The following is a 72089-nucleotide window of genomic DNA, read 5'->3' on the forward strand; positions in this document are numbered from 1 at the left end:
AAATGTATAATAGTTATTATTTTTTATAATAATTTTCGAAAAAGAAAACAATAAGAAGTCAAAAGCTTAGAAAATAATATTTTTTTAGGTTATAAATAATACAAAACAACCAACCACATCAATTATCTGGGAAAAATCAAAATTGATAAAATAATAAACAACGGGAAAAAATAAAAAGTTAGGTTGTGAATGTATGGGTCTGGTCGCATCTAAGCTCACGCTCTTAGGGTGGACGCGCGCCCAAATGGCTAGAAAGAGAAAAGAAAAACAGAGATAGGCGGATGGCAATTCAATTTTCGACGCTGCTCTTCAACTCTCGACAATCATTTTGTTGCTGAAAAACATAAGGGCAACTGTTTCTCTTGGCCCCCATCACTCGAGTTCTATAATATTTCAATATACTTTATTTACTTTTGTATTTTAAAAATATTTAAAAAATTAATTTTTTTATTTTAAATTAATATTTTCAGATCATCCTAAGATATTTCAAAAACATAAAGTATAAAAAAATTAATTTCAAGTTCTATATATTCTATATTTTTTATAATAGAAAAGGTTTTCACTAAACTATGTAGCTCCGCGATATATCCTTGTGATCTCTCTCAAAAGAAAAAAAAAAGAAGTTGTTATTTTTTTTTTCCTGAACAATTAAAATTTAATAAAAATAGAAAAAATAGAAAATAAGTTGTGAACTTTGATCATAAAAATTTTAAAAGCCCTAAAGAAGAATTTCATAGATTTTTAGTAAGGCTCTTCAAATTATTTTTTTAATATGTGATTCCAAAATTCAATCTATTTTAATCTTGTTTAGGTGTTACATATTTGAGCATGTAAATATTTTGAGAATCATACGCTAAGACTCTTGTTGAGCCCTAACAAAGTTTGAGATAATTCTATTTTTTTTTTTTGTTAATATTTAATGCTTAAAGTTTTTTTTTTAAATACTTCTTGACCTATATAATTTTCAAAATTATTTTTGAAAATAGATTTAATTTTTATTTGCATATTTTTAGCTCAAAATACAAGAGGTTTTTGTTTAATGATAACAATCAAATTAAATTGAGGGAAAATATTTGATCAATTTAAGAATATTGGATATTGTTATCTTTTGTTCAATTTCTTTTGCCTATAATAAGTATTATTAAAACATGAATCCTCTTCTTTTTAGAGGGAGTTTGACATTGAAACCTACTTTTTGGAAAATTTCAAAAAAAATTTTTTTGCTAAAATTGAATGCGGTTTGTACTTTTTGGATCGTTTTGATGTGCTGATATCAAAAATGATTTTTTAAAAAAAAAAAAACATTATTTGCATGCTTTTCGGCACGAAAAGCTATTTTACCACACTCCCAAACACCCTCTTAAAAAAAAATTCCTTTTAAGTCTGAATTATTTTCAATATTCTTTTATTGTTCAAAAAGTCATCAATTTAATTAATTAGTAGTCAGCACCAAAATTTTGAAATACTTTAATTACATTTTTTGTAATTTATAATGTTGTTCATTCAAAATACTCCAATTGATATCTTTCTTTCTTTAGAAAATCTATGGATAAAATTTATTTATAAGCTTTCGAGTATCATTAACATTACTATAAAATAACTATCATTGATATTCTTTTCAACGTACACTCATAAATAAATATCTTTATATAATATATATATATATAACTAGGATGATTTTTTTCTTTGGCGCGCGGCACTCATTACTATATAATACTGATTGTGGAGCCACGATGTTTTTTTCGTTGATATTTTATTTTCATTCCATCTTAATTAACTGGGTTTAGTGCATATGTGGAAAATATTATCTAAGTTTGGTAAATAAGTTTGAAAGTAAAACATTTAGAGAATTTAAGTTTTGGAAATATTGTCATTTGAGAAGAAAAGAACTCCAAATAATCTATTAATATTTTCATATTAATTTGAGTTTAAAATAGGTTAGTTTTTAAGGTGATTTTGTTGCTAAAAATGGGGATTTTGATAATGCAACAAAGACTTTGGTTGAAAATTTAGGATCTATATGTAAGACTAAAATTAATCCGTTAAAAAAATCATCTCAATCTAAAAATTTAAACTATTAGATAAGATTTCAAGATATAATTTATATTATTTTTTAACACATCTTCTCAAATAAAAGCTTTTTGAACTTAAAACTCGTATAGATCCATACTACCATATCATATCAAAAAATCATCTCAATCTAAAAATTTAAGTTATTAAATAAAATTTTAAAATATAATTTATATTATTCTCATAAAATATCTAAAATTAATTTTTTACCAAATCTTAAACAAAAATAGGAGGGACAATACGGAATAGAAGCAAATAATTAAAATGGACGAAAGGTTTTTCAAAAGTAACAGGTACTTGAAAACTAATTTGTGCATATAAAACACATTATTTTTAAAATTCATATGCTATAGAATGGTATTTTTATTAAGGATAAAGTTACAGAGAAAAGCCAAATCAAAACCCCATCAAGGGCATAATAATCCGAGCGCATGTGAATACTTTGGCACAAAGAGACAGGATTGTCTATATATGATAGTTTGTACTTATTACCTAGAGACATTGGATGCAAAGTGGGATGCTTTGAAAGCTTTCGAACATCACAAATTGACTCTTAAGGAGCACGGCCTTTTCTACTCGCCTTGCCTGGCATGGCCGACATGCAGGGTGTGTTTGATTTACACACAAGGAGCGTCGTCATGCTGTAGTGGGGGGTTATCGCTGTTCACATTCCGGTGAACGGAAAGTAGGTCCGAATCGGAATAAAACTACAGGGAAGTAGGTGGATCACCTAAACCACTTGCTAGTTGCAAGGGCACTACCACTTAATTACTACTATTAGTCTATTAGTAGAGTAGTTAACGTACTGCAAGAACCTGTTTAACAGGGCCCAACGATCTTTGGTGATCCCGATAAATCTCTGCCAGGGGAAAAGGTTTAGATTCACCTAGATTCTGCTTTTGTTTTCAATATTTGAGAGCGAGGGAGGATCCTAGAGTCTAATCTTACCTGAAAAAAGAAAAGAAGAAACTCTAAAATCCCATGTATCAGGAATTAAGATTAAAGATCGAAGGCAACCTCCATGAGAGAGAGAGAGAGAGGGTTAAATTTTGATTTTGTATAGAAAAACAGAAATCCTCAAGCACCGAACCATATACGCATAATTGGAAGCTCCCAAACACGAAAGCATGCCTAAAACTAGACATGTATATGGAGTAAAAGAACATATATATAGTCGGCCACAATAAATTAACAGAACACATGCAATCCATAGCTTGGTTTTGTTCTGAAGAAGGTCCTATATCTCACTTTATTAAGATGAACGCCGACAAGTTTTAAGAAATCTACAAGCCTAGAAAATATATGAACATACCCATACGAACTATAAATAACCACACCTCATTTCGACCGGAATAGTCCATCGGGAATTACGAGAACTATCGAGATCTACCGATGACGGCTTTTTTCCGATGATTCTTCCCTGGTTTCCCGAAAGCACCACAAAACCCACATGTAAATACCTTTGGAGAGGGAGGCTCTATTGCCGGAGACACCCTGCCGGTGCGGTAGCCACGTTGTCCACCGTTGGATCGACTTCTCTCAATGGTGATGTTGGGCGTCGTCGCCGATCTTGAAGATGGCCTGGCATCATTTTCTAGCTTGATTTCTGTCCTTTGATCACCTTCATGTTCTTGTTTTTGGTTGACTTGGTTTAGCTCTCCGGAGATATACCTATCATCCCAGATAAGCCCAGAGGAACCTTGCCTCCTGAAAGACACATCAGATCTTTGCAAACCAGCCATTAACCCTCTCTCTGGACCTTTCTTGAATGAGCTATAAAAGAATGAATGTATACGACTTTTCTTCTCCTAATGTATATATATATTTTTAGAGAGGGACAAATGCAAAAGAAGACGAAGATAAGCAAGGGCCGAGTCGGTTTGGTTTCGTTAAGATAGAGGAGGTCACAACGAAGCAATTTGGTCAAATATACCAAGACTTATCCTTTTCTTTTCCTTTTCTTTTAAGATTCATGTAATTCCAATATTATCTCCAAAAGTTTGATAGTACGTAATTTTTAATAAAGAATTTTTTTAATTATAATTAGATTCTTCATAAATGATGATATTAATTTTTTTTGTTATATAGATTCTTTTTCTAGTTCAAGAATCTTTTGTGTTTCTAAATATTATTCACCGATATGATATTTATTTCAAAGAAATATAATAAATTGAATTGCTGTCACAGCAAATGAATTTATCATTGTGATTTCATATATTATATGATCAATTAGACAGGTTGAATACGCGGGCACATTCTTGATCATATATTAATTTATGTTTTCAACATAGCTGACCTTTCCTTGCTCCTCGTCCACGAGAAGCCGCCTTGTTTTAATATATACCATCGTATATATATTATGATTTTTTTTTTCAAGAGTTCTAAAGTGAAGCCAAAACTAGTAATTACAGTGGAATGAAATTGCTGGAATCAAGATTCCAAAGCTTGTTTGACAGCATATATATTGTTTGATGGATGTTTATACCCAGATGAGGTTGCATATACACTTCTTTAATAAGATCTCTAGTTTTTATGTAGTGATAATGAATTTATGTTATGGGTTAGATTAATTTTTAAAAAAAACAAAAATTAATAAAAAATATTCAGATTATTGAAAATATATGAAATGAATCAATCATTCATTTTGGTATCTTATTGAATAAAAATAGTGATATTGTTCCTTTATTGATAAAAAAAATTTGATTTTTAAAAAGTATCATAGACAAACAAAATTCAACAAAATAAAAAAAAATTCGACAGCATATATATAAAGCTTATCATAGACAAGAAACTTTGTTTGATGGATGTTTATACCCAGAGGAGGTTGCATATACACTTCTTTAATAAGATCTCTAGTTTTTATGTAGCAATAATGAATTTATGTTATGGGTTAGATTAATTTTTTTAAAAATAAAAAATATTTAGATTCGAAAAGAATTATTTAATATTTTTATTAAGACTCAATAAGTTAACCTTCAAACTTTCTGATCCGAATACTTATCTAATTTGGGATTTAAAATTAAACTATATGAGAGTTTTTTTTGATATAACTTAGTTTATTTGATAGGTTTAAAGACATCCTGACCAACCTATAAAAAAATTTGATAATGAAACTAAAAAAAAATAATGAAATTAACATAAAAACCCTCCTTATTTAACTTTTTATCTAACTTTGATTTAAAACTAAATTATATAGAAGTTGCTCTAATGTGACCTAGTTGATTTGGTCGATTCAAAGACAACATAGTTGGCGGGTAAAAAAAATCTGAGGAAAAAATTAACAAAAAAAATGAAATTAACAAAAAAAAATAGAACAAATTAAAATTTTTTAAAAAGAGAAAAACAAAGATCCCAAGTTTTTTTAGTATGGAAAGTAATATTCTTGCAGTCATTTGTTTATTAATCAATTTTTTTTTTAAATAACCTTAAAAATGTAACTTTATATCAACAAGATTTTAATAAATTCTTATATATACTATACTAATCTTAAAGTTTGAATTCAAAAGATTAATAAAGAGGGCAAACATCTTTGACCAACTTTTTTACCACTTTTTAAAGCTCAACAAGATTTCTATTAAAAAAAAAGAAGGCATTTTTAACATTAGTTTAACTCAATTCACCTACAATATGGTTTTTACCTAGTGTTATTTGGTTTCTCCCATGATAGCTAATAATATATAAATAATTAACCGTTTTCTCTTCTATAAACAAAATTTTGTTTTAGATAAAACATGACGATATTTGAGAAGGAGAGAACATGTTTCGTCTACAAAATTTTTTTTTTTTAAAGAAAAAAAAAAAAGGAAAAGAATATTTACATATTATTGTCATCGAGCACCCAATAAGGCCGGAGGTCTACACCCACATGTTGTGCTAGCTGGTTAGCACTCAGCTCTCATCAAAGCCATCTCTGAAACCGATTGATTTTAGTCATCCTTGCCTTTCTTTTCATCATTGATTAAGTTAATTATTATTTTTTTCAAAAAAAAAAAAAACTAGTCAACTGTATTTTCTGTTTATAAAATAGGAATTAGAAAATATTGCAAAAACTTTATTGTACTCAAAATGCCCTCAATATTTTTTAAGAACCCTAATGCTTAAAAGGGGTGATTTTGAGATTATCAAAGGGGATTTTGTAATTTATATATATATATATATATATATATATATATATATATATAGAGAGAGAGAGAGAGAGAGAGAGAGAGTTTCTATTAAATATTTAAATATTTAATGGTGTGTGTAATCTCTATAATACCCCAAGTGATTTGTTTTTTATTTACCATTAAAATAAAATAGCTTTGAAAACATCTTGAAGCGCCTGCTTTGTCTGACTGTTCTTCGTTTTGGTTTGGTGGCTGTATCAGCGGGCCGGATTGTGATTAGGAATCTTTGAAATTCTAAATCTTGGAAAATGACAAAACTAGCCAGCCATTATTATTTAATCTATACAAATTCATAATAAAGAAGGGAAAATAATTTCATTAATTGCAGTGATGGAACAGTTTGATTCCTCCTTACATTTGTCAACAGTGGAAATGATGTCAGAGTACAAAATGTCAACTACTTGAGAATTCTGCGAGGTTGTTGGAAGAAATTTTCTCGACCAAGAAATGCAGGGCTCTTAAAAGTATTCAGATGAATTTAAATCTTATTGTTTGAATAAAAAAGAAAAATAATAAGCTCTATGTAGCAGGTTAATTTGGTCCCCCCTCATAAAAACCAAGCATGGAAAATAATATTATTAATTATTATTAAGTTGACTGAGAAAAAATAATTTTTTTTAATTTTAATTACACATATTTGTCATGTTATTTGTGGTAAATGCTATTTGCGGCCTTATATTTTGTTTGTTTTTGCATTTTACAAATATTTTTTAAAAAAATAATAATTTTTTTTTATTTTAAATTAATATATTTTTTGATGTTTTTATATTATTTTGATATACTGATATTAAGAATGATTTTTTAAAAAAATAAAAAAAATTATTTTAATATATTTTTAAATAAAAATATTTTAAAAAATAACTGCAGTACAAGATATTTATGAATACTGAAATTTAAAATTATAAAAAGGATATACACACTTTATGTCAGTAATGACATAAAGATATAAATGTATCATGTATGATAATATTGAACTGAATTAATGTGGAGTCGACCAATTTAAAAAAAAAAAAAAAGAATCTCCCATCCTCGCAACTGGATTAATTGTACATATATTTCCAAAACACAATCAAGTTGAAGCGCAAATTAAAAGTTCATGCAACTAGGTCAAGTAATTATGGACACGGCGGAGGAGACTCTCCAAGGGCGGTGGCCGGTACTGAGCATGACCCATTAATGCTGAGTCCTCCATCTGCAGTCTGCACAATTACCGACCGCCATGCACGGTTCATCGATCAGAACGAAGATAATTAAAGATAGAAGATGCAAGGGCCATTTCTACCTGTGAGAATATCATTAATAACCTACTGACTTCCCTTCCGCCGGTAACATCTACAAGTTTTCTTTTCAAAGATGGCTACTCGTTCTGCGATTGCTTTCCGGAGGAAGTCAAGGACTTGGGATTTTTTTCAGCTTTTGAATGATACTTGGTCGCACCTAAAGGTGAAAGGATGTGACCCACCGCCTTAACTTTTATTGATTATTAGGGTTTTGAAAGCGGGTAAGCTGCCATCATTGTAGCAAGCTAGTTTGGAGTTTATGTGATTTTGTCGGTCCAAAACACAATCAAGCACCAATTTGTAAGTGTCTAATTATCCTAATCATAACATCATCAAAAAAGAGTTTTCATTTACCTCGATCGACAACCAATCATGTTGATCCTCATGAATTGGCCTCGTAACATGCCATTAAATGGAATCATATGATCAGTACTAGCATTCATATGTTAATTTTTTAGAAATGTTTTTTATGTTTTCATAGTGTTTTTTTAAAAAATTAAAAATTAAAAATTCAGGACTAGAATTTGGTCATTAATTAAGACTTCAAGTTATTAATATATTTTTTTATTTGCAAGAAAAATTTTGATTATGAACTTCAAATTTAATATATACAAAATAAAAAAAACTTTAAATTTCAAAATTATAGCATCTTCGATCGATCTAGATGTACCCGAATTTACCTGTCAAACTCGTGACTTGGAATCATTAAACCTACTAGACTCAATAATAATATCATTTTTATGAAATACTTTTTTATTTAATTTTATAACAATAAAAAAACATGCTATGAGGAAAGCAACATGATAATTTAAAATAAAAAAGTAATAATAGGTTATAAAAAAATTGTTAATACTATAAAAAGATTACTATACTATGTCTAATAAATACTATCTAAAATATATTTTTAATTAAGACTATTGTATTCTTATTTGAAAATAAAGTAAAATATGAATGTTACTTAATAAATAATATCTAAAATATATTCTTACTTAATTTAAAATTTAATAAACTAATTAATTTATAATATTTTAAATCTAAATTAAAGAAAAAAAAAACAGACCAAGTCGGGAAGTTTGTCTTCAAAAATGATTTTTCTATCAATTCTCACAAAAAAAAAAACACCATTAAAATTTATATAAACCATCTAACAATCTTAAAACACCCCAAAATAACTAAAAAAAATCAAAATCAATATACTTTTCTTGTCAAGAGTGTTTGTGATAGAAATATAAATTTTCCTTTAATATACAACTCATTCAACGCACAAAAAGCTACCACCAAAAACAAGTTTTTCTTAACTTTTTGTATAGGTTCCATAAAAACACAAATTAAAAAGACCAATCATGCCTCTGCCTCTGTCCCAAACACAACACCTTAAAAGGATAAAAAAAACCACCTCTATATATTCAGCTTCTCTTAAATCTATTTTCACAAAGATCTTCTCTTTGGATGGTTATATTATGGCCAAACAAAACTTTACTATTTTACAAAGAGTTTCTTTATCCCCTTTAATGTCAGGTTGCATGTCCAAAATAAAAACTGTATGATCTCTCATTTGGCTGGCATTATCAAGGAAAACGAATTTATAATGAAAAGAAATCTGCTCAAAAGCTAACTCGCAAATCAACTGCTGCCTGGACTGATATTTGAAACTACATGGCATAATAATCACACCATCATTATGTTTCTGAAAAATGGATTATACAGAATCTATCACTGCGTCACTGTGGTCTTGACTCTGGACTGGTATTTGAAAACAACATGGCATAATAATTAGTAGACAAACGAAATTCAACCAGAAAGAAAAGAAAAAAGTAGACAGACAAAGGGTAAAAGCAAGACCTGCTTTAAGTACATGTTGAGAATCCAATTTTGCAGTAGCAGATTTTGTCAGCCAGCAAGATTGAACGCGGAAACTGGTATCCTATGACCACAATCCAAGATGATGAGTGCTGCAAAATGTGCTTTTCTGGGATTATGAAATGTATCTGTTCTATTGAATTCCTCGAAAAAGTGTCTTCTTGCAGAGGAACCCTAACACTTGGAAGTCATATAGCTTGAACACACACACACACACACCAGTTGTGCTGGCCCTTTTCCTTCTGTTCTAGCAGAGACCTGGGGAAACATAATCAGGCTAAAGATTTGTTCGTTCTGAACCTTTTCCAGTCTTGTTTCGAGGATTCATGACCTGCTTTGGCAATTATATATTGGGATCTTCCGTCTGCAAAGGCATCATGCAAGAAGTCAGAATATATCTAAAGCCGGTTTTGTTTTTTCTTGCTGAATTGTTGCCAGAGAAAGTTGTCGGCTGAACTGAACAAAACTAAAAAGTAACATGTTGGATTTGTTTTAATCTTAACTTTCTAGCTGAGATTGTCTTCTTTGGAGTTCGTTTTCCGATATTCACTTCTCTTTTCCTCCTCAGATCAACAGGGTTTGATGGAAGAGCTTTCAGGCTGACATTAGAATAGTGTTTAGCAATTTTAAAGATGAGGGGAGGCGGCCATGGAAAAGTATTTTCTTGTGAATGAACTGAACTGGTGTGAGTGGCCTGATTAAGACTTCATCAAAGAAGAACTTTTAGTCTCGTGTATGAAAGCTAATCCAAGAGAAGCTGTACTGTTAATATATATCAACAAAAAAATAAAGGAATTTTACGGATGATGTTCAGACACAAACATCCCCTTGCCCTCTACTGTTACAAAATGAAAATAAATAAAAAATTAATTTAGAAAAGTAAAAAATACTAGATTTAAGGTGTTTATTTTATCTTGTATAAAAATAATATTTTTCAGGATATAACTAAACTTTTTAAACCTGAAAAAAAATAAAAAAATGAGACAAATAAAAAAAAATACGTGTGTTTTTTATATAAATATTCTGTGTAATAACAATTTTATTAGACTTAAAATATTATAATAAAATATTATATTTGTTAATATTATAACTATTAATTAAATATATAACTGTTAATGAAATAATTATATTTTAAATAAAATAAAATAATTATTATTTAGTTTTATCCTAACAGTCACACATATTAAAAGTAATTATAAAAATTAAAAAATTAAATTAATATTATTAATATATTAAGTTATACTAATCTCCTAATCCATGTTACAAGTTAATTTAAATAAGTTTTTTTTTTTTTAATTTTTTTTTATATTTTTTTTTTATAGAATTATTATAATCTCATAACCCGAGTTATAAATTTAACATGTTAACCCAAGTCAATTTAATATATTGTTGTCTTAATATTTAAAAAAAAATTCATTTAATATGATATTATATTAATTTTTTTAAAAAATACTATTTAATATGTATCATATTAATTTTTTTATATTAGAAAACATGTTACCAAATCTAAATTTGTTCAATCCTATTATCGGTTCATCAATTTTTTATTACTTTTCCTGCCTTTCTTGTACTGTTATCATTTCTGAGGAGCTGGCTTATCTTTTCTCAGCATTCATTTGGCCAACCAGTTTCTGGTCAAAATTGTCTTTTACAGGTTGAATTTTACACAATTTTGAAGCTCTGCCACAGCAAACTCTTTTCCTCTGGTTGTACATTTCACTCACAGAAACAGATACAAACATCTAATAAAAGCCTGTTCACACAATGATCATTTCTAGAGCCAGCAAGCTGGGAGAAGGCAAACAAGATCAGTCCATCTGAGACCTCTTCCCCACTTCCACTACGCCGTGCCTGCAATTCGTTGATGTTACTGTTTTTTTTACAAAGAAAAGAGGATATCAGCACCAGGTGGAGGATGGAACCTGTTAAACATTTGTTTTTTTTGCAGATTTTGCTTAAGTGAACTTACCAGCCCTCACAGAACAGAAACAATAAGCCGTATTCATTGTTTCAAAATGGATTGTTTACAAGTAATGATTCAAGGCCATGTCTTGAAGAGTCAACTAGATGAAATAATAAACTTGATTGCCTACTTTCTGTATCTACTACTGGAACCTTTTGAACCCTCAGACACACAAGCATCTACCGATGCTAATATTTGAGTCTCAAATTTATGCCCTTTCAAGCAGGCCCTTATCTTCCTAACCACTTGTTGCTTTATCACCCTACGCTCCATCATTGACAGATGCTTACATTTGTCCATGCCCTTGAGGAATCCAACTATAGTTTCACCAGATCCCCCGGTGTTTTTTTCCAATTTTACAAGCTTCTCCACCACCTGCGACGACAACATTTGCTCTAAGCAGGATTTATTTCCTAGCTCAACAAGATCCAAAATGCAATGAACATTCACTTCTCGTGTCTTTATTGATTTGCTGTCTAATGATTGAACCATCCTATCTACGAAACCTGTTTCAAAGATCTTATTCAACACAAGGATCCCACCATTGCCAAAAAGCATCTGGTGCAATGCTGTATAGGCTGAATCCTGCAACTCCACAACATTGCATTGCATCATCTTAACTAGCTCGGGGACAATATCATGGTCTAGAAATTTCTTAATGCATGGTTCTCCACCAGAGAAAGCTAGCTTCATCAGTAAGAAGGCTGATTCGGATCTAATTGAGTTATGTTCTGAGTGTCTACTTTGCAGAAGTTCTGATAGCCTGTTGACAAGGGGACTGTGTAAAATCATTTCTCTGACTCTAGAATCTGCTGACTTCTCAATAATCGGTATGAGATCTTGCATTGCCTGCAATACCTGCCTTTTATTTCCATCTAACACCTTATAAACGAGATCTTCAAAAGATAGTGGCTTTGGTGAATGGGGAACTGTTCGATCTGACAGAACAAAAGTTTCCAGACGATGCCTCACTTGCCATGGCAGAAGGTTTAGATTAGATGGTTGAAGAGAAACATTTTCAGGAGTGCGAGCCACCTCATAAAATCCTTTCAGTGTGACAATGGCATGGTGCTGTAGTACTTCAGATCCATTCTCAAGCAATTTAATAAGTTTTTTTTCGATCCCAGAAGCAAACATTCTCTCAACAGCATTCGACTTTCCAGCTTTGGTCAAAGAGTTCAATACTGTAAACATGCTCTCATGCCATTTCTCAGCACTGGAGGACAGCAAGTCAGCTAGCTGGTTAAAGGGAATGCTATCGAGCACCTTGTCAACTGTCTCAGGGCTTCCAAATTCTGCAAGCTTTGCAAGGACGATTAAAATGTGGATTTGAGTTATGGGGTCCTCCTCACAATACTCTAGTGTTGTTGCCAACCTATTGATCGCACCAGTAGTCTCAAGGGAAGGAAAGTAATTGCAATAATCACTCTTGCTGAATATATCTGTGATGGCTTCTGTAGTCACTGCAATCAGACTCAAAGAATCAGTGGAGATCAAGTCTGCAATCCTAGGGCCTAGTATTCTACTAAATCTTTCCCTGCTAACTTCAAGCTCAGACATGGATTTGCTAGCCATAAGAGCGTGGATGAGTGCTTCTAAGGTGGTGACCACCTGCTTTCCTTCCAAGTCATTAAACAAAAACTCCATCCTTTCTTCAGCAATCTTTTTGACATTTTCTTTTCCAAAAATAAGCAGCCAAGGACAAATAAAAGCAGTTTCATCGGGTGAATATTCATTTAGTAGCATCTCAGTAGAGTCATCTGCCTTGCTAGCAAGATACAAAGAAACCATGTCGTGAACGAGGTACAGGGGATCCATATCTGTTTTAATCAGTAAGGAGCCTTCAACAAGCTTGCAGACAATGAGAGGGAACAAGCTCTCGTCCCCAAGGACTGACCAAACAGCCTCCAGACAAGCTTCTGGTACGGGTTCTGCCCATGAAAGCGAAGCTAGAGCTATGAAGAGCCTTTTAGAATCTCTAGGCATGGCTTCTAGACTGAACTCAAATGACCCAAAGATAGTTAATGTGCTCTCAGCTTCCTTTTCATTTACATATGAGACAGGGCCAGGTGCACATGTGGCAAATGTCGATAAGTTTGTGATCGCCTTTTCCCACTTCTCAGCTCTTACTTCTTTCCTAAGAGCTTTACCCATAACAGCAACTGTCAGAGGGTGGTGGCCACAACGTTCAAGCAAGGTCTCTGCTATGCCCTACCAAATAAATAAGAAAAAAAGCAAAACCAATAATTTATTAATGGAATCAGCAATGTGAAAGCATTTTGCACGTTTAGATAATTTCTACATCAAGCCCGCATATAAGTGCACAACAGTATGATGGTAATACGGTATGATAAATCTGCTGATGGATCACAAGATTTCAGTTGTAAAATTAAACTTACACGAGGATGCAAATGATATACATATCTATGTTAAAAGTCTTTCGACAGAAATCAACGAGGCTCACAACGCGGTTAGCGGCTCTCAAAATGATAATTATGTAAGTTTTGCAGGTAAAGAACTTTGAAAATTTGCACAGCTTTAATGTTGTCTCACATGCACATGCAGACACAATATTTAATCAGAAACAAGTATAAGGAACGCTGCAACCCCCAACTTCAAGTGCAACAGTGTTGATGTTCTTATTGCTTGCACTATGCAATTGTGACATTGAACCTATGCTGGGGGGAAATATTGCACAAAGACTCAATAGGCAGGTTAATATCTTTTCTTTCGGTGGTTTATAATCATAAATGGAAATTTGGAGAGAATCTCTTGTAGACTTGTTATGAAAAAACACAAAGGGACCTCTCACTATATTGCAAGAAAATAAACAGGCAATGAAGATAAAATTGAGTAGGGGGAAAACAGGAGAGAAGGAAAGAAAAATTTGAGGCTGAAGGACTTAGAAAAAATAAAATAAAATAAAAGAAAATGAAATGAGGTTCACTTGACTCATACCGGTAGTTCTTCCTTGCCAAGAAGACTATGGTATTGAAGAATTGCCTTGCTTATCTCCTTTGTGTCATCTTTGCTCAACTCAACCTTCTCGGCTTCTGTTATTTCACAGACTGCTTCATTTCTCGTTGTCACTAAATACTTGCAATCGTTATCATATAGCTTTGCAAACCGTTCAACTATATCCTGCTCCCACACATCATCAAGAAGTATGACAATGCTCTTTCCATACAACGCTTCTTGGAGAATACAACAAACATATTCAAGATCTCCACTATTTTCATCTCTAATCTTCTTCCAGAATCCAATTTGTACCAGAAAGTTGGAAATTTTTCTTGCAAGGCGTCTCTGGTACTCATCCTTATTTCCATTGCAAGCATTTCTGCTGCACCATTGGCCAAATCCAAGTTCAACTGCTCCACCCACAAACTTTGTAGGAGGGTTCGAAGCAACTTGTCGAGACAAACATGACTTTCCAATACCAGATAACCCAACAATTAGAATAACCCGATGAGAATCCTCTTGTTCCAATAAGTTTCTCACAAAGTGGCATTTACTAGAAAGTGGCCATCCTTGTTCGATCTTTATTTTCAATCGAACTGGGACATCTTGTGCTGTTGAATCTATCACCTTCTGAACATGTTGGGTTAACCTTTGAGATTCAAGCCACCAATTCAAGTCATCCCTAATGGTATTTATCAGTTTGCTGAGAGGATCTCCGGCCACAGAACTCCACACGACCTTGGCCAAATTCTTGATCCTACTTCTGGACACAATCCTTCTTGCCTTCGTGATGTTTGGACGCAGCCGTTCTATCAGGGCATTCAAGCTTTGGATTTGGTGATCTAACTGGGGGTTATGAAGCTTGTAGACATGTTTTTGCCTGATTCCGCGTGTCAAATTCTCGAGATCATAGACAAATTCCTCTAGGCTTCGGATTCTCTTTGGAGCTTCGTCAAGATTCCTAGAAGCCTGATCTAATGCACTGACAGCCCCTACCATACTTGAGATTATTTGTGTTGCAGAAGAAATAACTTGCAAAGCTTCCATCGCTGCTCAGAATGACAGCTTGCAAATCCCAAATGATCCAGGGCGGAAGAAATAGTAGAATTCTCTTAGTTTAGGAGGAAGAAACTGGATTGTTGCAATAAATAAACCCAAATAGCTACAATCCAATTTAGCAAAGAGGACAATGAGTACAAAATTCAAGATTCAGGAAATTCTCCACAGCAGTCAAGAGCGCAGTTGCAGGATACTCCGAAAAATCCATGTCTCATCCACGGAGGTGCGCAAATCAACTCTACAAATGTAACCAAAAGAAATAATAATAATAAAAACAAAAATCAACTCAACATAGAAATTTGATGAGAAAAATTTCCAGGCTACTAACATCAATGAAATTTCATGATGTCATGCTAGTTGATCCAGCAGATTAGACACTGAGGAAAAAACTAGCTCCGTATAAAAGTTCACAGTTCCACACAAGACGCGCTTGAAGTGAATCCAATGAAATATACAGACTCTTCTGCAAACCTCCTATATTGACCCACTTAACATTCAATCATTCATTGAGAAGCATGATCTCCAACATATTGAAAACATTGAATAAACATTATTCTTAAACCCAGTTTCAATGCAGATAATCTACTTCAGCTCTAAAAGTACAAAAAGCAAAAGACAGATTCTTTAATATGTTTAAACACAAGTGGAATACTGCAAAACAATATCAAACCAATTCCTAAATCAAGAAGCCTAAGACCATGCAGGTTTGACCTCCAAGTACTGCATTTAACAGATCGACTAAAAAGCTTGGTAAGGAAGTTTTCCATACCTATTATGGCTGTGAAGAGTTTTATTTCATATTACTGTGAGAGCAGTATCTTACTTCTCCGGCGGAGGCGTGTCCATTCAATAACTGTCTTGTCTGTCTGGTCTCATCAACTGACAGAAGAACCTTCAAAGAGATGTTCCCACCGGTCAACTAAACGTTGCTTGAAAAATGGGGTTAATTATACGTTTGGTACCTGTAATTTCCATTTTTTCTTAATGTGATCCTTTTTATGTTTTCCCTTTTCAATACGGACCGTTAATGTATACCTTGTTCCGTTAATAATATGGCCTCTCCATCAGCTAACGTCACAATAGTCATTGAACTGGGGTTTGACCCAGTTAAGGAATTAGTTTGGAGTCACATGAGTTAACTTAAAATGTTTTATTTTTTTAAGTTAAAGTTTTTAAATTAAATTTTTTTTATCTCACATTAAAAAAAATATTTTTTTTTATAAATATAAAGTATATATACTAATGAATTTCTAATTTCTCATTAGAAAAATAAAAACTTTTTTTTAGTATTTATATAATAAATTTTGATATGAATTTGTAATCAACAAAGAAAATGTGGTAGACTTGTGTGCATAAAATTGAGCCAAATAAAAAAAAAAATCTTTGATTGCCTCTTTCATGCCCGTAATACCTATATTTTTTTACCTTTTATCTTCATTAATAATTTATTTTTATCTCTTCATTAACTAAAACCACTAATTTTTTTATTGTTATCCATCCCTAACTATTATCACATAAAAAATTTTTAGTTGACATGCTATAAAAAATAACTAACATAATTAATTTTACAGTTTATTAAAGAAAATGTTGGCATGGAACAAAAAAAAATAAATTCTCCGTATTGAAGAGAAAAAAAAAGGCATAAAAGGAAAAAAGACATCTTTTGGGTTTTGGCGAGTCTCTTAAGTTCTAAATTGACTCGATGAATTATATAGTTTTTTCTAGGTCAATTATAGATCTAGATTTTGCTAGATCTAGACCCGACCAAATCTCTAGATGAACCTGCTAGGTCAAGTCAGATAACTATGAACTTCACTAGGAGATGTCGGTGGTGATATGTAAATCCACTGACATTGAACCAACATTGGTAAAAATAAATAAATACAAATATAATTTGTAAAAAATTAAAAAAATAAAATAAAAGTACTTTTAAATGGAAATTAAGTTTGTTTTGATATCAGGTACACAGAGGACATCATTTAATTTGAATGCAGAGTTACTAGTGAGAAGAGAAGTTGAACCAGTGTGAGTGATGGAGAGTCCCATTCCATCTCCAATCATGACATAATCAGATCCAGTGTATGGAGCATGAAGAGATATATTATTTAGGTTTGTTGTGACATGGTGAGAGGCACCATTATCAAGTAACCAAGTTGAATTGTTGGAGGCAATATTAGCATCAAAGTGAGCTTGAGGCTGCTAAGGAGTTGATGAATTACTAGAATGTGGTGTAGATGCCTTGTTGGGATGATAGGAATCACTTGGAATGATGGACATCTCTTGGCTGTGTGGCCTTGAGTGCTACATATCTGGTAATAGCCCAGGTATGGATGTGATGATGGACGACTATCACAGGGATATGGATGGGAAGTGAGTGATGGGCGCCAACCTATTTGAATTGGGACGCCAATTAGGAATGGTGTTTTGATATCTCTAATTTGTGCAGGTTCTATATGTTGGATTCATAGTCATTGGAAAGTGAGTAGATATCTTTGTTTTCCCTTGTAGAAAGGCTTTAAATGTTAGTAGTTTCTTATAAAGCTCATCAAATGAGATAGAGTTATCACAAGCTTGAATAGCAAGGACCAATTCTCTATAATCTTCTTCTAGCTCATCTAGAATCTTTTCAGTAAGATCTTCCTCATTTATTGGTGCACCAAGTATTGCAAGCTCATTTGCACAGGCTTTAACTAATTGAAGAAAGTCAGTAGTATTTAATTACCTTTGGTGGAATTTTTGAAAAGAGCCCTGACTTGTTTAATATGTCCTTGTAATGGTTTGGCATAGGTGTTGACTAAAATGATCCATGCTTCCTGTGATGTTGTGGATCTTACAATAAATGGAATAAGTGTAGGTGAAAGTGAACCAATGAGAGCATTGAGAATAAGCTGATCTTGACAAATCCATATGTTGTAGGCAGGATTTGGAATGGTTGAATGGTCTGTCAATATAGTAGCAGGTGGACAGGGTTTGGATCCGTTAATATAACCAAGAAGATCTTAGCCAATAAAAAGAGTTTGGAATTGAAGTTTCCAAGAGATATAGTTGCTGGTGGTGAGTTTAAGTGGGGCTTGAGCAGAAGTGTTTATGGTGACGAGTTGAAATTCATTACTATGGAGAATGGTTGAATTTGTTGGCGTGGTTGGATTGGATTGATTTGGATTGTTTGTTGAATTGGTTTGAGTAGCCATTGTAAACAAAGAAATAAATAAACTAAAGAATTATTCAATGGATAAAAGGGAGCTTTGATACCATGATAGAAGTTTGAAAAAAAAAAAGAGAAAAAAGCTCACCGTTCTATTTACTTTCAAGTGTTATGTAATACACGTTGTTATAGAGATAATAAAAGATAAAATCATATCATGTATAACTTATAGATTTGTATTTCAACTATTCAAATTAACTAATAATATGAGAGTAGCTGTCAATACTATTCTCTTTTAATCTGAAAATGTTTAATGAACATTATTAAAAAAAATCATATTTACCCTAATAACTAGACAATTTGATTTTTTTTAAGGGTCAATTTTTCATCCAATCCATAATGTAATGATTTTACGGATTAATGATTCTTTTTAGCTTTTTTTTTTTATATATATGAATTATTAGACTTTTTATTGTAGGAATATTTTTTTTTTTTTAGAATTTAAATGTTTAATTTATTAGAAATATTTATTTTAGTTGTTGTATAGTTAAAAAAAATTCCACGGCAGTGCGCAACTAGCTAATTTGAACCTTCTGAAAATCAAGTAAATTCTCCATTGGTATGTGGGAACATTTACAGAAGGGTGATTTGGTCTTATCCATATAGAAAGTGGCAATATTTCGAAGGGTGAACAATTTGAAAAGCATTTGACTGAATCAAGAGTTAAGAACTCTTACAAATACTTTATATCATATAAATGATATTACTTTTACTTTAAATTCTAATAATATTTATTCATTTTCTTTCTTACATGTTCACACAATAAGAAGACTATAATAAAGAAAATTTCAATTAAAGTATGTTCATCCTAAGTCTTACCTTCGCAATAATTTAGTTGTTTTTAAAAAAATTAAAATAAAATAAATTATACAATTTTTCCATTCAATTTTCAACTAAAATTAACTAAAAAAAAATACCCCACATTTATAGGCTTGTTACACCAATCATGTTTATTAATTTTACCTTTTATGTTATCTAAAATAATAATTATTCTCACAAGATAATTTTTTATAAAAAAAAATTTTACTTTGTTGTTTTTGTTCAAATATCTATTTTAATGATAAAGAATTAAATAAAAAGAGATTTTGATAACTAGCCATTAACATTATATGAGGAAATAACTATTTTTTACTAAAAAATCATTTTCATCCCTCAAGTTTGTAATTTTACATTTTGATTTCTATAAGTGATTATGATTTGATCCTAAACTTTGTTTTCAATTTGATCAATGAATTTTCAAAAAAAAAAAAAAAGGAGTTCAATTTGGTCCCTCAATTTCATGAATTTTTTAATTATTGACCCTTATAGTTTTAGTTGTTTATATTTCAGTCCCAAAACTTTATTTTTCTTATGTTGCCTCTGCATGTTGAAAAAATTTCAATTTATTCCTCTAAGTTCTTGTAAAGGTTAAATCTCATCCCCTAAAGTTTCTATTTTACATTTTAAAAATGATTTTTCCAACACCTAATACCATCGAAGGTTGATGAATTCCCCATGCATAAATATCACTATCCACTTTCTTTAAAGTCAATCCATGGAAAACATTGGTTTTTTCGGTGCTTCATACATTGCCTTTTTTGTTCAATTTGCATTAGTGGCGGAGCAGAGTCAATCCAGAGTTTTTTCTAATTATATATTATAACAAATACATTAGAAATCAATTCAAAGAAATTCAATCAAGAATACTTTCAAAATAATCATTGTTCTCTTCGAGTTTTCATATTTTGATAATAATTCTAAATTCATATGAAATTCATAGCAAAAATACATATCAATTCATCAAAAAAAACTATTTGTATCATTTCTAAAATTTCTAATATTTAATTTCATGTTAAGAGAAACAATTCTTGAAAAACATGAGATATTTTACTTACAAACAAGTACTCTACAATGCAAGAGATGTCTCATGTATTCCTTTCTAATGATTAAATTGTAGATTTAAACATTTTTTTCATATATCATAAACCCTAATATTTTTTAACCTTTACCTAAAATATAAAGCAAAAGGCAAAAAGATTACTTTTGAGAAATTTGCATAATAATGAAAAGAACAAAGCGGCAGAGCAACTCTTGAAAAATACTCTTTGATAGCCAGGGATTCTATATTTTAAAGCTGTAACATCAATTTAATATGAAAACAAAAGGAAAAAGAAAAAAAATTATGCAATGAGCTGTTTATATTTATTATATTATATTATCTACAATTATAAACAATGCAGGTTTTCCTTCCCTGCAGTAAATTCCCTAAACTAATATATAATTTTAAAAAAAAAGTTAAGGGCAATTGCCCCCTTTTATCCCCACGTGGCTCTGCCACTGTATATGATAATAATATCATGTGAATAATACTTTCACTAAATAAGTTCTCATGAAATATTAGAGAGGTTACAAATAATCCTTTAATCAAAGCTTTCTAGACCATTTCTATTCATTGCACTGAGTTTCTGTATTTATGAATAATGTTGTATACGTGAACAAAATCAACCAAATAGCTTTGATGTTATTCTTAAAAAGTATAAATTTATTACTCTCGAATACCATCTTGAGATTTCAAAACTTCTTGACTACTATTCTTTTTCATGATGATAACTTCAACCTTGAACTTTTTGTCCAAACTTTTCAAAATGTTTATATGTTCTTGGTTAAACTATACATATCATATTGTATATTATTTAATCTATTTAAAATGTAATTTTTTATGCATGAAATCACTATAATTTCATACGCCCAAAGCTACCATAATAATGAAATCGAATTCATTATTAGATAATTTTAGCATTTTTTTTTCCTACAAGAACTTAACCAATTTCAAGGTGGGCATATAGATCAATATTTTATGTTGTCACTATTTAAAGTTCAATTCATTAGATTTTTCAAGTTTCTGACTATGCACCATAAAAAAATAACAGTGAAATCCTTACTATTAAAGTATACTTATTGAAATAATATTGGTTGGAAAAAACCGATTCTTGAGTTAAAAACATGATATAAATTATAAAAACAATAGCGAAAATATCTATAAATAAATATTTTGACTTCACAACAAGCAAGTAAAATAATATAAAACTTGAAATAAAACAAGAAGTTTGATAGATAAAAATATTTAAATTATACAAGATAAATATAAATACTTTTTTTTTAATTCAAAAGATATCAAATAAAACATGCATTATCTCAAAATAATATGCATAAGCATGATCATACCAACAAGTTTGTAAAACATGTATAAACTCATAATAATCTCTTAAAAAATTAATTCTAAAAGAAGCTTATACATGCATTAAAGCATACTAGAAGTTTTTTCAAGAAAGCAACATAAAAAAAAAAATATAGTTTTACATCCTATTAAGATACATCATGCTAATATAGGTTTGTTTAAACAAAGTAAACCACTCAAAAGTGTCAAAAAAAAAAAACAAATGTATAAACTAAACAAATATTACATGCAATATAAAGTCTTAAAATTGTAGACCAAAATAAATATATATTAGATTGTTTAGTTTATTATATATATATATGTGTGTGTGTGTTATTAATAGGAAAAAAAAACATATATAAAGATTCTAGCATGCATATTAAGTATAATTCAACTTGCAATTGATATTAAAACAAAGTTTTAGCATTCATACTAATTAACATCTTAATGTAGATGCACTTCTAAAATAAAAATTTTAAACTAAAATAGATAAACTTAATAATTTCTCAACAAAATAAGTCTAAGGAGGAATATAAAAGCTTAATAAATAAGGAGAAAATACTAAAATTTAAGGTAAGAAAGAGAATGCAAAATCATATATATATATATAACTCTTCCCCCCTTTTTATAGTTGATTTTAAAAATTAAAAGTTTAGAAATTAATTACGGTATCAATCATAATTAAATTTCATATTATTATCAACTTTTAATTCACCAACCACCCAAAATCCACAAGAAAACCTAGATCTTAAAACAAATATCTTTAAATTGAAAAAAAAAAAAAAAAAAAAAACCCTTGATTAGGTTCTATTGAAAAATACAGAAAAACTAATCAAATTTTCATTTAAGAGGTTAGACAAAATATTTAAATGGAACAAATCCAAATCCAAATTTAAATAAATAAAATTAATCTTTTAAGATCCCAAACACAGATCCACACCCAATCCAAACCAGCACAAGCACAGGTTTAAACTCAAAACCCAATTTGTTTAAATCTTCTCCCGTGTAAAATCTATGAAGTTTTTCAAACCCAATCTTTAACTCTACAACAAACCCAAATTTGTTCAAGTCTTGAATGTTTTTCAAACTCAATTTGTGTAAACATTGTGAGTTTTATATCTTTCCAATATAGAATAGTATTTTTTTAGAAGATTTTAAGTTTCGCCAAATCATGCTAACAAAAAATCTACTGAAACCAATTTTTCTAAAACTAAAATTTATTTAAATCATATTTATATTTTATGTTAAACACATGCTAGAGACTAAATTACAACAAAGTTTTAACAAAGTACGAAAACTCCACTTAATTTGAACACAAATATATCCAGTAATCATTTTCCTTAAGTAAACACAAGCTCTGTCATTCTTCTAACACCCAGTTATCGAAGTTTGGCAGATTAACTGTAGCCTGTTTCTTAGTTGCAACACCCAACTTCATTCCAACAGAAACTAAGGTCTCAAGTGACCTGGCACTGTTTGCTAGGAGGTCTTCATCTATTTCAATTGCATCCTGCAAAATAACCCCGAGATTAGTCGTGGGTCATACATTTGGATACGAATCACACATTGTGCTAGCGATGCTTTGGTTAGAGTTTGAATGTGGAAAGCTGAGCTTCTTAACCAAAAGAAACTTCCAGAATATTTGGGAAACATCCTAATTCCTACCGCAATAGGCAAAGCACATGAAATTTGGAGATTGTCAACGAATGACAATATTTGACATTGAAGTTGAGAAATCATGGCGTACCAGATATACTAGAGAGGAGAAAATACAGACATTTTGATTGAAATAGGCAGTATCAGAAACGCAGTTCTACATAGTACCAACCTTTTCAAAGACGCAAATCACTGTGCTTCCACCAAATGAGAAATATCCATACTGTAAAATCAGTACAAGATACCAATTAAAAAAGCCACCATCTTGTATATTTAGAGAAAAACAATATGTAAAACATAGTAATAGAGATTGCTCACCTCGTCTCCTTTCTTGACATGGTCACCTGCCTTCTTCGAGAAGGTGATGCTGCCAACCATGGTTGCTCCTATTGCAACAAATGCCACCTGCGGCCAAAATGCCAAAAAAAAAAAGATCTCTTAATGTTCAATAACTGCTAGTTGAAACTAAACAAGTCAGTTAATCCATCCTAGGAATGCAAAGACAGCTCTGCTTGTTTACTCTAGGACAGCTTGACATAAAGTTACGGCAGATAGAAGTTTGAAACAAGCATAACAAAAGGCATCTTCTGTATAGCAGAATGCAAAGAACACGAGATATCTGAAATTGCAAATTATAGATACTCAACCTCACCCCTAAAACCAAGCACATACACAAAGAAATGACAAGAATAGATTCAATAATCTTCCAGTAAATATCATTCAGTCTGAATTGTTAAATGAATATAGAGAAAAAAACTCATGAAGTTTACATCCATGCCTTTCAAGTTCAAACTAAAGAGCAACAAAATCAATGTTCCAGAATTTCTATGATGTCCTCAAGAAAAGAGTCATTGGATCTGTGAACAGTTAGCAAAACTTGGTTTTTTGATTTTCTAAAAAGAACTTGTCTATATGAAAAGAGGTAAGTTCAACTTCGTAAAGTCAGATGATTGTACCTTTCCGAAATGTGCAGTAGAAATAATTGATACTTCTCTCTTATTCTCAGTGAAAACATTACAGTACTTGCTGTTGACAGCGATAGGATTAACCTGGAAAACAGAATGAGATACATATCAGAGGCAACTTGATAACATATAAAAGAAACGACCACGAAAACTAACAAAACAAGTTCTTAGGTTTTATACATACCGTATATAAACACCCAGGTATCTTTACAAATTTCTCAATGGTTCCAGAAACTGGAGAATGAAAACGGTGATAATCCTGCAGCAATTGGGAAAAAAAATATATGAAGAAATCAGATTACACGGTTTCAGGAAGTTCAAGTGTTGTTGGAATGAGAGAAGTCAGTAGAAGAGAATAGAAGCAGAAGGGTCTAATAGTTTCCTAAATGGCAACAAATTTCTCCCTCTGCTGGTCCATTGTTCTGTCAACAATAATTTTTCTTTTTCATGGATGAATTTCCAAATACCTTCTATGGTCTCCTATGAGTGTGGGTGAGCGGGAGTTTGGTTGGTTGAATAAGCAGATAAATAAACCTGCTATTGCGAAATTGTCACATTTCTCTCCTTATCCCTGGCAACAATCAAACTAGGAATAAAGTAAGGCCTCTCCTTAAACTGTCCCTTCTTATTTATATTTTCTACTTCTCTGCTTCAATGACTGAAACAATGCCACCTCCAGAGTAGTATCATTGGACCAATCAGGCACTTGAATCGCTTACTTTTCCAAAACTTAAATTGCAAATTACTAAAGGGGTGTTGTATGAAGTACCTGTGGTGCCAAACGAAATATCACCAAAGTACCATCAGCGAAAGCACTTGAATATGTTTCCTTTCCTAAAAGCCCTTGTACAGAAAATTTGCGGCCCTAAAAATTACAAAAGAGATACCAGCAATTAACTATTATTAAACAAGCAAAATCCAATAATAATCAATAGTAAATAACAGAAAATATTTAAATAAAAAAATACACACATTTTCAACATGACTTCCTCTATTCACCAAAAATAAGTTATCTATTCTACTCATACTTATTCCACTGGAACACATACTCACTGACACAAGCATGATGTTTTGATCAGGGGAGGAGGGGTATTGAGAGTGACAGAACTGAAGCATTTAAAAGCAGGCAGTAGAAATACCTTGATCCAAAATCTTTGACCATCTTCTACCAACTTAAAAGCCATAAGACGGCAATCGGCTGCACATATGGCAACATCATCACGTTCCATGGAAGCAATTGGTCTTGTGCCAGGCTTTAATTCTCTTATGAAGAACTCATTGAATGTCTGCAAATGGAAAAAATCCAAACTGTATGTAATTATGAATCATTAAAGATACACAATGTAAGATTTGCAGTAATATTCAGAAATCTGGTGCCACAGTTTTATTTTATCTCATAAAATCAGTATATGCTTACCTTAAAATGCTCCAAAGGGTACTTCACTTCAGCCAAATTTATTTGATCCTACAACACCATAGTTTATCATATACAAGAAGTGAGATAGCATTAGCATGTAGATGCCCATATTCTAAGAAATAAGAGCCAGAAGCCAAGGTTTCATAACCGGGTTTGCTTTTGATAGTAACAAATGCTGCACTATGTGTTTTACTTGGTAGGTAAGTTTAAACACAAGAGCATGAAGAAAACCAAAACATGGAGATACAACTTAATGCAAAGGACTTGTGAAATTTCAGGGAATCAAGGCTCATTCATGTTTCAGTTATGGCATTTAATTCATTGGTAAATTAGTCTAATTATGAAGATCTCACAGCAACAAATAACATATTGATTATTTCTACTATACTTGCACTTCTATTGCATTAAGTCATAGCAGTTTTTATCCAGAAACACAGAAAAATGCAATCATGTCAAGCAGTCAAAGCAAGTTCCAATCACTGTTTGTATTGTCAATAGAAAGACTTAAGTCAAAGCATACAGCTATTACAGCTGTATGCTTGAATAGGAAATAGGAAAGCATACAGCTGTTACAGCTGTATGCTTGAATAGGAATATAAATGATTGAATAGGAAATAGGAAAGTCACAGCTGTTACAGCTGTATGCTGGAATAAGAATATAAATGATTGATAGAAAAGAGGAAACTTATTTAAATTCCTAGATTCCCTCTTTGTAATGGCCATGTACAACACAACTTTTCCTATATAATGAAAGCCTAGTCGAAAGGTGAAGGCAATTCAAACCATTCTGTTATGGTATCAGAGCTTGGTGTTTTCTCACAGAATTCTTAAGATTTTTTTGTTCTTTCTTAGTCATAGCTTTATGGAGAAGTCAGATAATGTTTGTGTCAGATTTACTGGCAAAAATTATGCTGCCTGGACATTCCAGTTAGAGATTTTTCTCAAGGGAAAGGAGTTATGGGGCCATATAGATGGCAGTGACAAAGACATGGTTGCTGAAGGATCTGTGGTTGCTAAGGCAGCATGGGCTGCCAAAGATGCACAAATAATGTCCTGGATTCTCAGTTCTATGGAGCCACATCTGATCCTTTCTTTGCGTCCTTATAGATCTGCAAAGGCTATGTGGGATCATCTCACTCAAGTTTATAACCAAGACAACAATGCTAGGCGTTTTCAGCTTGAGTTGGCTATTGCCAACTATACCCAAGGAGATCTTTCTATTCAAGATTATTATTGTGGTTTTCTGGCTTTATGGAGTGATTATTCTGATCTTGTTACAGCCAAGGTTTCTGCAGAAGGTGTGCTGGCAGTGCAACAAGTCCATAAAATCAGCCAACGAGACCAATTTCTGATGAAATTGCGACCAGAATATGAACCCGTTCGTGCCTCTCTAGTCAATCGTGATCCTGTTCCATCCTTGGATGCTTGCTTTGGAGAACTATTGCGTGAAGAGCAGCGTCTCCATACTCAAACCATTATGGAGCAAGCAAGAGTTGCCTCTGCCAGTGTCTCAGTTGCTTATGCTGCTTTTGCTTCCAGCAAGGGGAAGAGTCGCGATATGAGCAAGACACAATGCTATAGTTGTAAGAAGTATGGACATATTGCTCCCCATTGTCCTCATAAAATTTGCAACTACTGCAAGCAGCTAGGCCACATCATTAAGGAGTGTCCTATTCGTCCTCCTCCACGCCCCAACAAAGCTTATCACGCTGCTGTTACTGCTGCTGGTTCCTCTTTTTCACAGACTCAGCCTCCAGCAAATTTACTCACCCGAGAGATGGTGCAAGAAATGATTGTGAGTGCTTTCTCCACACTTGGCCTTCAAGGTACTGGTTCTTCAGCCCTTACTTGGATCTTAGACTCAGGTGCTTCCAATCATATGAAAAACTCTTTGCATGGGTTAAGTAATATCCGCAAATATTGTGGATCCTCACATATTCAAACAGCCAATGGTAGTACTCTTCCCATCATAGCTGTTGGTGATGTACCTCCCTTTTTAAAGGATGTTTATGTCTCACCCAAGCTTGCTATAAACTTAGCTTCTGTAGGTCAACTTGTGGACAATAACTGTGATGTAAACTTCTCTAATCGTGGTTGTATTGTACAGGATCAGATGTCAGGACAGTTGATAGCGAAGGGGCCTAAGCACGGACGTTTATTTTCTCTCCAACTTCCTATTCCACGCACTTTGCTTCCTTCCTCTGTTTTAGCTTTCTTTTGTACTGCACCTACAGTGTCCAATGAAGTTTGGCATAAACGTCTAGGTCATCCAAATCCTAGAATCCTCTCTCATTTGTTGAAATCTGGGTTAATAAGTAATAAAGAACATTCAGCTTCAACTGTGTTCCTTGATTGTGCTACTTGTAAACTTGGCAAAAGTAAAATTTTACCCTTTCCTTCTGCTGGCAGTAGAGCCACAAACCCTTTTGAGATAATTCATAGTGATGTCTGGGGGATTAGTCCTGTCATTTCTCATGCAAATTACAGATATTTTGTCACTTTTATTGATGACTACAGCCGCTATACATGGGTTTATTTCTTGCGGAACAAATCAGAAGTTTTTCTCTATGTTCAAACTATTCTTGGCATTGGTTAACACTCAATTTTTCTGCCACTGTTAAGACACTTAGATCAGATTCGGGAGGGGAATATATGTCTCATGCTTTCCAATCATTCTTGCAATCTAATGGTATCATTTCTCAACGATCATGTTCCTATACTCCTCAACAAAATGGAGTAGCAGAACGCAAGAATCGCCATCTTTTGGATATGGTTCGTACCTTGCTCATTGAATCTTTTGTTCCTCCAAAGTTTTGGGTAGAAGCACTCATTACAGCAACTTATCTAATCAATAGACTTCCTTCACAAGTCTTAGGTCTAGAGTCTCCATATTTTCGGCTTCATCATTGCCATCCTATATACAACAATCTTCACACCTTTGGGTGTGTATGCTTCATGCATCTTCCTCCACCTCATAGAAATAAACTTTCTGCTCAGTCAATTAGGTGTGCCTTTCTTGGATATAGTATTACTCAAAAGGGTTATCTATGTTTTGATCCACACACTAATCGCGTTCATGTTTCCAGAAATGTTATTTTCTTTGAAAATCAATGTTTCTTTCCTTTGTCTTCATCCTCAGCCACTTCTCTTGCCTCTTTACCCTCTTTTGATGACTCTTCTCCTTTGCAAAGTGTTCCAGTTGACAGGTTCCAGCCACATTTGGTGTACAAAAGAAGACTTCCTGTGCTGCCCCCTTCAGCTTCTGTCTTGTCATCTGCTCCTCCTTTACAGCCTTCTGTGGCTTCTGAGGTACCTGTTTTGGCTCCTTTACGCCGCTCCTCTAGAATATCTGTACCACCTGCTAAGTATGGATTTACCTCATCTGTGGCACATCATTCTACTGCTGCTCTCTCTGTCACTTTATCCTCTATTTCTATCCCTACTGGTTATTCACAGGCAGCTACAGAACCATGCTGGCAGCAGGCTATGCAGGAAGAGTTAAATGCTCTAGAAGCTAATCAGACTTGGGATATTGTTGATTGTCCTTCTGGTGTGACTCCTCTTGGGTGTCGATGGGTCTATTCTGTTAAAAATCAAGGCTGATGGCAGCTTGGACAGATATAAAGCACGATTGGTGGCTCTTGGAAACCATCAAAAATATGGAGAACATTATGAGGAGACCTTTGCTCCAGTGGCTAAAATGGTACTATTTCGAACAATTCTGGCCATCGCAGCATCCCAACATTTGGTGTTTGCACCAATTGGATGTGAAGAATGCCTTTCTTCATGGTGATCTCACTGAAGATATATATATGCGACCACCAGCTGGCTTATTTTCCATTCCTACCTCTGCTGTGTGTAAGTTACGCCGCTCCTTGTATGGTCTCAAACAGGCTCCTCGTGCTTGGTATGAGAGATTTACTTCTGTCCTTCTTCAATTTGATTTCCTCAAAAGTAAATATGATGCCTCTTTGTTTCTACGTAAGACTGCAAATGGAGTTGTGTTTCTATTGGTGTATGTTGATGATATAGTCATAACCAGGTACTGATTTCGCTCTGATTGATCAACTCAAGCAGCATCTGCAGAAATCCTTTCACATGAAGGATCTAGGTCCTCTCACATATTTTCTTGGTCTAGAGATTCATGCTGGTTCCCATGGCATTTTTTTATCCCAACACAAGTATGCCATGACTTGGTGGCAGCTGCTGGTCTCCAGCATTTGCCACCCCTTGATACTCCAATGGAAATTAATCTCAAGCTACGCAAAGATGAGGGTGATTTATTATCAGACCCAGCTGCATATCGTACACTCGTGGGCAGCTTACTCTATCTTACACACACTAGACCTGATATTTCTTTTGTCGTACAGCAGGTTAGTCAGTTTATGGCTTCTCCAAGGCATCTCCATATGGCTGCTGTTCGCCGCATCATTCGTTATATTCATGGCACAATTCGACGTGGCCTTTGCTATCCTGCTGGTACTTCCCTTGATCTTATTGCTTATAGTGATGCTGATTATGCTGGGTGTTCCGACACTCGCCGTTCCATTACTGGTTGGTGTATGTTTCTTGGTCCTGCACTTATTTCCTGGAAGAGCAAGAAACAAGATCGTGTTTCCAAGTCTTCTACTGAGTCTGAATACCGGGCTATGTCCCAAGCTTGTTCCGAAATCATCTGGCTCCACGGGCTCCTTGCTGAACTGGGTTTTCAGCAGCGCACTCCTACTCCTCTTTTTGCTGATAATACCAGTGCTATTCATCTTACCGCCAATCCTATCTTCCATGAGCGCACAAAGCATATTGAGGTGGATTGCCACTTCATTCGGGACGCATATGCGACAAAGACTATCTCACTTCCACATGTGTCCAGCCATCTTCAGGTGGCTGATGTTTTTACCAAGACTCTCACCCGACAACGTCATCATTTTCTTGCTACCAAATTGCTGCTTATGGACCAGCCCGCATCAATTTGAGGGGGGATGTCAATAGAAAGACTTAAGTCAAAGCATACAGCTATTACAGCTGTATGCTTGAATAGGAAATAGGAAAGCATACAGCTGTTACAGCTGTATGCTTGAATAGGAATATAAATGATTGAATAGGAAATAGGAAAGTCACAGCTGTTACAGCTGTATGCTGGAATAAGAATATAAATGATTGATAGAAAAGAGGAAACTTATTTAAATTCCTAGATTCCCTCTTTGTAATGGCCATGTACAACACAACTTTTCCTATATAATGAAAGCCTAGTCGAAAGGTGAAGGCAATTCAAACCATTCTGTTATGTATGCCCTTGCAAGTAGATAAAAGGATGCACCACAACAAAGAGTCATTCACCCGTGAAATACATTTTGCTTCTAACAGCTAGTTTCTCATGCACTGGTGGAAGTGACAAACCACATATTACGTGATTATTGGAGGACAGCTGGGGGGATTACAAGACTAGCTTTTGTTTCAAATTATAGATACATATCTCTGAACTCAATTGAGACATGTGAGCACATCTTTATAGGATACAGTGATCCTCTTTCTCATATTAACATTTGCTAGTCTCCATTTCAGAAGAAATTTGGCTTTAAATTGCCATCTTAGACTTTGCCAGACCATCATCTTTATAATCTGAGAGACTTCCGATTCCAGTATTCTTTTAACTTCAAGAAAAGAAGATTGTTCATGTGATCAACTAGTGGTCCAGAAATTTTAATCCTCACAGAGAAAGGAGATTGGTGAGGATGGTCCAGGGGAAGCGTTGCAGAGTTAAGCGGGCATGGGTTTTCCACCACTACTATCTTCATTGGAGCAGTTTCAATTACACAGAAAATTATAACTTGCAGCTGATTTTGTTAAAGGATTTCTGAGGTTCTGCAAGTATTAATAGATGGCATAGTTTCTGCAGCACTCCTTAGTGATCAGGTTTGCTCACAATTATACATGAGTTCTTGCTGTTTGCTTTATATGTTTTCGATATCTCCAGCTTTGTATTCCATAAATGTTTTGTCCGAGTCTATTAATTATAGGATGGGGGTCTAGTTTTGTGCTTCTTTTCTCCTTTTCCTCCGAGATGTGCTCCATAGGTTAAAATTATATGTATTGGTATAGGTATTTGAGTTTGACCACCTGACAAAGCTAATAAAGTGGTCCTCCTTTCCTAACATCAAACATACATAATTCTCATTTGATAATGAGACCACCACTTTGTTCACTTGGTTTTGGTATTAAAACTAGATAATCAAAGTACAAAATGTTCCATAATGCCTTAGTCCCTAAAGAAACCAATGCTATTTTTTCTTGACGTGAGATTTTTATTTCCTTATAACAATCAATAAGTCTTACAAGTGCAATGAACTTTTTTTTTTAATGACACCAGATGGGGGAAAAAATCACTACACAAGAAAAGAAAACTACCTCATGGATATCTTGGCAACATAATTCTTTGTAATAAATTTTAAACAGGATATATATTCTGGGGAGACTCAAAAGTGAGCCCACAGTAATCAATGACATAATCAGCAAAGGCTAGATGAACTTCAAAAGTCCTTTCAGTCTTCGGCTCGATAATCATGAGATGAAAACATTTAAAGGATTCTTTGTTCATCAAGCAAGACGATCATACCTTGAAAAATTCAACAAACGTTGGAATGTCTCTAGCAGATTCTGTAGTGTTCATTTCCCTTCCCTGCTTCTCCGAGATGCTGAGCAGGATTTCCTTTGCTCCTGCATCCAAATTAGCCAACCAAATAGTGCAGCTCTATAAGAATAAAAGCAGTATCTTCATAATAATAATTCCAATAACTATTGTATGATGTTAAGATGCATAGAACCATCAGCAATGCTATCCAATTAGAATAGTGAGGTAGATGGCGAAGATCAGAAGACTGAAAAGGAGGATCCAACCAAGACAAATAGTTGGACCTGAGCTTAGATGCATTTGGAGGTGATTGCATGCCCTTCAAGACATTTATATATGCTTTCAAATATTTATTTTACCATTGTTGTTTCAAGAATTACTCAAGCAAGGAATGGCAGTAGAAATTCGCACTTTCCTTGATCACTGATGAGGACCATGTGACTTTCTGATATCAATAGAATAAAAGGCAAGAGGGTGCATGCAAGTACACAAGAAGAGAAACCTATTTTACCACTAAATCTCAAGATGCAGTTTTTTGTGCCATTTATGTAGAATTCAAAATTTCAACTATGAGATAATGTAGAAATGCAACTGTGCCAGATGATCATACAATGAAATCTTGCAATACTTCATAGGGAGTTTGTATGATATCCCTCCCTCCACACACCACGAGTGAGAATTAGCTTTTTTGAGAGAGAGAGAGAGAGAGAAGAAAAGAAGGGAAAGGGAAGAAGTAAAAAGTATTGCCCAGGCTGGGAATATGGAGAAGATAGGTGAAAAAAAGAAAGGATAATTTTGTATACATATCAAGATGCAGTTTTTTGTGCCATTTATGTAGAATTCAAAATTTCAACAATGAGATAATGTAGAAATGCAACTGTGCCAGATGATCATACAATGAAATCTTGCAATACTTCATAGGGAGTTTGTATGATAAAGGGAAAGGGAAGAAGTAAAAAGTATTGCCCAGGCTAGGAATATGGAGAAGATACTTGAAAAATAAAAGAGGATAATTTTGTATACATATCAAGTATTACTGCTTAGGAAGTAATAATACGAGGGAAAATAAAACCACACATAACTTAATAGCATAGAAGAAACGGAAAGAATTATGTAATGAGGACCAAAAATGAAAAATAGAGCTGAGAAAAAACTTGATATGCAATTAGATACACTTTCAAGAGGATGGAACTTCCACAACCATCATTTAGGTTTCATATGTTTCCTTTAACCCTCTTTCAGTTTATTATTGGTCTAGTAAGCCCACAAGAAGACAAATTCTTCAAAGAAGATTAAAAAATTATAAGCAAAGTCATCCATATAATCCATAAAAAAAAGAGACAAAATGGGTTGATCTTCATGTTTATTTTATAGTTGCCATGATCTCATCAATTTTTATATCAACACAGGCACATGTGCTAGCATGATTTTTCAACAGTGTATTGTCCACTAAAAACTTCCAACACTAACCCAACATTTCTTTACTTTTTTGAAATACGTTAAGTTTTCAAAAGAAATAGAGTGTGTTTGCAGCAATGATGGTTTCTATCAAAACAGCATAAATATAGAGACCTGAATTTCCATAACGAGAGGATAAAAAAAAAAAAAAAAACAGGCTTGTAAACTGGTTGGCATTTGTTTCATGGATGCTAATTTCTCCTCCAGGGAATTACACTCCTAAGAAAGAGATCCCAAAGAATATAAAATTTTGTGTTTGCTTAACAATAGAGGATTCCTAGGAGAGTATCACTTTTTTGTTCATTTCTTCATTGGAAATCCTAGAGGCATTTCAACTAAATCACCATCTTATCCTTTATAAAAGGGAAAAAAAGAAGTAACTAAACACAATAATTCTTGAAACCTCACATTCTTGGCTAACTTTCCCCTCTGATTCCATGAACCATACACCGTCTAGATTCTGAGATTGAAATGGAAGGGAACTTTCAATAAAAGAAAAAGGCAATGGGAGAAATTTATGTTGGAGCAGGATTGGGATGAAATTTCATAACCAATCTAAAACTTAGAACGTCTATTAATCAAGCCTAAACTTCAAGTCCATCCTAGCAGACCTGAAAAATCTGAAGCCAAGATGGGCAAATTTGACAATCCATCACATAAACAAATCTATTTGTCAGGAAAGAGGAGAGAGACCATAAGGCGAAGTCCTATCTCTGGCTGGTAAAATAAAAATGAACAAATCTATAAACTAGCAAATTTCTTTTCAAAATGAACATTGTTTTTCATTTGCAAAACTTAACCCATACCTTTGTCCATAAGGCGAAGTCCTATCTTTGACTGATAAATTGCTCTCATTGACAGAACAATCTTTTTATCAATTAACTCTTCCACTAGCCTCTTTGTCTTCCTATCAAATACCTAAAGCATTAAGCTGTTAACTGAAAGTTTATGTTCATGAGATCCCAAATATAATTTAATGACATCTGGAATACTCAGAGCTGTCCAAATGCATAAAACTTCGCGCACCCATGGACAAAATAATTTAATGTGGCATCTTCAGCAGAATCATTCAAGAAAAACATAGGTATTTTGTTAATTTATGTTCAGAATGAATTGTGAACAATTATAGAAAGAAATAGAATTTATTTAAGAAAAGAACTTTCTACCCATCCACCTGCTTAGTATTATTCAACCACAAGATTCCAAGAAGTTGTTGACAATGGATTTCCTCATGATGCCCCATACAAAGAACATTTCTCAACTTTGTAAGAGGTAAATGATGACAACAAAACAACACTTAAAATCTAGAGAAATTGTTTGGAATTAACCAAGATAAATAAAAAGGGGCAACTCAGAAGAACTAGGATATACAAGTTTCATTGGTTTACACATTTTGCAATGCGGTACTGGACTTGAAAGGGGAGCTGGTACTCAGAAGTCTTGAACAAAGTGTTGGCATCTTGAAGCTGAAAACTACTACCATACATAAATTAACTAGAAATGCAGACACAAACAAGACTGTCATATAACACCAAATTCAAATCTCTGATGTGAACTAACCCCAAACTATAGAAGCTGGAAAGAAACATTAAGCATTCTTAAAAATGGCATGGAGGAAAAGATACCAGAATATGTGAAGCACTTGAACCAGAGTTCAAACCAACATCATATGATGAAAAATGAGCCCATTCACTCAGTTTAAACATCCACCTGTCAAAATATAAACTTAATCACCCATCTCAACCGAGACATAAAGCAATGTAACCATCAAAATAGGAGAGACCACAGAAGGAGACAATTCATAAAGTTGACATTGAGGAAGTTCATACCCATAAGAAGCCTGTTTATCAGTAAGAAATCCACCTGTCATAACTTGATTTCCTGTTCCCTCGTCAAAACAAAGACTCAAATGGACCAGGGTATTTAGCTTATCAGAAACTTCAAGAATCTCACCACAAACAGGGCAGCAATTTATAAGAGGTTCACTGCAATACAAGAAATGCATTAAGAGATGTACCAGGAAAGTAACTTGCATCTTACTTGAAAGGTCAGTATCAAGAAAACTTCATGTTTCTAGCTTTCTCAACATATAGTATTGGGGAATAAACATTGGGATGAGAAGAGTTGTGAATAAAATGGCAAATATTTGCAAGCAAGCTGAAGTACACAGCCAAACTCAACTCCTCATTTCTGTCTTTTTTTTTATTATTATTATTGGGTGTTTTGGAGGGATTGGTAGAGAAACAGGCACAACAGATTCACAGGAGATGGTCCAAAAAAGAAGGGGGGGGGGATGATATTGCAACCTGCAGCAAGCTATACAAGAAGCATCTTTTATGCACATAGGTACCAGAATATAATACATTCATAATTCAAGCTTACTGCCATTAAATATTGAGGATTGTTACTTTTCTTGTTGAATGGCAAGAAGTTCAGCCAATTCATCCATGCTTACAGCATCATCCCCATTCTTGTCAGCAGCTTTAAAAAGCTCCTCTTTCTAGTAAACAGGCAAAATAATTCTAAGTCAAGAATACTACAAAACCATGTTTAAAGTTAAGCATATAGTATAGGCACTCAATGGTTAGGATGGCTTTCTGAATTATAAAAAGAAATGGAATTAGAAAATGTCAATTGATCAATTTTAGAATCCCAAACTTCAAATAAAAAGGTCAAGGTGTCGTTTAATAATACCCATAAAATTTAAATTTCTGAAATTCACATCCCAAATCCAAATATAGGTCTCCAAATAACTCATATGTCTAGCATGTTCGTAATTTAGAACAAAATTAAATATGAAATGCATGCAAAGAGCTAAAAAACAACATAACTGCTTATGATCAAACCTTGTTATCTGCCACTTGATTGCCAAAAGCCTTAATTAAGTCAGAGAACTCAGAGAAAGAAAGCTTTCCATCTTCATTGTAATCCTGCGTACAGCATATGGTCACAAAAATTCAATACTAATAGTGTTGTAAAGTAAGGGAAATACTGGTGATTTGTTAGCATGGATTGTACATGAGACATTGGCATAGACTGGTACAAGTAATGCATTTCAAACATTCAAATATGAGCTGCCTCATTCCATGGCTAAACATCTGGTTCTATGGAAAACACAAGTACAAGTAAATCACAAGCCAGCTCAAGAAACCCAAGTGTGTTTGCATAATACTCAAAAAAATAAAAAATAGAAGCTAAACAGGGGCACGCGAATGGGCACTGGAAAATCTTTCTTTCCAATCACCTGTAAATCTTACAACACCAGCTAGACTTGGCATGCACCACCACTTTAACAACTAATCATACGTCTAGCAATATGGAAAAGGAATGCAGGATTATGCAACATACCACAATGGCTAAGATGCGTCTTGCAAAAATTTTCTCTGTTTCAATTGGATCCTGTCGATAATTTCAGGTAATGTTAAAGATGATCAACGCATCCACGAGTCTCAACTACTCAATGGAAGGATAAGTTGTGTACTGCACACCTCAACAGAACATGACAGAGAAATTCTGCCAACAACTTTACCAGTTGCTGCTGGGTCAAAAAGTTCAAAAACTTCAGAGGCAGAATCTGAATCCTGCAACAAAATAGAATTCATGTCAAGGGAAAAGAAAGACAGCAACTCATAAGTTAACCTAGATTTGCCAAAATGAAATGAGCATCTCCAGATACAATGATATGAATGATGTCAACAAGAAAGGAAACCATAAGGAAACTAAAAAGGATATGTTAAGATGCAACAGGTTGTGGGAAAATCATTTTTAAAATCATATAGAACATTTTGTATTCAGAGACCAGGAAACATGAGAAACATAAGACTTCCAAGAAATCATACCATTTTCCTACCAATGTCCAAATTTATCTATCTTGACTTGAAGATGAATGAACCAAAAAGTGTACGATCCTTTTTCTTTTTCTTTTATTTATTTATTTTATTGCAATAACTTGGCTCCTAGACAATATAAGTTCCAATAGACAATGCCCCCTTCCAATTATAATACAGAAACTATCTATGGAATATGTGCATTATGATTATAATCATATAGATTATATTAATGAGGGAAAACAAATACGAAAGGCAACTTGCATCACACAGGTCTGCCAAGAAACAAATCCTAGAGTTGTTACCAACTCTGTAGTGAATATAAGGGAAAGAAACAAATGAGAGGAAACCTATGATATGAATTTTAAAGGACAGGGTCCAGGTGATAGAAGATCAGTACCACAATGCTTTGGAATCTTAGAGGAAATCTCTGGTACTTTTAACTTTATGATTGTATTCCAGGCTGAGCACAACATCCTTATGCACCCATTTCACATGTTAGGCGTAGCTGGTGTATTTGGCAGCTCCCTATTCAGTGCTATGCATGGTTCTTTGGTAACCTCTAGTTTGATCAGGGAAACCACAGAAAATGAATCCGCTAATGAAGGTTACAGATTTGGTCAAGAAGAAGAAACTTATAATATCGTAGCCGCTCATGGTTATTTTGGCCGATTGATCTTCCAAGTACAACCAGTTACCCACCAGGGCAATGTCTTCAAGATCAACATGTGTAAGAACTAGGACCCTTTATAATTTAGGTCAACAGAACTCCCAACAAACAAAGAGCTTTTCTTGCTTGTTGCTTTCTTACAATTGCATGCTTGAGCACAAGAATACAAGAATGATCTGCTCTCTTCTCTTCCTTGACTAGAAAAATCTTCATCACAATATCTTTCATTTTCTACCACCACTAGGATTTTAAATACAGAGAACTGTAAGGGGAGAAAAAAAATGCAATGAGCAGAAATAGATAAGGGTAAAGTGTCTCCCTAAAGTAAAAGACGCACACCCGTCCACTTGTCCAAAGGCATGCAGACTCGACCAAAAGGTCTCCTCGACCAACATGCTTTCTCTTGCAAAGTAGGATCCCAATCAAACCCACCAAGGACAAGTCTTGTCTTCTAAGCACCAGACCTTTCCTTCTCTTGCCACTAGCAATGTTTCCTTAACCTAAGTGCTTCAGTTAAAACTCATTCATAAATGAAAGCAGGTCTTGACAAATAATACTCAAAACAAATCCTTCAACTCCCTAGAATAAAAAAATTCAATCTTCTCCAAAATTTCCTTCTGCTATCAGATTCCTTAAAACACTTCAAACTTTTAACTTCGCCTTGACAGGCTTGATGCTTCAGCTTTTTTTATCAAACAATTTACATGCATCTTCATCAAACAAAACCAGCACAATGCTTCATTGCACACTTATTCCACTCACTCATTTATACAATCTAGGAAGGATTTTAGAAGCGCAGAATCTCAAAGGGCAAGGGACTCAAAGCCCATTTCTTTTAAAAGTCTAGGTTGTTACATTCCCCACCCACCCCCACCACAAGAATCTTGTGTCGATGAAGCTTGCCCCTATCAAAGAAAGTCATTGTGCGCTAGCCCCTTGTAAGCAAGCATAGATTTTTGTATTGTGGTCTCTGGTTGGTGTGCTCAGAAAAGACATTAGACATAGAGCATGAAAAGAACCTCTTCAACAAGGTTCTGAAAGGTATCCTCCCAATCATGCAGAACAAAAGTCTATCAATCCTAGAAGCTACAGCAAGCCTACCAGAAAGAGACCAGTGAATCGAGTAGCACAACATGGAACATCCCTCAGATTATGATGCAAAATGTAATGAAACCATCGGTGATAAAATCTTCCCAGCTTTTCACTTGGTATATAAACTACATTGAAATTTCCCCACACAGAACTTAGAATCTCAAGTTTATGTTAGCAAAAAAAAAAACTTCTATGAACTTGAGTTCCATCCCTAAAACTAGTAGAAGAAGCTTCCCCTATTACTTGGCTATATATACATATTTTAAGTTGGTGATTTAGTGAAGGACTTTGAATGTCATAACAAGTAAATGAAACATGATTTTTCTTTCAATTGCATGGTATATTTTGTTCATTTAGCTGTGTCATGCAATTATTGACTTTTGAATTCACTGGATAGCTGATTTCTTAGAATGAAAGGAATCTCAAATGAATTTTGAGAGAGAGAAAATGAAGGATACCTTTCATGAAATACATTGCAATCAAGCACTAATTGCATAATAGATGTTTTCCATACAACTCCTAAACTTTCCCCTTTTCTCATCACTTACAACTACGGAATTTCCTTTTGCAATGCTATCAACTAGTAACTTAGTTTAACTTAGAATTCTCTCCAACAATTTACTAAATGTTCTTTGTCTAGCACTTGGCAGGATAAAAACAGAGATGCTTTTAGCATATATGCTAATGGTTTTATAATTGCAATAAATGTAAAACTCAACAACATCACACGCCCAGAAATTACACATATGTTAGCGACCAGTAATTCAATGATCCTGTTGTTTACCTGTGTGAGAAGTTCAAGTAGATCAATCTCACAATATCCAACAAGGTTGTTCTTCGATATTCTATTGGTCTGCATCATTATACAAGAAATTACATGATTATAATATTACCATAGCAAATAAACTAAAGTAATGAAAAGGAATGATTTGAAATAAGGGAACAGTTGCAAAAAAGCAACCCACACTATGAAATGAGATTTTGAAAACAAAAATTCATAGAAGAAGCCAAAATGTGCTCACAATTGAGCACAGGCAACCATTACGGTAATAGTTAAGACATTTGAAGTGTTGTACATAATTTCTGCAGAAAGAACAGGTAATGGAATTTCAAAACTTGCTAGAAATTTAAATAGACAGTGAGTCAGGTTAGAGACTTCATAATTGATAATGGATTGTGCCCAAAATTGCAAGGGACAAATATTTTGTGGTACACATTACACTCGTATTAAATGGTGCCCCGTGGATGTCCATCAAACTCTATTCATTGGCATGGAGGTAAATCTTGTAACAAAAGAGAAATGGTATAATCACACGGACAACGATCCAGTGATGGATGGAGTCCGTTTTGTTAGTCGTGACTTGTGACGTCCAACCAGGTCCTAAGAAATGAAAAGCCTTTAATCTAAGCAGGCAAGGGGAAGAGAAGGGCTTCGTATTAGAAAAATTAAAGGGCATGCAATAGATTGGTCGAGAGTAAGGTGATTGAAGACCTCAAAAACAGAAATCCTGGCAAGACGAGGCCCATTTTTCTCCAACAGAAGCTTCTTTTCCTGCATGAGAAAATCTCAGGTCAGTGTTTGTTTACGTACCAAAGACGCCGCATTATCCAAGATGGCTGATTTCTCAATTGTAGAGAAAGAAAAAGATAGAGAGTAGTGACCGAGTTCCAAACAGGTTTTTCAGTCCTGCAAAACAAACAAAGCAAAGAATGAATTAATCAATTAAAAGAAAAGGCAACAAGCTAACATGAAAGAGAGAAAGAGGGTGTTGGTAGTTAAGTTAACTGATCGGAAATATGGGTACGGAAAGTCTGCTCTCCAAAAGAAACACAAGCGAGCCACTTGTCTTTGAATTGCTGCATATCAGCGCTAATCAGAGTGAGAAGAGCAATTCCAGTGAAATCCTCAGCGGAGATGAGTTTGAGAGTGGAGGCGGAGGAGCTTCCATTTCCTCGTGAAACAGGAAGGCGACGGAATATGCGACGGAGATGAGGATGTTTAATTCGAGAGGAGGGAGTCGAAGCTCCTTCGGTATTAGTAGTTTCAGGCAATTCTTTAGAGCTTCCGTGACCCATTCTTTCTTTCTTTCTTTCTGTACTTGTCGTCGCTCTCTGGTCTCTAGATGTTGAAGAGAGAGAGGAGAGAAGACATATCCTAAAAGATTCAGGACAAAAGGAAAAAGAAGAGGAAGGCAGGTACCCTGGGGGGTCCACCCCAGCAGCTCAATGTTTCTTTCAACTACTACAATGATTAGTCCGTTGAAAATATGTAAAGCCACTTTTTAATATCTTTTTACTTTTTATTTCTAAAACTAACCACAATGTTTCAAATTACAATTGTAATTATTAAAATTAAAAGAAAAAAACTACTCGGCGGTTGATGCCATAATATTTATTTTTTAGTTTTATTTATTGTTTCAAATGAGAGAGTATTCTACAATTTGTTGGGGAACGTGGTATGTTAAATTTTGAAATTTTTTTATGTAAAATAATTTTTTAATTTTTTTAATATATAAATATCAAAAATTATTTTTAAAATATATAAAAAATTATTTTTAATATATTTTTTTATCATAATTTTAAATATATTTTTAATTTTTATTAATAACTTTCTTTTATTAATTTCTCTTATTAACTCATAATTTTCATGTCATTGATTTTTTTACTAGATTGACACTTATATAGAGGTATTTATAAAAAGAAAATGAGGTATGTTGTTTAAGATGTTTGAGAATGTGGTAATAATTTAAAAAAAAAATTATTTTTAATAATAATATATTAAAATGATTTTAAAAAACTAAAAATAATAATTTTAAATAAAAAATATTAAATTTTAAATTTTAACTTAAATATAGAATGAAATTCAACGTAAATCATTTCCTAAGTCACAAGAGAGAGGAATTGTGGCATCACTAGAATTTCATTACAAGGTTGTGACTAAAGTGATACGCCTTTCTAATATATGTTGTGATTTTATGTTATTCTATACAAGTTGAACGGGCGACAATGAATAAAATTGTATGATCACAACTTTCATCGTTTGGGCGACTTTATATGTACCAACTTTCAACTTTATATGTATAAACTATTTTTAAGATCCGATTCGGTTTAAGATCAGGATCACTAGGTTTTGATTGGATCATCAGAAAAATTGAGTTAATTTTTTTATAAAAAAAAATCAAAACGACATCATTTTAGTAAAAAAAAAAAATAAACGTCAACGAGTTTGCAACCGGGTCGTCGGGTCAACTCCTTGGTCAGTCAGGTCATACAGGATTTTTCCTTTCCCTGTTTTTTTTCAACCCTACTTGATTCCAGCTCCTGGTCCTGGGTCAACGCGTCAGGTCAGGCCGAGTTTCAAAATTATAATCAATATATTGGATTATTTTTTTATTTTTTAAAATTATTTTTTATATCAATGTATCAAAATAATTTAAAAATACAAAAAAAAAAACAATTAAAAAAATTAATTTTTTTAAAAAATACTTTGTAAAACGTAAAAATAATAATGAAATTCAATGGGGGAATAGAATATGTGTTGATTTGTAATTCGACTCCCACATCTCCATTTACAAAGAACATGCGTTCACCATAATTTCAATGGCACCCTTCTCACAGGCATCTATTTTCCATCTTCTGCTGCTTTACTCGTAGTGTGTTTCGCAGTATGGTAGCAGTTGCTTTTCAAATAGCTTTTTATGCTGAAATACATGCCAATGATTTTTTTTATTTTTAAAAAATTATTTTTAACATTAACACATCAAAACGATCCAAAAAGTATAAACCAAACTCAATTTTAACAAAAAAAAAAATTCAAAATTTCAGCAAATACAGGTTCAAACTCACTACCAACAGTCAATCCTGCTCAATGCTCCTCAACCTTGTGCCAGACAACTTGGACCGAATAGTGAAGAAAAGCTTGGACTTGTGTTCTGGGAATTCCCAGCATTCTTAGATCCACAAGCTCCCATTAATCATCAAACGACAAAAATAATTTCTTATTGCATTAAACGCCAAATACACATGGAGCCTCCTCATATTCATCAACGGTCTGTATCAATAAGTGGTTGAATATCGAATGATGTAGATGGGAATTGCGTTTTAAACTGTTTTTTATTTAAAAAAAATATTTTTTTATTATTCTAATTATTTTAATTTATGAATATAAAAAAAAAAATTTTAATATATTTTTAAATAAAATATTTTAAAAACCAATAGTTACTTCCTAACACCCTGTGTCTTAAATTAGGGTATTTGAGAGTGTACTAGTGGTTGCTTTTCAAAGTATTTTTTATTTTAAAACACATTAAAATAATATTTTTTTATTTTTTAAAAATTATTTTTAATATCAACATATTAAAATAATAAAACATAAAAATTATATTAATTTAAAATAAAAAAAAATAAATATTTTTAAAAATACTTTTTAATCCCATGCCAAACACTTCTCGAGCACCCCATTAACTTTCAAACTTGTGATATAGTTATTAGACCGAATAAAAAAAACTCAATCTCAAACAAATTAAATGTTGAAAGATATATATATATATATATATATATATATATATATAATCAATTACATAAAAGGATAAAAAATAGCAAGTAAAAGAATAAGGATAAAAATAAAAAATAATTAGAGGGCACTTATAATTTTTTTATTGGATAATGAAATTGAAAAGAAAATAACTTTAACAAAATGATAAATATGCTTAATTTGACAAAAAACAAATAAAAATAACAATTGTGTATTTTAATTATCAGGAGAGAGAAAAAAAAAACACAAACAATCCATAGCCGATAACAATCCAATTATTATTTATCTACACAAGCCACACCATATAGAAAAGAGCACGGCTACGCATCTAGTGAGATGGTAAATGACTAGATTTGACTATCAGAAAGCGTCACATGCACCTCCATAATAGTCCATAATAGTGAGGGGGCCACCTTTTATTAGGGAACAAAAAAAATACCAAAGAAATGTCCTGTGAAAAGATAAGAAATTGAAAGTAAAACTACCATTACAATTCACAATAAAAAATCAATAGTATTTTTCATTAACAATTTAACTTTTTATAATTAGTTGGTAAAACATCATGCATGCTCTCAAACAAGATAAGTTTATCACAATCTAAGCTGATTGGACAACCCAACACTAAGTAGACAGCTTTTAAGAGTAACGAGATGCATGCCCGCGCGTTGTCGCAAGCTTATAAAAAAATATTTGATAGTGTTATAATTATGAACCAATGCTAGATAAGTAATAGAAACTAAAGATATAATGGAGCCAAAATTTCATGACGGAAAAAAAAATTGTGTTAGTGATAAAAAAACTTAGAGACTGAACCAAATGATTTTGTAGTAATCCACAATGTTTTGGGAGGAAAGATATAGTGCTTTCGCCACATGATTTAACTTTTCTATTAATAAAAAGCAAAAAAATTATAAAGCTAAATTCTCTATCAATTTAATATTAAAAAAAAAACCAAGAAAGATAATTTTGAAAGGAAAAAAACTCACGAAGAAAAATGTTATAGCAATTGACAATGTTTTGTGAGGAAAACTACATTACTTTCCTCAATAAACTAAAATAAAAAACCATTTAGAGAAATACTGTAACAATCCATAATGTTGTGTGAGAAAAACTACAACGCTTTTCCCATATGATTTAATTTTATTGTAATTATAATTTTTAACCAACTTAATATTAAAAAAATATAAAATTGACAAAGATAATTTTGGAAAAAAAAATCATATGGAAAAACACTACAATAATTTATGGTGTTTTAAAGAAAAAACAATTACAAAGTTAAATTTTTAATCAGCTCAATATTAAAAAAATCAAATCAACAAAGACAATTTAAAAAAAAATAACAAAAAAAAAACACCAAAAAAAGGGGGGAAATCATGTTAGAAACACCATAAACATTAATTTTTTATGTTTTTAATTATTTTAATTTATGAATATAAAAAATAAAAAAAAATTAATAATTTTAATATATTTTTAAATAAAAAATATTTTAAAAACCAACAATTACTTAATACCCCATGTCTCAATTTAGGGTGTTTAAAAGTGATAATGGTTGTTTTTATTTTAAAATAATATATATTTTTTATTTTTTTAAAAAATATTTTTTATATCATTTAAAATAATAAAAATATAAAATTATATTAATTTAAATTTAAAAAAATTAAATATTTTTAAAATATTTTTTAATCAAGTGGCAAACACTTCTCGAGCACCCCATGACTAAACTTAACTAGTGACGTTAACCCGTAGGGGAAATTGAAACTACAATGAAGCTTGGACCAACTAATTTAAAGCCCAGTGAAGCCCACTCGTGCAGGCTTCTCTAAGTCCAAACATAAACCCCGAACAAAGAAAATGAAAAATGCAGGGTTTTCGCACCAGGAGACTTGCTTTCGGCTGAGATGGGAGGTCCAGCTAGCAGCAGCAGCGAAGAAGAAGAAGATGCAAATTGGAAAGCAGCTATCGAATCAATAGCTGCAACTACCACTTTTGCTAACAAGGTTCTTAGCAGTACTTCTAATGGCTCAACGTCCCGTTCAGCACCCACTGCAGAAGCTTATGCAGAGAACACCCAGGATTCTCGAAAGCTCAAGCACTACCAAATTAAGGCAACGCTCTCAGTTTTTTTTTTTTTTTTTTATATGGTTTATTTGCCCCATTGTTTGCAGTTAAAAAATAAATAAGACAACTATTTTATTTTGGGTTTCTTGCTTCTTGCTTTTCCTTTTCTTTTCTTTTTTAATTTAAATGAGCAATAGACCTTAATGGCAGGCGCAAAAGTGTTTGGATATCATCTTGGAAAGGAATCTAGAGATGGTTAGGGACCCCATTCCTGTCTCAGATAATGATCTAGATGCAAACGATGTTGGGGTAAGGTTGTTTAAGCATTCTCCTGCTGGAATTGTATTTGACCATTTAGGTGAGTTCTTCTCTTCGTATGTCGTGACTCTTTTTTTCTAGCGATTAGAATTTGGGTGCTTGTTTGATGGAGAAAAATGATGGTGGTCCCTTTTATGTATAATTATGTATCATTTAACCTATAGCTTTGGTGATGTCAGCCAGATAGGTCTGTGATTGTTTCCTAATTTATTGAGGTAATTTATGCTGAAAATAGATGGTAGTTTATGTTTAATAAATCACTGGTTCTTAGTAGTCAGAGCTTGGCTTAGATAATTAGCAAAGTAGCATTGTAGTTGTGCCACAAAACTGTTTTTTCTATGCAAATTTACATGGACTCATGGGGGTAATGCCTTCTTTATGGAAGTGAATCTAAATTTGGTGGCAGCCATCATAATTGAATATTTTTTCCAAGAGCTGCTAAACTAGTAGGAGTTTAGCCTGCCATTATTGAATTTTTTTGAATGATAGGAGAGATAGCATTCTCCATCAGTTCACTTTGTAATGCTTTCTGTATGTGCTCTTACCACACTGTGCATGAGGACTGAAGGCTGTGTGAATGTCACCAGATGAAATTCAAGGGCCAAGAAAGAGACCACGAATCCTACCGGGACACGGAATTGATGAAAAATCAAAGAAGGTTTGTTTCTTTCACAATATGCTCTTCCATTGATGATTCCTTGATGTACTACTCTCTTTTAGCAATTCTCACCGATGCTAAGATATCCAGATTGCTCTAACAAATATATAGCGTCCTACAGTTTAGGCATCAAATCCAGTCCATTGCTGTTGATGGGGCAGACATAATTTCTGAAGCAAGGGATGCAGAGCAAAAATCATTAGCTCAATTAGAAGCTAAAGAAGCAAAGGCAAAAGCCAAAGCCAAAAAGGAGGAAGAAAGAGTTGTAGAATTGAAACGGATCAGGGGGGAGAGATGGCTACCTTCTATTGCCAGGGAAATGCAGGTAATGTTTCAAAGGTTGAAATATTCAGTTTCTCGCTACTGATTTGAGTTCTTTCATAGTTTTTCTTCTTCTTTTTTTCCCTGTTGGACATTCTTTTCACATTGATTGATTTCATGTTTCCTACTATTTCTATTCACATGACAGAAAAGATTCGTAATCTTTATATTCTTGATAGTTAATTTGATCAAGTTAACCAATTTGCTGTCCGGATCTCTTTTTGCAGTTAAATAAAACTTCTAGACAAGTAATCTAGACATATTCAAATGACGATTGAGGTGCTGTGTTCTGCCTTGTTTCTTGAACATTGCAAAGGAGTATTTGTGGCAATTTCTACTAGCAGCCCGCAGCCCCTTCTATGGACTGTGACTCCATCACGTATGGGCAATTGTTGAGTGTCATACTTTATGCTGGTTATTGGTCCATCAGCATGTAATGTTTGTTTGATGTGTTTTTGAGTCTTGTCTTAGGATTGCACTGTATTGCCTGCGCTTCATGCTTGTGATTTGTATTAATGCCATCCATACTTGTAGGAAGAGATTTTGATGCCAATGCAATGTGTTCATCGGACTTCTCTAATTCTGTGTAAGGAAATAACAATGAAACATAACTCAACCAAAAATGTAATCTTTCAGGGTTTTCCTTTTCAGGTTCCAAGCAAAAAGATGAAAACCATAATCAAGGTTTGGGCAATCAATGAACCGGGAGTCATCAACATGAACTAATGCGAATAACTATAGTCTAATATCTCAAATAAACCGAACAATTCGACTTTTGGTAATTGAAGTCCCCTGTTTGAGATGATAAAATGTCCTGCCATGCTAGGGGTGCCGGAGCCGTTCGGGTTTCTGTGAGAACAAGAGCACTTTGAAATGTCACTTGTTTGTATAGAGTGACTCTTGTCTGGTTATTTAGAGAAGAAGAGGTTTTCAAAACCCGAAGCTCATATAACTGTTTCATCAATTATTTAGCTAGTCCAGTTTATCGAGTTTTAATTTCTACAAATAGAGATGCAATGTTTTAAAATGGAGTTTAGAATCATTACTAGGTGTGTGCCCTTGCTGCAGGTTTGGATTATTTTTTTGTTGTCAAACATAATGTTTAGATGTCACAAGCATGGTTTTTTTTTAAAAAAGAAAAACTATATGACTTGAATTATAGCACTGACGAGATAAATCAGCTCTTTTATTTTAATTAGATGATAAAAAAATATAAAACAATAGTAAAAAGGATGAAAATTTAAAAATAAAATGATTATGATAACCTGAAAAATAAACCTTTCGAGAGGAAAAACAATATAGTTTAATTTATAGTCAATTAAACATAAAAAAATAAAATTAAGTAAAAAAAAATAGTTTAAGTCAACTTGAGTTAGCATGATAGACATGTAAGGATTGAGTCTTAATTTGCTAAACTTACATCCCAAGTCATGAAATCAAGATAACCTGATAGGAAAAAAAAATGAAGAAAACTACAAAGCTAATTATTTTAAATAATAATTAATGTTAAATGATGAAATCAAAAAAGAAAATGAACAAAAAAAAAAGAGAGGTCAAACCTAAACAAATATGAGGGCACCTATAATTTTTTTATTGGATTATGAAATTGAAAAGAAAATAACTTTAACAAATGGACAAATATGTCTTATTTAACAAACAACAAATAAAGAGGACAATTGTGCATTTTCATTGTCAGGAGAGAGAGAAAACACAAACAATTAATAGCCAACGACAATCCAACTATTATTTATCTACACGAGCCACACCACATAGAAGAGAGCATGACTGCGAATCTAGTGAGACAGTAAATGACTAGATTTGACTATCAGAAAGTGTCACACGCATTTCCATAATAGTGAGGGAGCCACCTTTTATTAGGGAACAAAAAAAATACCAAAGAAATGTCCTGTGAAAAGATAAGAAATTGAAAGTATAACTACCATTATAATTCACAATAAAAAATCAAAAGTAATTTTCATACACAATTTAACATTTTATAATTAGTCGGTAAAACATCATGCATGCTCTCGAACAAGACAAGTTTATCACCATCTAAGTTGATTGGACAACCCAGCACCAAGTAGACAGCTTTTAAGAGTAACGAGATGCATGCTCGCGCGCTGCCATAGGCTTATAAAACAAATATATTTGATAGTGTTATAATTGTGAACCAACGCTAGATAAGTAATAGAAACTAAATGTATGATGGAGCCAATATTTCATGATGAAATAAAAAAGTTGTGTTGGTGATAAAAAAAAACTTAGAGATTGAACAAAATGATTTGTAGTAATCCACAATATTTTGGGAGGAAAGATACAGTGTTTTCACCACATGATTTAGCTTTTTTGTTAATAAAAAGCAAAAAAAATTACAAAGCTAAATTCTCTACCAACTTAATATTAAAAAAAAACCAACAAAGATAATTTTGGAAGGAAAAAAGCCCATGAGGAAAAATGTTGTAGTAATTGACAATGTTAACTACATTGCTTTCCCCAATAAACTAAAATAAAAAACCATTTAGAGAAATATTGTAGCAATCCATAGTGTTATGTGAGAAAAACTACAACGCTTTCCTCATATGATTTAATTTTTTTGTAATTATAATTTTCAACCAACTTAATATTTTAAAAAAAAATCGACAAAGATAATTTTAAAAAAATCATAAAAAAAATCATATGGAAAAACACTGCAACAATTCATGTTGTTTTAAAGAAAAACATTACAATGTTAAATTCTTAATTCAGCTCAATATTAAAAAAAATCAAATCGACAAAGATAATTTTAAAAAAAATAACAAAAAAAAACACCAAAAAAAGGGGGGAAATCATGTTAGAAAAACTGTAACAATTCACAATGTTTTTGTAATGAAAGCTATAGTGCTTCCCCACATGATTTAACCTTATTTTTAATGATTTGTAATTGTAATTATCAACAATATTTTATGAGGAAAGCTACAGTTCTTTCCCCACAAGATTAGGATTTATTACAAAGTTAAATTCTAATCAACTCAATATTAAAAAAAATCGATAAAGATAATTTTAGAAAAAAATATTATAAAAAAAAAAACAAAAGAAACTGGAAAAAACCCATGTAAGGAAAAATTGTATCAATCTATAGTGTTTTGTGAGGAAAAACTTGTATTTACTTGTAATTGCAATTCTTAACCAACTTAATATTTAAAAAAATAAAATTGACAAATACAATTTTAGAAAAAAACATAACAAAAAAAAAAAAAACCATGTGGGAAAAAACATAGTAGCAAGCCACAGTAATTTGTGAGGAAAGTTATAGTGCTTTCCTCACATATTATAACTGTAATTTTTAATTAGTTTAATATTAAAAAATAAAATAAAAAAGATAATTTCATAGAAAATCATAAAAAAACAAAAACAAAAAAACACCATGTGGAGAAACACTATAGCAATCAGCAATGTTTTAAAGAAAAATAATTACAAAAAAAATTCTCAATCATCTCAATATAAAAACAATCAACAAATATAATTTTGAAAAAAAAAAAACTATATGGAAAAACACCGTAGCAATTCACAGTATTTTAAATAAAAAAAATTACAAAGAAAAATTTTTTAACTAGCTCAATATTTATAAAATAAAATCAACAAAGATAATTTTGGAAAAAAAAAAATAAAAAATAAATGGAAAAAAAAAGGAAAAAGAGGAAAGTTCGAGAAAAAAAAAAGGAAAGTAATTTTGGAAAAAAAAAAGGAAAAAAAGGGAAAGTTGAAAAAAAAATGAAAAAGTGCAAAAAAAAAAAAAAAAAAAAAAAAAAAAGAAAGAGGAATGCACTATTGATTATTGTTGTAATCCACAATGCATTTGGGTACAGGAAAATATGATTTCAAAAAAATAAAATCGATAAATATAATTTTGAAAATAAAAAAAGTAAAATAGAAAAACACGTAGCAATCTATAATATTTTAAAGAAAAAAATTACAAAAAAAAATCTTTAACCAGCTCAATATTTAAAAAGTAAAATCAATAAAAATAATTTTGAAAGAAAAAAGAAAAAATAAATGAAAAAAAAGGAAAAAAAGGACAGTTGGGAAGAAAAAAAAATGATAAGTAATTTTGAAAAAAAGAAAAAAAAGAAAAGTTGAAAAAAAATATGCTAAAATAAAAAAAGAGAGAAAAATACATTGTAAATTACTGTTATAATCCACGATGTATTTGAGTGTTAAAAAATAGTAATTTCTCTATATTATTTAGTGTTATTTATAATAATTAGCAGTCTCGAAATTACAAAACCCTTAAAAAAATGCTGAGCTACACAAATTTTCACTTAATGCAAAGCCTAACATACAGACAAGAAAAATCTACTTATCTGGGTTGCAAAAATTTCTCTATAAGATATGATATACTTAAAATACTTTATGCTGGCATATGCTACACACATGTTCCACAAAAGTGTTTCCACTCTCACAATAAGTAGAAAACAACATGCAGTTGCTATCTTGATTTTACTATTAAAATCATCTATTTTATTAGCATATAAATAAGGGATTATTGTCCAATCATTCCACCGAGTGTCATGGTTTTGGCACCATAATGTGATATACATCACTTATAATAATAATAAAAACAATAAAAACAATAATAATGATATATTATTACTATTATTATCATCGTTTTTATTATTATTACTAATATTATAATCATTATAATCATTACCATTATTATTATTACCATGAAAAACTATTACTACTACTACTATTATCATCGTTATCATTAGCACTATTATTAATATTATTATTTATTATTATTATAATAATAATAATTACTAGTATCATTATATTGTTTTTATTACTATTATTATCATTAATATAACAACAACAACAACAACAACAACAGTTCAACACTACCAATACAACGAGTATTAATATTACCATCATTATTATCCTTACTATTATTATTATTAACACAATTATTATAAATCTTACTATCATTACCATAATTATTAATATTATCACTACTATTACTATCACCAATATTAAAATTGTTACTACTACTACTACTATTATTATTACTGTTATTTATTGAAACAAATAAAACCATTAACTTGATTTAATGGATAAAAAATAAAAAACATAAAAACTTTGATAAAAAAACCAAGCAAGAAATTAAAAAATAAATAAAGAACTAAATTGAAAATATTATATATGAAAAATTAGAATTGAATAATTAAATTGAAAAAAAAAAAATTTAACAAAAATAAACACAAATAAAAAAATCAAACTAAAAATACTGAATCTGAAATAACTTTGAAAATAAAGACCATGGCTCCTGTAGGAGATAGAAATCTAGAGGAAAAAATTGAAAAGCTCGCCAGAATAAACCATTCAATGTGCTTACACTTGTCATCTAAGAAAAAAGAGAACACGATGAAAAATCAAATGAGACGATGGCAGCATATTTTCCTTCACCGGGAGGCACCGCACGTGCTGCCTCCCAAGAATTGTAGCTTTTTCAAATAAAATATTACCCTTGTTCAAACTGAACTTAAAAGAAAAAAAAAAAAATAAAAAAAAAGGGTTTTGCCTTCCGTTTTTTGTCATAATACCTGAGCTTGCGATCGAACTAAATCTAAGCTTATGTGATAGCAAACAGCTACGAAGCAATTTCATCCAGTCAAGACCTGAAAGATGAGAATCCCACCATGCCGAAATGCGACAAAGCAATTTACATCAAAGAAAAATGATACGATCCATCAGAAAAACTTTAAAGCTATCCATAAACCGGCAGTTGTTGTTAGAGGGTATTTTGACATCGAAGGAAAAACTTAAAGACTACCTTTGTCCAAGAGAAACCCCCACTTTTTTATACAACCAAAGAGTCCAAAAGGCTGACATTTTGTCATTAGTTCCACAGAGCCCTGTGTTCAATTGCTTCTCTCGAGCAATGTCAAAATTTCAATAATGTGTAATGAACCGCTGAGGATGATTTGGCACAAAATGTATTGTTTACATGCAATTACCACTCAAATAATGTAGGGAAGGCGGTGAACAAAGATGAACCAACTCATCTACTGAAGCTTCTTTATCCCAGGAAATGATGGGAGAATTGCAATCAATGCATCACCATATCCAACAGGTTCTGTCAAGTTAAGCAGATTGAATGAGTACAGCCTTTTTTTTTTCTTTTTCTGTTTATATGCGAGTATAAAATACAAATGATGAAAGAAACTTGACAAAAACTCCGGTGTTGAAAAACATTTATGAAAGGAGAACTTACCACCATCCTCTCGCAGTATTCTGATTACTTCCCCAGATATATCAGTCTGCAAAAAAAAGAGAACAAAATAAAGTACAATGAGGAAAAAAAACAGCCTGGTCAGGTGAGCTACCTGGAAACAGTCATGGCTTAGGTTCCCTACAGAACTCGCCAGAGGTCAAAAGTCACTTGAATTGAGGTTCAATCTCAAGCAATGTGACCTGGTCACAGTTCACAAGAACTGGCCAGGTTATTTTGTGAACTGGCAATCATCACTGAGAATAATATATAGTATACAATCTAAAGCACCAAACTGAGTTTAAAAGTTTGGAGGGTGAGCCCACTGCCACTTTTATTGATATATTGTCAATACTTGCATTATATAGCAACTCTGTAGCACTTGAGATGAATTTAGTATGTTCTATTTGAAAAATATATACATTTAATTATATGATTGGTCATATTTCCACAATGCAAAAAGAAATGTATTTAAGATGAACACAATTTTTTACATAAAAAAATGAGGAGATTCAAAGCCTCCTGGAACTTTGGCATTATAATTTAGATTACAGTGCCTGTCCAAAATTAAAAAAGCATAATAACTTTCATATTCTGTTCTTTTTCTCGACAATTTAATTGAGTATTTTCAAATTAAAATCGATAAGAAAGATTGATACTGATGCAAGTAGTATAAAAATTAACATAGCAAGAAAAATAAGCAATGGGAAGCAGGGGATGCGCCCTTTGCCTTTCATATTCAGCCTGCACTAGCAAATGAAATATTCAAATCTATTTAAGAACCAAACCTCAATTGGGAGTTCACCACCAAGCTGTTCGATGAAGCATAGCACTTGACCCTCCTTTACTATTTGCTTCTGTTTCAGCAGAGGAAAATTATTAGCATTCATTGCACACTGCAAGTAGAAAGGTTATAGAAAAGGAATGGGCGGTGTAGAGTTGACTTTGAAAGCACACCAACAGAAAGATACTGACCCATAACCAAGGCAAGAGATTTTAAACCCTAAAACAGAAAAGTGTTTTACGTTTTCCAGAGAGTTACTGTTGCATGTAGTTAAACTCTTGCTGTTAAAAAAAAAAGAGAGAAAAAAAAAAGAAACTGTGTCTCTAATATTCAGTTGCTGACAAGGAGATAAGGAAACGACATGAGAAGTATAATAAAAAAAGAAAACCCTGACATTCAGAATTAAAACAAAGGGTAATGTTGAAAAATTTTGATTAGCGCAAATAACACTTTTAGTATGAGTTGTTTTTCTTTTTCCTTTTTTTTTCCTGAAACTTTGCAAAGGCACAAAAAGAGTTAATGACCCATACAATTCTAAAACCTGTATATCTAATGTGAGTAACGAAAACCAAATTTGAAATGAAGCTAGTTTATTTCTGCTCAAATTTCAATCCTATGTTCATCAACTCCAAAGAAACAAGACAATTAAACTTTTAATGTTAAAGGATTACCAGTCATTTCTAGGAACAATTTACAAGAGAACTAAAATCAATAAATAATGAGTAATTTATTCAATGCCTGTTTAAAAAATCAAATCTATCTGTTTCCATGTTTTAGCCCAAGGATAATTACATTGCAAGCAGATAATATGCTTATTCTAAATGCTATGAAAAAACAGATAGAAAAAAGGGAATTTTCTTTATGATTCTAAGCCAACCATGTACACAGATATAAATGCAGTCAGCCATTTGACTGTTCTCTATCCTAAATTGTACATAATACAGTATTTACAACAAGACCTCATGAACCGGTACCTCTTTACACGATGGGGGTGCACGCTTTCCCTTTATGGTTCGAGATCTCCGGAAAAACCCCACCTGCACCATTTATGACTTAAGTTCCTTTGCTTAAAGAAAGTTTTGAAGCATTAAAATTTAGGTTCTCACCCTTGGAGACTCCAGTATCATTATGCCTTCATCAGCAGCTCTATCAAGAAATGATATAATCCCCCCTGAAGAAGGCTCTTGTTTGGAGATAGCTAAAGATGTAGAAACGGACCCATTGAGATCAGATGCATCAGTATTTGTTTTCACAGTGACAGCAAGAGAAGCGGGAGGAGCAGGCAGGGGTTGATATGTATCTTTATTTTTTTCAGTTAAATCCCTCCTCACATATAGCCGAAACCCACCAAGCTAACAATCAGTGGGGAAAGAGGAAAAAGAGGTGAAAGGAACACCGTCAGTTTTTAAAATAGTTATGAAGTCTTTATCCTCTTAAGCTAGAGAATAAGGCAAAAGAAATCCAAATTACTGTCAAGTGTTGAAAAATGGATATAGAACAGTTCATAATTTACTTACTTTCAATTCTAACTCTGCTACCGAGGTTGTATTGCATATTTCAGTGACCAGAGATTCGATCTGCAGATGAAATTTAACAGATATGTGTTTCAAATGAAAAAGAAACTTCCAACTTGGCATATTGATCCTCAGCTCAGATGCCTTGGGCATATTGACCCACATCCCAGACACTTCCTCAAACACTCCAAGCAAATAAACACATTGTCTAAATCCAGTCTATCATCAGACAAAATAGGAAGCGCCATCTGCAAATTGCAGATCAGACACCAAAATACCCTCCAAAGCCATTAGCAAACCTTTTATCAAACCCCACTCCACCGCTCTATAGATTATCCAACTATGAAAATTTACCACCGAGTCAATCAAAAAGAAACAAAGAATCATCTTGAAAGACACCTTCAGAACCATAAAATCAAGTAACCTTCTTTCAAACAAAAGCTTAGGTCCGGTTGTGGTATGTGTATTTAAAATTCAAATGGTCATGAAGAAAGCTGACAAGAAGTTAATGCATTAACATACAGCTGACAAAACTGATGAAATAAAACCAGTAAGAAAAAGTCATTAATCCTGACAAAGCAATGTCTTCACCACTTAAACTGAATTTGAAGAGACCAGCTTGCTTCTAACTTTGCCTTGTTTAACAAATTAAGAAGTTGAGACACAAATAAAGCAACTTTTGAATGGCTTGCTTGCCTGATCCACAGGCTTGATAGTAAACCACTAAAAATGGGGAAAAGGTATAAAAGAACTTGTTTGATTGCATAACACTAATCCACAATGCCTGAATTTCAACTTGACAGCATTAGGCAACATTAATTTTTTTTTCCTTCCATTCTTTGTATGAATAAACAGAAGTAAGATATTAGGTTGCAAATTGCAGCAATTATTTGGCGTGCATTTGATTATACAAAATCTCTTTGCGAAAGTTAAAATAACAATGAACCATCTATCTGGTGCATCCATGTGTGCTATTTATAAGCACTTGATAAAAAGGGGAAGAAAAAAAAACTTTGGAAAAGTCTACATGAAAAGAAAATTATATAAAACAACCTTATAAACTGACAAGGCAAGTGATGTATGGTGTTATCTTTTGCCATACAAGTATGATACGACATCATTACATTAAACAATGTATCTATCAGTAAGATTTTACAGTATACATTATTTTTATTTATTTATTGCAATTTTTGTGTTTTTCATCAATGCCATTTGAAGCACAAATTTGCTCTACCACATCCAATTCAAAAAGAACAGGAATGATTAACCATGCAAGCATAGGCTCAGAACAAACACGTTGAAAGAAATACAAACAATCTATTGTAGCTGAGTATGAGTGTATGACTTACAAACTTATGAATATCTGTTATAACAATAACTATTCAACTTAACAGGAGAAAAAGATACATTAGCTAGATTTCATGCAACACCAAGACAAGGAACTCACCTCAGATGAATTTGGAATAAGTTGGCTTGTCAAACCTGATGATTTGGTCTCTTTATTAGTCACTACAAAAAAAAAAACCAGGAATTTAATGAGCGGCTGAAAAATATAAAATTTTCAATCAATCATCAAATAAATAAAAGAGATTTCTAACTATTTTCAATTGTTATACTTTCAATTGCTCAAGAAATCAGGATTTCTATAGACTGGAAAGAGAAACTCAACAATACTAAAATAACATGCTCAAAAGGATGTACCAGGGCATTCCAAATTTTATTAAACTTACTCTAGGGAATAAAGGCAAGTTATATCATTTCTGAAGAATAAAATATATAATCCTAATGCTCTGGCTCGGAAGATCAAGTGTAGCTTGAAAATTGTTATGGAAGACATTTCACAAACCACTTTATAAATTATGGATGAAAACTGTTTTCTAAGAAATTGAGCAAACTTTGCACAAATACTGTGGAAAATTATGGATGACATGAAAAAAATTTGTTCTTGCATGTTCTTTTTCCTCCAAAAATTTTTTTTTTTTCTGATCGTTGTTTGTAAATAAAGCTGCATGATAATGTTAGGAAAAGGAGGGTCTGTCAGACAGTATTCCACAAGCCATCCATACCAGTTGGTGAAGTTCTTTTGAGTAACATAGGGTTTGAATTCAAAGACAGAAGAGAACAATTGGATATCAACCAACTTTTAGATTTAATTTAACTTTAAAATGAAAGGGGGGGGGGATTTTCAATGGAACTTTTATCACTAAAACTTGGGAGCCTATTAAACTAAACAAGAGTGTATCTTTGACAGGTATAGCAATAAAAACACTCACACTCAGTTTCCGAAGCTGAACCACGACACCTGAATGCTTCTCTTGATTTATGTGAGATTGCCACACCTGCATGTTGCAGTCGTCCCCTACCCTTCCACGCTATTAAACCACTTTGTTTCTGTAGATTAAAAACTGTTGCTCTACCAAAATCCAACTTTGAGAGCTTCATATTTGAAGCTCCTAAGCTACCTGTACGAATCAAAAGTGACAAAAGAAGGTCAAAATATTTTTCCAGCACACTTCAGAATAACATCAAAAGAACAAAATCATGTCACCATCGTAAGTATGAATTCTACGCTAGGCCCACAGTCATTTAATTCTTACCCATCCTTTAATGAGGCAACAAATTAGATAAAAATTTACTTTCATTCTTGTTTGACAAGATGGCACACAAACATATACGATCCATTGTAGAGTCATTATAAGAAGAAGAAAAATTGTTTACAGAAACAGATACAGCGCATTTTCCATGTTATTTATCCGTCCCTTGGGATACCAAGCCCGACGCTTTAAAGATGTTCAACAATGTGTTTCTCCCATTTGCGGCATGCTTGAAATTTGGCACTAGAAAGAGCGGGAGTGCACTTAAATCAATGCCAATTAAGTGATAAAGTAGAAATAACTCTATCTACAAGTTAAATCACCGTCTGCAATATGAAATAATCAAAATAACATTCATATGCACCAATATTTGTTAAAATGAAATTAATATTTCGAGTTGGATTCCTACACAAGAAAGATTCACACAAAGCATCAAACTTTTCGAGGTTTCGTTCTGATTTTATCATGAAAGAACTTGAAAAGAAGAAAAGGGTTCAAACTTGCATTAATCCCAACACCTCTCACAATAAAAATGGTATAGCCCATGAGAACATCAAAGTATAGAGGGATAACAACTCATAACAACAAGCATTGAATCCCTTTAAAACAAAAACCAAACCGCCCCATAACGAAAAGCAATCTCAGCAAAACACACATTACAATAACTTCAAACGTATTCATATTTAAAAAAGAAATAAATCATAATTTTCTATGTAAATATAGGAAGAGATGGGGAGGAGGGACTTACAAGAAGCCATTGAAAGATGAAAGGTTTGAAGAAAGGGGAGGAGGGTAAAGTAATGGTAGTGAATGAAGAGTCCAGAACTGAGCAAAACCCAGTTCCAATCTATTCTTAAATATTTTCGGAAAAGAAACACAGATTATGTGTGATGTATGATGCAGGCAGTCGTCTTCTGCTGCTGTGTCTCTTTGTGCGTGTGTAAGACAGGTTACTAGTCCTGCGGCTACTGAGCCACCAAAAAAAGGAGAGACTCGTCGTTTACGATCCGAAAATTTTATGACAGATGGAAATGAAACTGCGAGTGAACAAGACAGCTGTGAAATATTATTGGATGAACTGTGCCTCCATTTTTCTTTTTTCTTTCTTTCTTTTTTTCTCTTTTTGAAAAATCAGCCATATTTTTCACATTAATTATTATAAAAAGCTAAAATAATTCAGTGTTACACTTATTTTTAAATTATACAGTGAAACTACTGCATTGCTCTTGGTTGACAAAATCAGTTGATTTTAGTTTAGAAGTAGAGAAGTATTTTTCACTTGATAGCCATTACCAAAAAAATAAAAAGGTTAAATTGTATTTTTGTATTTTTATTGTGTAATGTAATTAATTTATTATCCTTGACATAAAAAAATAATAAACTTTTGTAAAAGGGCTTTTAAGTCTTTGAATTAATTTTAAAATAGTTCAATTATGTCATTATCTTGGAATTTAAAAAGTTTTGCCTTGATTTTAGGGATTCTTTGATCTTTTATATTTAGTTATTTGATAATTAGTGGGTGTCATTAAAGATAGCATAATAATTTTATAAATAATAATTAAAAAAAAAACTATAAACACATGAGCATGTCTATTGGTTTTGGATAGCGCATGTAGGTGTCATCTAATAACTGAAATCTTGCTTCTAGAGTAAAAATCGGAGCGTCTTTGTGCCCCCTCTACATATAAACAGCACGTGTGGAATAATGGTGGCAAGTTTGGCACGCGTGGAATAATGGTAGCTGGTTTTGCACGTGTGGCTGCTTTTTCCCTCTCTCCTATTTGATTTTTCTTGGTTCAGAAAACTCAAATCAGCTCTTAGGGTTTGTTAACCTTAAGAATTCATCCATATTCTCTTTAATACATTTTTTTTATATTTAAATTAATTTGTGAAATCAAGGATTGTTTTAAATTTATCCCCAATAGATTTTTTTTATCTGTCAAATTTGATTTTTTTATTTTTTATTATTTGTTTTATTTTAGATGGTTTGTGCACTTGTTTTTTTTTTATATATAATTTTATTATTTTTGAGTTTTTTTCCTATCAAATTTAATTCATTTTTTATTATTGGTTTTTTTATTTACCTTGTAAGATTTTTATATTTTTTAGATTGATTTTTTTTTATTATTATTATATCATCCTTTAACATTTAAATGGTTGTGTCTTTAGTTTCTTGGATGAGTTTAAATTTAGAACTTAACAAGTTGCGGATTTAAGAAATTAACTTTGGACTACTAAGTTGACATGGACTTCTTTGGTTTTTTTCTATTTTTTAAGTATTTTTTTCCATCCTCCAACATTTTGTTATTTCTTATTCACTTTTTATGAAATTTTTTAGTTGTTTTAAAAATAACACGGGTTGCCTCAATTTTTTTTTTATCTTTGTTAAATTTAGTTGTTCTAAAGGACTTTTGTTTTAAAGTTAAATTAAATTAATCGATTACATCCTCCAACATTTAAATTTTCAGGTGTTTTGATTCTGAGTTGAGCTTAGGTTGGAAATTTAATGGATTGTGGGTTTAAAAGTTTAACTTAGGTTTACAATGTTCATTTGGGCTTGTTTGTTTGTTTTTTTTTTTTTTTTTTTAAGCTTCTTTTCTTGTGATTTCATCCTCCAACATTCTTTTTATTTGTTGTCTATATGATTTATCTTTCTTTTTAAAATAACAAAGGTTGCCTTAAGTATTTTTTGTTTTTTTTTTAAATTTAGTTTTTTTAAAAGGAATTTTATTTTTTTATTAAATTAAATTTATTGATTTCACCTCTAAAATTTAAATTTGAAAGATTTTGAGCTTCATATTGTAATTCAAGTCTCTAATTTAATGGGTTACAGATTTAAGAGATTAATTCGGGTATACACAGTTTATTCGAGCTTGCTTGGTTTTTGCCTTTTTTTTAAGTTTATTTTTTTCAGTTTTATCCACCAACATTTTGTTATTATTCTTTAACTTTCTATGAGATCTTTTTTATGGTTTTGAAAGTAACAAAAGTTAACTCGTAATTTTTTTGACCTTTATAATTTTTTTAAATTTAATTAAATGAATTGCGTGAGAGTAAGCATGAGATGCTTGATTCATGGTGTTTTGTTTTTGTTTACTTTCCGCTACTATGATAACATGTGTGACCCTTTTTAATTACTAAATTCTTAGATTTTTCTTCCTCCTTTGACAATGTTGATATCACATGAACATCATTTTTTATGTTGGCAAAAAATTAACCCATCTCACAGCATAATGCAAGCTATTTATTTAGTGAAAACCTAAAAGAGCTTAGACTACCCACATTTTTATGGATTTAAACAATATAATGATGATTTTGTCATTCTTAAGAAAAATATTAGCCTAGGTAATGCAGGAATACAATCCTTTGATATGGTCCATTAGTCATTGTCAAAGTCTAAATTACTTTTAGACTCTATTTGTTTATATAGTTGCGTCCACGTTTAGCTACGTCCATAATTACAATGTGTTTGATTAACAATGAACCACACTTTTTGATGCATAGATCCCACATAAATATGTGTTTCAAACACAGGAATAACAAAAGCAAGTCTGCCTTGCTTTTGTCGTGGCTGCTGTTTAGAAAGCGTAGAAAGTGGAGAATGAGAATAAAGAAAGAGAAGCTTTTGAATGCAAAGATTCCAAATTTGTTGATGTCATTGTGTTTTTATGATATTTTTATATTAAATAAGTATGATAATGACAACATTTTATTACTATTTTAGAAAAAAAATTATGATAGCCTTGGAAAAGAGATATATTTCTTGTATAAAATTTATTTTAAAAAGTAATTTATTTTGTGTATTATTTATAAAAACATATTTTTTAATTTTTAATTCATTACCAAGAAAATACATAGAGAATAAATAAATAATTTTTAAAATAAAAAGGTATTAATAATTAATTAGTTTTATTATATATATATATATATATATATATATAATCAATTCTATATTATATGTGTGGACCTAACACTTTGATTTATGTTTTGAAATTAGGTGGTAATTATGAATAGGTTTTTGTGATATGTAGAATTGTGTGTTTTCTTAATTAATTAATTTTTTTTATTTTTTTTATCTTTTTAATGAAACAATAAAAAACTACCGAATGTGTAAGTGCACGTCAACCACCACATTATATTTATGAATTTGTTGCAAGTTATGGAACTGTAGTTCTTATCGGATGAAATTTATATATAATGGAATTGCAAATAGTTTAATGGAATAATAAAAAAATACTTTATATAAAGTATTACTTATTTCATAATGTAATAGTGGTAGTTAAATGTATAATATTTCAATTAAAAACTATCAATATTAATATATATGTTTTTTAGTTATTTTATAACCTTAATTTGAAAAGCATTCTTAACCAAACACATTATACTACATTTTGTTCAACCTTAATTTTAATCATAGTTTTAACCAAACATATATTTTTTGAAACCAATTTCAACTAAAAGTACTTTTTATAAAAAAATTTTTTTAAAACTAAAACCACAACAACTACTACAATATCAAACATAAAGCAAAATTTAATTTACTAGCATCCAAGAGCTTTTTTTTTTTTTTTTTTTTTTTTACTTTTCGCTTTTTCAAAACACAATAAAACAACCAAATTACCCTTAAAAACAAAAGTCCTTTAATTAGCATGTAAGGGTTTTTTGTATTTTTTTTTTATTATAATCAAGTTGACGGATAGAGAATTTGATATTTGAATGAATAAAAAATATTATTTTATAAAAATTAGTTCTACACACCTCAGCGTGTAGGGGTGTGTCCATGATTTTTGGGCAACGACATAAGAAGGGGTTCAGTTGCCAAACAACGGCCAACAGATCTTTGGTTTGACGTTGGCTGCATTTTCTTTTCTTTTTTTCTTATTCTCTATCTTCTCCTTGATTTTCACATTTTCCTTATAATTTTCAAAGCAACCATTTAATTTATGTTTTTTTAGATTTGACTCATGTTCTTCTAATTACTATTTGTTTTGGTCAAAATAATTTATTAAATAAGAATCCTTTTCCAATTTCATTATCTTTAATTTTTATTTATTTATCAAATTTGGTCATTATTCATTTGATTACTATTTGGTTTATCTGAGATAATTTTTTAAATTGATTTTTTTTTTATGATTTCATCATCCTTCAATTTATTTCTTATTAGATTTGATCTTTATATTTTTTTATTGTTTTTTTTTTTTTACTTTGGAAATTTTTTAAATTAATATTTTTTTCCTTCTGATTTCAACTTTCAACATTAAATTAGTTAGGAATTGAGCTTTTTAATTGAATCCGGTTATATAATTTCACAGGTTATGAGTTTGAAAAATTAATCCATATTTAAAAAATTTTCATGGATTTTCTTATGTTTTTTTTTTTAAATTTTATCATTAGGTATTTATTTAATTAGAGATTAAACTCTGTTATTTTTTTTATAGATTTTTTTACTAATTTTAAAAATAACCCAAGTTATCACATGTTTTTTATTTAACATTTTTTATTAAATTTATCTTTTTAAAGTTTAAGAGGAAGTAGTAAAGTTTTCTAGAGTTTGCTTGCCGAGATTCGAATCTAGTTGTCATTCATTCTTTTGTTGTTTGTTGTTGTTTTTTTTTTTTTTTTGTAAACGTGGTCCTATTTTTTTTGTCAGATTTTTTAAAAATAATTTTAAAAAACAAAGTTATTAAACCTAATTGAGTTTATAATCCGAGTTATAAGTTTGAAGATTTAAGTCGCGAAACCTGAGTCGATCCAAGAAATTATTGTTTTAATATTTTTTTCTAAAAAAAATTATCATCTTTAATATTTTTAAAACTTTTGTTTTATTTGAAATTGACATTCATAATATGTTTGGGTTTGGTTTTTATATGATTAATTTTATATTGATTTATTTTTTTATAAAGTTATTATAGTTTTATGATTTGCGTCACAAGTTTGAAAAATTAATCCAAATCAATATAATATGCAACCATCTCAATACTTTTTTTTAAAAAAAATCATCTTGATTTTTCTTTTTAAAATCCAATTGCTCATTCTACAGATTGCCTTTGAATATATGTGCTTGAGCATTTTTTTTTTAATATTTTTTATATTAAAAAATGAGTCCAAGCAGGAGAATAACCTAGTTTGTACTGTATTGTTTTATATTTCTGTTTTTGCTAAAGAAAGAATTTTAAGATATTATTTGTAATTAAATTTCAACAATGTTTAGAAATTAAAGAAATGGAATTTAAACAGTCGTGTATTATTATAATAGTATCTTGAATCACGAAATATAAATATTGGTTGCTGTGTATTTTTTTATGAATGGTATATAGTGTAATTATATATAACATTGCGGTTATTTTATGTTTGTCCATTGGTGAAATTTTCGTAAATCAAAATTCATGTATTTAGAGATGACAATAATGACCGAGACTGATGATTAATTCTTTCAACAAAACCAAATGATAAATTTTCTTTTTTATTATAATTTTTGTATATATATACCTGTGCTTCATCATTAGTTGAATAATTCTTTTTAGCAAAAAAGAAGAAGAAGAAGAAGAAGAAGAAGATCATACAGGCTTTTTCAATATATATTTTTTTTAAAAGAAAATCCTAATCATAAATCTAAAAATTATACATGCATTTAATTAAAAAATTAAAGAATTTTCCAGGCAAATAAATACAAAGAAAAATTATTAATAATAACCAAAGACTAAACTAAAAAATAAAATAAAATCAAGAGATAGGTATTAATCAAAATATTTGATCTTACACATATCATAAACAAAATTATTATCATTTTATATGAAACCCAGGTAAAACTTAAATAGTATTTAACCAAATACTAAATTAGAAAGTTATGAGATAGATATAAATATAGATATTTGATATTGAAAAACATATTATAAACTCGATTGTATTTAATAACTTTATTTTTTGAAATTCATAATGTTTTATCTAATAAAATGATAATAAACAAAAGACACGTAGATGAAAACAATGGAATAAACTTATAAAGATTTTTTTTAAGTAGGTTACACAAAAAGAATACCTTATAATATCAGAAAAAATATTGAAATGTTATTTGTAAACTAAGTAAAAATTAAATCATATTTTATTAAAAAAAATCATAAATATTTATTAAAAATTGAAAAAAAAAAACAACCAATAAAAAGCCAACATTGAATGATAGAGTTTGAAGGAGAAAAAAAATAGCAATAGAAAAAAAAAGAAAAAAAGAAGAGAGGCTTAGGTGCGTGAGTTTGGCCTGGCTAGCCTAGCATGCTTGGATCTAGAAAATCCTTGGTGCGTGGGCCTTTTAACCCAGGATTAGGCACTTGTCCTAGTTTTTTTTTTTAATTGACAAACAAATCCTAAGCAATGCACCACATGTTGGTCTAGTTTTAGGCAATTAGAGGGTTGTTAAAAATTTAAACCATGAGTTTTCTTAATTAAAAAACTCAATTTTAATTTATTTTGATCAAAAACACCTTACACACCTTGACAAGTCCATTTATGATCTAAAATAAACTAAAAAATCACACACAAACCTGAAAATGAACTCAAAATAAAAAAAAAACTTCTTGAGCTCAAATCAATCATTTCAAGCAATGGAAAGAACAAAAATCACTTAGGTGTAACTCCCCTCATCGAATAGAGTTTGTGGACACTAAAATCATTCTTTTTCATAACTAGAATTCAATCACTTCTATATCTCTCATCTCAAAATAAAAACTAAAAAATAAAAAAAAATAAAGTTTTATATCACAAATATAATTTTAAAATATTGAGGGATCATAAAGTTATCACTTAAAAAATAAGAGGATTAAAGTGAGCGTTTCATTTGAATTTTAAAACTACCACCCATTATACCCATTATATATATATATCATTATCAATTTGGTCCTATAAAAAAATATTGAGATGAAACAAAAAAGGAGCATTGTACTAGTACACAATGCCTTGTGCTTGGTGTGAATAGTGAGGTGATGATCAACGTTTTCACAGTCTTTTAAAGTTTTTTAATGGCCACGTGACTTTTAAATGGAGAGTGCCTTATAAAAACTAATGGATTGATAAATGAAATCAAATAATTTCTTCCATAACTAATGGTTCAAAAATTTGAATTCATGAATGAAAGATGTACAAAAAAAAAATAAAAAATCCCCATCCAATGCTTCAGATTCATGGATGTAGAAAGACAAAAAAAAGGCTACAATCACTTGTAGTTAAACAAAAATTCCAATAAACAGGAAAAATTTAAAAATATGTTGTAGTTGTTTTTTTAAAATATTTTTTATTTAAAAATATATTAAAATAATATAATTTTTTTATTTTTTAAAAATTATTTTTATATCAACATATCAAAATGATTTAAAAACACAAAAAAAATTTAAAACAAAAAAAAGTAAAAAATATTTAATTTTTTTTAAAATATTTTTAAAATATAAAAACAAACAAAAACTTAATTTAAATTTATATTGTGGGGCTGCAGAATTTGATTTAAAAAGTACTCCAAATGGCATTTCAATTACCTTATGGAGACCACAGATCAGGGACTGTTTGTCTATACGATTGGGCCTGTTTTTGACCCATCTAAAATCAACTGCAGGGGACCTTAATTTTGGACCCTTAAAGCAAGCTTGCAAGAGAGAATATGGCATCTACGACTATTTTTACTTTACACATCCTTCACGCTTGTTTTGACCAACTTATTTATTATATATTTTTCTTAAAAATATAATTGTTGATCTTTGCAATTTCATGCTTCAAAGTTACAATACCGTTGTTTTTTCTTTATATATTTTAATTTTGTATTATCTTGTGTGACTTTTGATGAGATGTAAAATTTAAAATGTTTAATAACAAGATTGATATATTGGATAATTAATTATTTTATCCATTTAATTCATTCTTTTTAGCCAATATATATATATGAAAACCTAGATGGTTAATAGTACTAGTGATTATGATAGTAGCACTTGGTAGTTGTTACTTGCAAAAGATACTATTTGATAGGTGTAGATATTTTTATATAGAAAAAAAATATAATGATATTTTTTAAAAATAAATTTTAAAAATAAAAAGATTGCGGATAAAATTGGTTAAGATTGGACGGGTGTATGTTCAGAATTAGTGCTTTCTTTCTTTCATATTTTATTGTATCTCACTTTGGTTTCTGTTTCAAGAGCTCCTTAACTAAGCTTGCAAATCATATTTTGGACCGTTTCATGAAACCAGCCAGCTTCAATACATGCATGTACATACAGTGGGCCAGGGGGGGTCAGCAACGTTAATGTCAAATCATTCGAGATAATAGAAAATAATATATGTAGGAGAATCATCTTCTTTTAAGAAAACCATGCACAATACAATAAAGAAAGTAGTCTCTAAAACAAAAGGGAAATTGGCAGTAGATTTTTCCTCTTTTTTTTGCTCCCTTGGTTACAATAATGAATATAATAGATCAAAAGCCCACAAAGACAACGACATACTTCCTACAGGAAGCCTGACAAAATGCCAAGGGTTATATATAGCTCAAAGCAGTAAACATGGCTCTTAAACCATGTCTCGCCTCAAGACCCTAGCTAGCTAATACAAAAAGAAATCAAGAAGAAAATGAAAAGTAGTGACATATATTTTTTAATCATGTTGTCTTAGTTCTTGGCTGGTGCCTGCAGTCCCTGCAGCAAGTAAAAAAGCATACCATATATTAACTGTAAGAAATTAAGGAGAGTAAACACAACTAATCTAATCTTGAAATTAAGCTAACCATAGATGTATTTCATACCAGGAAATGGAGAAATTGTATCTAGTATGAAGTTCTGTTGCTAAGATCTCTTGGGGCATTGCACTTGAAGCACTCCATTCTGCTAGCAAAGTTGTGTTCGTTGCATCCCCACCTGTCCCATGAATTGAATCCGAATTAATATAAAACATTAACCATCCAGATTCGTTCTACATAAAGCTTGAAGTCTGATTCATAATGTCTTTCTTTAACAAGGTTGAATTAGCCGCAGATGTTTCTTTGCTTCTTCTTAATTAAGGCAAGATTTACTGTTAATTAATTTATGATCATGTGCAGGGAGGTACGAGAAAAGATAATGCTATACGTACCTAGTGCAAATCCAGTCTCCGGATTTCCATCCAGATCGATTGCCACCTCCAGTAGTGCTCCCACCAAACCCTCTAGATCGAGGAAAATCAGAATCGAAGCCCCCGGCGGAGTCCATTTCCTTGTACACTCCACATTTGAAGCAACTAGAACGGCTAGCAAAGTTGTGGGCCCCGCAGTTTCCGGCAGTGCAGTACCAATCACCGGGACGAACATCCGACCCGGTGAACCCAAGTGATGAGCCACCGCGCCCACCGAAACCCCCAAAATCACCTGCGGACCTGGGGTCCCCACAACGTTGGCAAGAGTCACGCCTCTGGAAATTGAGGTGTTGGCATGACCTGCAGTTCCAGTCTCCTGGCCTGTTCATATTTGCTGCATTAAGATAAGATTAAGACGAGAAATGTTTAGTGGAAAGTTGGCAATAGTAAGCTGTTGCTGATTACTATTAGAGCTTTCTAGCTATAAAAAAAAAAAAAAAGGAAAAAGAAATCGCATTAATTAAGAGTACAAGGTTCAGTAGCTAGCTAGCTAGCTAGCTAGAAGATTAAATAAGGAAATTGGGGTGAGAGTTACAAACCTTATGAAATGATTAGAGAAGACTAAGTATACCAACTGAGAGAAGAATGGCAAAAGGGGTTTCAAAAACCTCTGAAGCAGAGCTAGCTAGAAGATGAAAGGGAAATGGTGATGAGAAAATGTGTGATATGGTGGTGATTATATACATGCTTAGACCACAGAAAACAAAACGGGGGGAACAAATAGCAGATGGGTGTGTTAGTAGTGTTACGTACTTTTTCGTGTTGCAAAAACTTTGATAAATGGAAAACAACAAAAACCTAAAGTTGGAAAAAGAGATAAAGGGAAAATTCCAGCCACGATTCCAAAGACTGGATTGGTTTTTTCCCCTCCTGCTGTAAGTTTGAACATGTACTTTGTCCGACTAGGTATTGCTTTCTTTTAGGGTTTCTGACGTGAAATTTGATAAGTACATGCACAAATAGACAAACTCATCATGGTTTAACTATAATCCTTCTCCTTTCAAAAGTTACATATAAATTATCAACACGTAATTTGTTGCTCGTACGCCATTAATTCTGATCTCCTTGATTTTTTTGAATTTGTTTGAACCTTCTCCTGTCTATAATCCTTCTCCATCCTACTGTACATGTACAGATAAATGAAGCAGAAAATGATAAAATAAGATCATCTTCTTGTTCAATTGATTAACTTTAGTTGTCAAAGTTGAAGACAAGCAAACCAATATGATTATTGCTGTGAGATGCATGCCTAGGAGTGATGTCATGATTACTTGTATGCTTTTTTCCAATAAATCCCTCAGGAGACAGTCGCATGTATGTCTAGTGGGGAATTTGCCAAATCGAATCATGAAATTCCATGTACATGTCACTAGCTAGATTTGTCACCAGTCAAACTGAACTAAGTTGAACGGAGTTGAGCTTTGATGGTCACATCCAGTCCATGTAAGTTTATAAATTCTGGATCCCACATAAAGCAAACAGAAGATATTGTCAGCCTATGAGGACAACAGCCCTAATCCAAAAATCCAGTTAATCAAGTGAGCCACGAACCCTAGAAAGGCCCCTTTGACCACGCATCCGGGACCCTCAACTCACTAGCATGTTTTCAAAGTGTGTATTCCCAACTGATCAACTGGCTAGTATGGAGATATTCTCGGACGACCAAAAATAAAACCAAAAATGAATCAAGAACGCACACTGCTACTTTCTTCTTAAGGCATCCTAGTTAATGAATGAGCATACATTGGTAGACATGTAATAAGTACTCTTGGTATTATAAACTTGAGGAGGCCCACTTCTTATCTCAAATATTCCCATGGTGAGTCATGTCTCTATCAACATCACTTTGAGAATCAACAAATTTTTTGAGGGTTGAATGCCTTGGTAAATTGTTGTTGCTTTACGAATTTGAATATTCCCTTTTTCATGCTTTAATTAGTTTTCCTTTGAATTTGAATTAGTGCTATATATATAAATAACTAGAAGGCAGCTAGCTATATGAGATTAATTTCCCACTATTTTCTATTGTTATAACTCCCTCTCCCTCTCCCTCTGATCTCTGATCTCTGTCGCTCCTTTCTTTTTAGTAAATATTATCATCTCTTTAGTTGGTTAATTCGGACCTAACCATCCATACAAGCTGTAAACATACATGTAAAAAACTCCATTAGTGTGAAAAAAACAATTGAGAAAAAGAGAAAGGCAACTGGTGGGTTTCAATAAAGATACTTGAAGGCTGTAAATGATGGAATAATACAAGTTATCGAGGAGAGATTTCATTTTGACCACCTTTTGCTTTTGTTTTCTTTTTTTGTTTTTCCTTTTCTGCGGCTGCAATTCCACTCCCTTTAATCTCTTTATTACCATCTCAAAAACAACATACATGGGAGTACTCGTATCAAAATGCTTAGGCTGTCTGTCCTCCATTCTCTTGGAGAATGGTAAAGGGGAGAAGAGAGGGGCAAACTGTAAAGAAGAGCCAACAAGAGCAATGGGAAGTGGTGCTTATTCGATTCTCTCCTCCTTGGGAATCACACCCATGCATGACCACGACCAACTCTTTCCTCTCCTTGATAATAATATTCTGCTTTTTCTTTCCCTGTCGCTCCCTGCGTGCCTAAACTCTCCTTCCTTTCTTTCTCTTTCTTTTGTGTCGTTACGTGCGCGTGTGTTTTGGGAGGAAAAAAAGAAAAGAAAAGAAGAATGTACCACCTTTACTTCAATTGGTTTTACAGCATTTTAATTTGGAATCTTTGCTCAATTTATTTCCTTATCAAGATATTTTCTTATTTTTTCCTTATTATATAAGTAGAGATGCACTCATTTGTCTATATGACCAAAAAAATTCAACTCCCATTACCTGAAAATTATCAAATAATAACGGAAAATAGTGATGAAAGGTTTTTCATCGGTCATTTCCAATAACAATAGCGTTGAAAAATATCCATCTACAAATTCTAATGAAATTACCGACTGAAAGTTTTATGTCGGTAATTAATGATGGAATTTCCATTAGAATAAAAATAATAATAAAAATAAAAAATATGTTAGTGATTTCATCAGTAAAATGAAACGTCGTTCTTTTCCTACTTAATTACCGAGGGAAGAATTCCATCGTTAGTGACAGTTGAAAATTCTATTGGCAAATATAAAAGTGTCATAAACTATAATAGCTCCATCCCTCCTTCTTCTACTTCTTCTTTCAATGTAAAAAACATCTCCTCCCCCTATTTTGCCACAAATCTAGCCCCATCCTCACAAATTTCACCACTCAAACACTTAGTAGTGTTAGCATCACTCCCTTGGTTGAGTTCCCCCCCCCTAAATTTTCCCTACACCAAGTAAGCAAACCTACCCATTTAAATTTTAGGTTAATTTATTGATATTTTTATATCGTATTTATAGTTTGCTTGTATATTTATGTGTTTTACATCCTTTTCATATACAATTT

General features: G+C 31.9%; 6 protein-coding genes across 7 annotated transcripts; 1 reads left to right on the top strand and 5 right to left on the bottom strand.

Annotated features, from left to right (window-relative positions):
- Window positions 1-2418: 2418 nt before the first annotated feature.
- On the bottom strand, window positions 2419-3924 carry LOC118034923 (uncharacterized protein At1g15400). Its single transcript, XM_035040366.2, has 2 exons — window positions 3408-3924; window positions 2419-3018 (listed from the first exon to the last, which is right to left on the bottom strand). The coding sequence occupies exon 1, from the start codon at window positions 3810-3812 to the stop codon at window positions 3447-3449; it is 366 nt and encodes a 121-aa protein (XP_034896257.1). The 5' UTR covers window positions 3813-3924; the 3' UTR covers window positions 2419-3018; window positions 3408-3446.
- Window positions 3925-11356: 7432 nt separating this feature from the next.
- LOC118034922 (uncharacterized) lies at window positions 11357-15412 on the bottom strand. Its single transcript, XM_035040365.2, has 2 exons — window positions 14298-15412; window positions 11357-13550 (listed from the first exon to the last, which is right to left on the bottom strand). The coding sequence occupies exons 1-2, from the start codon at window positions 15342-15344 to the stop codon at window positions 11466-11468; spliced, it is 3132 nt and encodes a 1043-aa protein (XP_034896256.1). The 5' UTR covers window positions 15345-15412; the 3' UTR covers window positions 11357-11465.
- A 7544-nt stretch (window positions 15413-22956) lies between these two features.
- LOC118034920 (phosphatidylserine decarboxylase proenzyme 2) lies at window positions 22957-41618 on the bottom strand. Its single transcript, XM_035040363.2, has 20 exons — window positions 41257-41618; window positions 41133-41157; window positions 40963-41022; window positions 40255-40323; window positions 37370-37462; window positions 37230-37280; window positions 36728-36811; window positions 36290-36381; window positions 35711-35866; window positions 35507-35591; window positions 34688-34799; window positions 32409-32509; window positions 25796-25843; window positions 25518-25664; window positions 25148-25243; window positions 24563-24637; window positions 24370-24462; window positions 23732-23818; window positions 23586-23636; window positions 22957-23267 (listed from the first exon to the last, which is right to left on the bottom strand). Exons 1-20 carry the CDS (start codon window positions 41544-41546, stop codon window positions 23118-23120), a joined length of 1965 nt encoding a protein of 654 aa, XP_034896254.1. The 5' UTR covers window positions 41547-41618; the 3' UTR covers window positions 22957-23117.
- A 4229-nt stretch (window positions 41619-45847) lies between these two features.
- LOC118034919 (uncharacterized) lies at window positions 45848-48348 on the top strand. Of its 2 annotated transcripts, none has more exons than XM_073411266.1 (5): window positions 45848-46109; window positions 46273-46420; window positions 46968-47038; window positions 47160-47363; window positions 48011-48348. In XM_073411266.1, the coding sequence occupies exons 1-5, from the start codon at window positions 45903-45905 to the stop codon at window positions 48083-48085; spliced, it is 705 nt and encodes a 234-aa protein (XP_073267367.1). In that variant the 5' UTR covers window positions 45848-45902; the 3' UTR covers window positions 48086-48348. The 2 variants fall into 2 exon arrangements, with proteins under 2 accessions (XP_073267367.1, XP_034896253.1); XM_035040362.2 differs by lacking the exon at window positions 48011-48348 and adding an exon at window positions 47587-48007.
- Window positions 48349-53073: 4725 nt separating this feature from the next.
- Window positions 53074-59483, bottom strand: LOC118034918 (uncharacterized). Its single transcript, XM_035040361.2, has 9 exons — window positions 59244-59483; window positions 58175-58363; window positions 57349-57410; window positions 55905-55964; window positions 55494-55739; window positions 55362-55424; window positions 54392-54460; window positions 53607-53652; window positions 53074-53468 (listed from the first exon to the last, which is right to left on the bottom strand). The coding sequence occupies exons 1-9, from the start codon at window positions 59251-59253 to the stop codon at window positions 53398-53400; spliced, it is 816 nt and encodes a 271-aa protein (XP_034896252.1). The 5' UTR covers window positions 59254-59483; the 3' UTR covers window positions 53074-53397.
- Window positions 59484-67789: 8306 nt separating this feature from the next.
- On the bottom strand, window positions 67790-69453 carry LOC118034917 (uncharacterized). Its single transcript, XM_035040360.2, has 4 exons — window positions 69178-69453; window positions 68600-68972; window positions 68274-68385; window positions 67790-68166 (listed from the first exon to the last, which is right to left on the bottom strand). Exons 2-3 carry the CDS (start codon window positions 68965-68967, stop codon window positions 68295-68297), a joined length of 459 nt encoding a protein of 152 aa, XP_034896251.1. The 5' UTR covers window positions 68968-68972; window positions 69178-69453; the 3' UTR covers window positions 67790-68166; window positions 68274-68294.
- Between the last annotated feature and the right edge of the window lie 2636 nt (window positions 69454-72089).

This window comes from Populus alba, chromosome 1 (assembly GCF_005239225.2).
Source record: "Populus alba chromosome 1, ASM523922v2, whole genome shotgun sequence".
NCBI classification, from domain to species: domain Eukaryota; kingdom Viridiplantae; phylum Streptophyta; class Magnoliopsida; order Malpighiales; family Salicaceae; genus Populus; species Populus alba.

What these genes read in the sequence shown, in the direction of transcription:
- LOC118034923 (XM_035040366.2), bottom strand. Translation starts at nt 3,812, where the DNA reads ATGGCTGGTTTGCAAAGATCTGATGTGTCTTTCAGGAGGCAAGGTTCC.
- LOC118034922 (XM_035040365.2), bottom strand. Translation starts at nt 15,344, where the DNA reads ATGGAAGCTTTGCAAGTTATTTCTTCTGCAACACAAATAATCTCAAGT. An exon ending in TTGGCAAGGAAGAACTACCG is followed by an intron (nt 13,551 to 14,297) that starts GTATGAGTCAAG and finishes TTTATTTGGTAG; the next exon opens with GGCATAGCAGAGACCTTGCT.
- LOC118034920 (XM_035040363.2), bottom strand. Translation starts at nt 41,546, where the DNA reads ATGGGTCACGGAAGCTCTAAAGAATTGCCTGAAACTACTAATACCGAA. An exon ending in CCAGGATTTCTGTTTTTGAG is followed by an intron (nt 40,324 to 40,962) that starts GTCTTCAATCAC and finishes ATAATGATGCAG; the next exon opens with ACCAATAGAATATCGAAGAA. An exon ending in GACGCATCTTAGCCATTGTG is followed by an intron (nt 36,812 to 37,229) that starts GTATGTTGCATA and finishes TGCTGTACGCAG; the next exon opens with GATTACAATGAAGATGGAAA.
- LOC118034919 (XM_073411266.1), top strand. Translation starts at nt 45,903, where the DNA reads ATGGGAGGTCCAGCTAGCAGCAGCAGCGAAGAAGAAGAAGATGCAAAT. An exon ending in TCAAGCACTACCAAATTAAG is followed by an intron (nt 46,110 to 46,272) that starts GCAACGCTCTCA and finishes CCTTAATGGCAG; the next exon opens with GCGCAAAAGTGTTTGGATAT. An exon ending in TTGATGAAAAATCAAAGAAG is followed by an intron (nt 47,039 to 47,159) that starts GTTTGTTTCTTT and finishes AGCGTCCTACAG; the next exon opens with TTTAGGCATCAAATCCAGTC.
- LOC118034918 (XM_035040361.2), bottom strand. An exon ending in TTCAGCTTCGGAAACTGAGT is followed by an intron (nt 57,411 to 58,174) that starts GTGAGTGTTTTT and finishes TTTTTTTTGTAG; the next exon opens with TGACTAATAAAGAGACCAAA. An exon ending in GTGGTGAACTCCCAATTGAG is followed by an intron (nt 53,653 to 54,391) that starts GTTTGGTTCTTA and finishes TTTTTTTTGCAG; the next exon opens with ACTGATATATCTGGGGAAGT.
- LOC118034917 (XM_035040360.2), bottom strand. Translation starts at nt 68,967, where the DNA reads ATGAACAGGCCAGGAGACTGGAACTGCAGGTCATGCCAACACCTCAAT. An exon ending in GGAGACTGGATTTGCACTAG is followed by an intron (nt 68,386 to 68,599) that starts GTACGTATAGCA and finishes TTCATGGGACAG; the next exon opens with GTGGGGATGCAACGAACACA.